Source organism: Vidua macroura, chromosome Z (assembly GCF_024509145.1).
Source record: "Vidua macroura isolate BioBank_ID:100142 chromosome Z, ASM2450914v1, whole genome shotgun sequence".
Classification (NCBI taxonomy): Eukaryota; Metazoa; Chordata; class Aves; order Passeriformes; family Viduidae; genus Vidua; species Vidua macroura.
In genome coordinates, this window is record NC_071611.1 from 45,939,180 (window position 1) to 46,011,268 (window position 72,089).

The following is a 72,089-nucleotide window of genomic DNA, read 5'->3' on the forward strand; positions in this document are numbered from 1 at the left end:
TCTCTTGGTCCAGCTCTTCAGACAGATATTTACCCACCCAATAGTGCACCAATCCAAGCCATCAACATCCAGTTTCTCCAGGAGAATGCTGTGGGAAATGGTGTCAAAGGCTTTGCCAAAGTTCACAGAGACAACATCCACAGCCTTTCTCTCACCCACTAAGTGGGTCATCATGTTATAGAAGGAGATCAGGTTGGTCAAGCAGCACCTGCTTTCCCTAAACCTTTGCTGGCTGAGCCTGATTCCCCTGGTTGTCCTGTGTGGGCTGCATAATTGCACTCAACATGATCTGCTCCATTTCCTCCCCTGACACCACTGTCAGAGTGACAGGACTGTCGCTCCCTGGGTTGTGTCTTCAGCCGTTCTTGTAGATGGGTGTCACACTAACTAACTTCCAGTCACCTGGGACCTCCCTCTTTAGTCACATCTGCTGGTAAATGATTGAAAATTATGTGACTCCACCAGCTCCTTCAGTACCCTTGGGTTGGTCCCATCTGGTCCCATGGACTTGTGTGTGTCTAAGTGGTAAATCAGAAAATGATGGATAGTCAAGAAGCAATTATTTTTATCGCTTTTTCTAAATGTTCCTTTCTCCTGTAGCCTGCTCCTCTTTACAGACTTTACTTCTAGTTTACCACCTCTGTTTCTAATTTTGTACAGGTTGCGTGAAAGTGTATCTGAAAATGAATTGCTGGAATTTAAGTATTGATGTTTGTGGTTTGTACTTGTGTAGTCTATCAAAAGACTGGCCAGTGTTCTTCTCAGTGTTCAGTCTGGCATACTAGAACCTGTTGTAGATGTCGGAACCAAATTAAAATTGATGATCATAAAGAAATCAGGAAGAGAACTTCCTCCTCAGTATCAATGCAGTATCTATAGATGACAGTCACAGGGACAACACATTGCCTTACGCAATGCAGTAGACTGCTGATAATTTTCCTCTTACTGGAGCAAGCTCCAGGTTCTGAGAACAGAATATCCAAGATGCAGAACTCCTGGGAACTGAGCAATAGTTTCTGTTTTGCTTCTCCCTGCTGCCCCCTGCCCTCAGTACAAATTTCATAATTTAGAAGTAAGTATATTGCTAAAGCTTTTGTGTTTAAAGCCCAGATCGTTGAAGGGATCTAAGCTGTATTTATATAAGTAATTAGTGGCAAAAGATTCTTATTTTTTGAGTCACTAAATCCCTCACTATTTCCAGTTTTCTATCTAATGCTCATCTTTGAAACATTAAGAGGTTTTCTCGTGAGGAAGACTCCATAACCAGAAGTTTCTAATTGCTAGCTAACACGTTTTGGCAAGAGCATTAATCTTTCACTTACCAGTGGAAATATTTGTAAGACTAGAGATACTTAAACAACTGGTATTTGCTTTTTCCTCTTTTACAAATGATTGCTGAATCAGTTTGTCTTGTACAGTTCAGTGGATTTGGCTAGGGAATGAACTTGATTTATTTGACATTGAGACCAGAGAGAAAATCAAGAATTTTTTTTTCCATAGGAAATGGAGGACCTTGAAAGCCAAATAACAATGACAATTGAACAGCTCAAGTGGGCTGGAATGCCTGAGGGTATAGTTAAATATTTATCACCTGGGTTTAAACCTCTCTGAATTTTATAGTGTCCTTAAATCATAAAAAAAAAATAAAAATATGTAGATCAGTTTAGGAATAAAACTGTTTAGCTAGAGCAAGAGAATGCTTTATCAATTCTTTAGCAAGGACAACAGGGAGAAAGATATCAACTCACCAAAGCCAAAATATTAAAGGTTATTGAAAGAAACAGGAATTTCCTACTATTATATAGATGCAGGATGTTGCATAATAGTTATGGCGTTAAAAACTTATGGTTACTATGCTTATGCTCAGGTAACATCTATAACAAAATGCTGGACCATATTTCATAATGTCAGAATTTGGGGAGCAGTGAACATCCAAATAGTCTCTTGTCAAGAAGTTTGCTGGTTGATTGGTCTGACCCCTATGCAGCTGTGTCCGTAGGGGGTGGTAGCTCATAGCTCCTCCTGTAAAGGATCTCTCGGTCTTTATTTTCAGATCAGAGTATTAATAGACCTCATCTCTGAAGCCAGAATGTAACTGTGGTGAAATTGACATTCAAAAGACTGTTGAATGGGCAAGAGTGAAGTTATCATTCTGGGACAAGAGTGAAGTTATCATTCAATCCTTAGGATGACCATGCAGAATCTATAATGTAATGGCAGTGCTTGGTCTGGTGATAACTAAAGCGACACTGCTGCTCTACCTTATCCTCCTTTGTGCATGGAGACTCTCCTGAGTGATCTCCAAACACTCCTTCCAACTTCACACATTGTCTGTGTGTATGTTCTGATAATGCCCATATCTTATAGACTGACCCATTAGAATATGGTGCTTAAATAATTTGTGCCTGGTACATCTGTGTATAAGAAATAAGCTGGTCAATGCTTGAGGTCTTTGGTTTTAGGCTGCAAGATGTTTGAGCCTAGCTCTGAGATTTTTGATTTCTCCATGATTCTCAGGAACCAGAGGGAAGCTGTAGTTCTCTAAATTATCTTTCTTACTGTTTTCAAAGACAGGTGAAATATTTACTATTCTCCAGTACTGAGGGACTTGCCTGGTCACCATGATATCAAAAAGGTAATAGTTGGGGAGTAACCTTGCAATGCCATCAAACAGCCAAGCCAGGCTCTCTCAGCACTCGCAAATAGTCTTATTCACAGATCTACAGAATCAATGTAGCTCTTGTGCTCCAAGAAACTACTGGAAATGTTAGTTCTCAATGTTTCTGTTTCTAACCACTTTATCATGGTAAGTCTTAAATTACAGTAATTTTGTCCTTTATTTTCCTGCTTTGTGCTTTATTAATTTTATTTGCTACTTTTCTGCTTTGTTTATGAAAATGTGTTGCTTTGTTTGGTTTCTAGTAATTTCTTTGTTTATACCATTACTATTAACGTGCTCATGCTGACCAGTTCCCTTTCACTCTAAGAAGACCTAAAGAAGATAAATCTGAGATGTTTGGGGTTTTTTTCTGTCAAGAAGTTCTCAGATTCTGTTCCATGAATTGTTTTAGCAAGGAAATACATGTTTCTGGAAGATAGAGATTCAATTTACTCATGTTCACATCATGCTCTTATTTGGGTGAAAATTGTGAAGACTAATGCTTGTAAAGCTAACTTCAAGCCTCCTTTAAATGCAGTTTCTAGTTCTCCTCAAGTCACTCTCTGAAATTCTGTAGTTTGACCACGGCTCACTGACTGCAATGAATGCAAACAAAAAGTTTCACTTCTCTTCCAATATCCAGTGTTGTAGTTCAGAAAAGGCACTCTAATTGTGATATTAGATACTGTAGTCAATGAAAAGGCTTATATTTCAAAAACATCACTTATGGCTAACACACACTTTAATAGTATTGCCGAAGGCATTAGAACTGATGTTAGGTGATGAGATTGAGAAGAGAGCAAACCACTGTGCTCTGAGGGTCTTGTCATCTTGTCATTCTGGGTATATTACAGTAGATTGTTGTAGTAGGCATGGCTGTATCATCTTGCTTAGGGTGTCATCTTCTAAAAAAATTCTATAGTAAGAGAAAGTCAACAGCTATACACCATGGCCTTAATGGGTTTCCCAATTTGTAGTGTTTGGTCTGGAAACACTAGGAAAAATAAGCCAACCAAACAAAAAAAGCAGGCATGCAGTTTATAATTTCATGCACATTCTTATAGTTTGTTGCTTTTGCTTCTGGCTACCTAAACCCCAGTTCCAGGGGTCGGATAGGAAGCCCCATTACTTTCTACAACACACAACAAAGGCCCATACAAAGTAATTTGTGGTTAAACTGGAAAGAGAATTTATATTTCAGATAGACAAGATGCACTCATGTAACTACATAACCCTTGAACTGAAACAAAGGAAATCTAAAATGATGACATATTTTCCATTAACTCAGGCTTAGCATCTGGAAAACATAGCTCCCAGAGCCAAGTACAACCCCTGTCTTGGCACGCAATAAAAGCTCAGTAGTTTGTAGAACATGGAGGGCTTGTGCCATATCAGATAGCCCATTTCCAATGGCATTTTTAGACAAGGTGGAAGATTGTGTCATGGCTCATTCTTTGTTGGAAAAGAAGAAAGAAAAGAGGGAAATATGCAGGTATTTTAAAGGATTACATTCAAAATATATGCATATTTGGGAAGATCGGTTTGGTGTCTTTAGTCTTTGGACAGGTGAATTTTTAAGTACTTGTCTTTGCAAGTTAAAAATTCAGCTGTTTGGTGCAAACTTGAACTTGGCATGGGCTTCCCAAGCTTTATGCATGCTCTTTGACCTGTGACTTCACACCTTCAGGAAGACAGGATCTTTTTTAATTTCAGCAGTCAGGAGTGTTTTGAGCCACCTACTGTTTGAAACAGTGCGACCAGCACTCTTATTAAAGTTTCTCCTTCCACCCAGCTCCTACTCAAGTTTCCACTCTCATCAATTGGAAAGACACCTGTGTGCTTTTGAGGAAAACCTTTCAGGGAGAAGAGGTGGCTTGGAGCCATGCATAGGCACATCCTGCCTAAAAGCCAACCACCTCTGCTGATATGACCTTCCCACTCACAAGTTGCATGCATTTTTCAAGGTAGGGCACCCAGCCTCTGCTCCTACCTCTACTCTGTGCTGGTGTGGCCTCACTTTGAGTGTTATGTACAGTTCTAGGCACCTCAATGTAAGAAAGGTATTAAGCCATTAATGTCCAAAGGAGGGCACTGAAGACAGTGGAGAGCTTTGAGGGGAAGCCATTCAAGCAGTGGCTGAGGTCAGTTGGTCTGTTCAGTCTGGAGGAGACTTGAGGGGGGATTGGGGTTTCCAACATCCTCATCAGGGGAGATGGACTGGCAAGTGCTGATCTCTTCTCTGTGGTGACCAGTGACAGGACCTGAGGGAATGGCCTGAAGATGTGTCAGAGGTGCTTTAGGTTAGGTATTAGGAAAAGGTTCTTCACCCAGAGGGTGGATGGGCACTGGAACAGGTCCCCCAAGGAAGTCGTCACAGCACCAAGCCTATCAGAGCTCAAGAAGCGCTTGGACAATGCTCTTAGGCACACAGTATGATTCTTAAGGGTGTCCTGTGTAAGGAAGGATAAGAGTCGGACTCGATGACCCTGATGGCTCCCTTCCAACTCAGCGTACTCTGCGGTTCTGTGACCGGAACATGGCTTGGGCCCAGGCCTGTCGGGGGCTCCGGACCCCCCTTCGCCGGCCCCGCGGCCCGGGGGAGGGAAGGAGGGGGCGGCCGGCACCGTGCCCGGGTGAGCATCCCGCACGCATGCGCTAAGAGCGCGGCGCCCCCGCTCGGCTCCGCTCGGGCTGCACTCGGCTATTTCCGCCTCTTTGTTTTAAACTCCGGGCCGAGCCCTTTAAATCCCCCTTTTTTCTTTTTAAAATTTTCTTGGGAAAGGAAAGAGGGGCCGGTGTTTCCCTCCGCCTCGCGCTTCCGGCTCCTCTGCTCTCTGCCCTGCGGTGGCGCTCGGAGAAGGACAGGCCGGGAAGCGGAGGGCCGGCGGCGGCGGGGGCAGCTCCCGCTGTAGCCCCGAGCGGCGGCCGCGCCCCCCCTCGTCAGGTCAGTGCGGAGCCGGGGGGCCGTGGGGGTCCTGGCCTTTCCCCGCCGAGGGGCTGGAGGGCACCCGAGGGGCTCGGGGGCGGGGCGGGCCGGGCCCGCCGCCCCCCCGCCCACCTGCGGAGTATTTGCGGTGTGGGCTGCGGAGTGACAGGAGGGGGTGCGGGCCGGGTGTCTTCTCCGCCCCGACGGCGTGGGGAGCTGCGGAGGAGCGGGCTGGGGCTGCGGGGGCCGCGCTAGAACTTTCGGGGCGGGCGTGGTGGGGGGGGGGGTCACAGGCGGGGTGGGGGTTTTGAGGGTTCCTCTCCCGAAACTGTCAGGGAGTCTTCGTGGGCCGGGGGAGCGTCTGTCCCTGTCCTGCCTTGTGTGCCCATCGCGGGGGAAGGTGGCTCTCGGCTGCTAGGGGAAAGGAAACCCTCACACCCCCCGCCCCACCCGTTCCTACCCTCGGGAGGAGTTGCCGGTTCTGTGGAGGGTCCTGGGCAGGCGATAGAATCCCACGGCTTGAGGAGAAAGGGTCTCTTTGAGTGGAGGGGTGAAGATGGCGTTTCCAGTAAGGCGGAGATAGAGGGAACATGTCCCTTGGGTGTGCGACTTCAGCCTTGCAGGTATGTGGCTCCAGTGCTGTGGATCTGTGATATGAAGTTGTGAGAAATGGGAAATTAATTGATACTCTCAGGGGCTGGAACCGTTTTACAGTTTAAAGTCTGTAGTCTGTTTTATAGTCTGGAGACAAATATATATGCACAAGCACACACACACACGTATATACACGTATATGTATTCAGTATTAAGAAATTTGGAAACTTTTCTAAACCATTGAGTTCTAGTAACTTGTGGTGTCACATTTGGACTTTTAAGTTGGTCACTTCTAGCCTGAAAGTGTTGGGTGTTACTTCAGTGTCCTGCGTGGAAAGTTTTGCGTGTCCCAAAGTTAATAAGTTTCAAAGAAGGTTTGATTATTGAGGGTTATCCAGCACTTGGACGTTCTTTTGCTACTTCACATATTTGCAATTATTAATATATAAATATTAAAATATTTACCTTTTTAATTTTTTTTTATTTTTATGGTTACTAAACTGTGCAGGCTTTCTGTCAGATCAGTTTAGGCTCTTCCTGCTTTCTGTATGAAATGCATGCCTCTGAGAAATGAGTTCAAGAAATTCTGGTTTATTACCCCTACATCCTCTGGAATGTTCTGAAATTTTTTTTTTTTGGTGTTTTTCAAAATAATACTGTGTATTTTCTTCCAGAGTATCACAGAAGATTGAAGTCTCTGGATGAAAAGCTTTCAATTTTAAAAAAAAAAAAAAGTTGAGATAAGCCTTCATGTTTAAGGAGCATCCCATGTGTGTGTCTTCCATTATAGATTGGTTTTGTTTATACAGAATGAACATATAAGCATATTGGAGCTATACTGTTAAGAGTTGTTTTAGTACTAGGTAGTTATTTTAGTACTAGTAGTAATTATTATTAGTTTTTTTGAGGTAGGATACTAGTAAAGTTTTGTGTTCATTCTTTTAGTGGCGGATCAGATTAGATCAACTGTGTATCAGCTGTTATACTCATCATGTGTCTCATAAAGGTGCTCTGAAATTCTTGAAAGTCTTTGGTAACAGGGGGAATAGAAACCCAAACTTTGTACCCTTTCAGAAGCATTACTATTTCTTTTGAAGCTATACTTATAGACAGTTTATAATATGTTTAAGGGAATACAGAAGCTGTGCAGAACCCAAGATACTCAGTGGAAACACATAGGATGCATTAGAAGACGGTCTGGCGACTTTCTAGAGATGCATAGGTGCACACTGACAGAAAGCTTGGAAATAAAACATTTCCTAAACCAGTTTTTGAGGAAAATCTATTGGATTTCTTTCTGTGGCTGATCTGGCTGCTTCGGTCTTGTTACTCTGCTGTCACCGTAGAAAGTCAAGACTAAGCACTTGTAAATGTTGTAATAAAGTCAACTTAGAGTTTGTAATTATCCTAGCCTAATAGTAATGCCAAGAATGGCAGAAATTAATTGCTATGGTATGAAAGATTTCTGCTACTAAGAGAATGTAAAGTACAGCATTTAGTCACTGCAGCTGTCCTGCTCTTACATCTCCTGTCTACTTACATGATTTAGAGGAGATCATCTCAAAGCTTTATATTTGAGTTACAGGTAAGTTTTCTCATCAAGAACCATTCTACACTTACTTTAATAGCTTTCATTTCTCTTTTCCCATATGGCCATTTAATCTAGGTAGCTTGGCCTTTTTAGCTTTTATCATGTAATGAACTCCCAGGACTGAAATAATTCTGGATTAAATTCCTGAACTCCTTGGGTAATACTGTGAGAAGAAGTTGAGGCATTTCCATTAAATTTTTTTAAGTGGAGCTTCTAAGCTCTAAGCTATGAAGTGGATGTGGACATGATGTTTTGAAAAGCATGCATGTTGATAGCCTTTCACTCTACAACTACTGTTTTAAATTACAATACTGGATTACAAGAAAGTGTAATGACGTCTTGTATTTTATAAAAGAAATACTTTCTCTACTTCTTGCTTTGGAAATATTGTCATTTGATATATGTATGTAGTAAGTCAGTAGTTACTAAGTGGAAGTTTATTTTGATAGTAGCATTTGGAGATGCAGTTGATTTAAGACTGTCAGCATTCCTGAAAGTTTATTAATCTAAACTCTGGTCTCTTTTTGTCAGTGCCACTAAAGATGTTTAGTGATGCTTAAACTTCAGTTAGGTTTGCTGTTATATTTAAGGGAAATGTGGAGGAACTCAGGGCAGTTTGACTGCAGTAGGTTAGAAGCCAGGCAGAAGGTGCCCATGTCTCCTAGCTTTCACAAAATTTACTTGGAAGCTCTGTCTTGAAGTAGTTTTGCATTACTTACACCACCCTTTTTAAAATACAAGCTTGCTGTATTAGAGTAATATTTCAAGTTTAGCTAGTATGTGAAAGTCTTACATGCAGTACAAGAGAAAAAAGAAGCAGGTTATTCTGTGTTAAAAGCAATCTTACCTATTGTGATATGTAACATATTTTCATTGCTAACTGAAGAAACACTATAAATAGTGGTTTGTTCTATACAAACGACTTTGTCTGAAGAGCCTAGACAAAACTCGCTGCTTTTATTGAAATTCATAGAATCATAGGATGTTTGGCTTCGAAAGACCTTAAACATCATTTTGTTCCAACTTCCCTACTGTGGAGAGGGACACCTCCCACTACTTCTCCCAGTTCTCAGGGCAGCATCCAAATTGGCCTTGAACACCTCTAGGGATGGAGCATCCACAGCTTCTCTGGGCAACCTGTTTCAGTGCCTCACCACCCTTACAGCAAAGAATTTCCTTGCAGTATCTAATGTAACCCTCCCGTCTTTCACTTTGAAGCCATTCCACATTGTCCTGTCCAAGAGTACGTGCTCTTGTAAAAAATCCTTCTCTTGTAGGCTCCCTTCAATTCCTGAAGGCTGCTGTTAGGTCACACTAAAGCTTTCTCTTTTCAGGTTGAACAACCTTGAAGGTTTGCTCAGCCTTTCCTTGTAGGAGCTGCTCTAGCCCTCTGATCATCTTGATGGCTCCTCTGGACTTGCTCCAATTGGTCCATGTCCTTCCTGTGCCGGGACCCCAGAGCTGGATGCAGGGTTAGGGTTAGACCCATGTGGGATCTCACCAAAGCAAAGCAGAGGGGCAGAATCCCCTCCCTTGCCCTGCTGGCCACCACCAGCACCCCCAAGTCCTCCTCCCCAGGGCTGCTCTCCATCTACCAGCTTGTTTGGCTCTCCAAGGCTTCCAGGTTTGGATGCAGCTCTGAGCTCTTGCTCAGGAGTCCCTGAGCTTGGGAACCTCCCTGTACAGCCTGATCTAGTGCTCATCCCCATACTTACCTCAGTCACTGCAGGTGATGCTGCCTCATTGTCTGACTGAAAATTAGCTTTTCTCAAGTTATTTTACTGAATAAGTGTGTCTATACTTAAATCAACAGAATACGGAATTGAAATACTCAGTGTGGCGGGAACTAACTGGACTGAAATCCTTACGTACTACTGAAAGTTTGATTGAAGTTCGTAGAGACCTGAAGTTTTGCAATCATACCGAAGAGTCAGCATTGTAGGAACAAATAAACCAGCAGTGAGTTCTTCAATGTCATTATTTTCTTTCCCTCCCCGCCTTGTCTTTTTTCTCTTTAATCAGAAACAATACTTTAGACTTGGAACTTCAAACTGTATGTAGGAACTTAAGGGTCTCTTTATTCTTTGACAAACACAACACATACTTTTCAAAAGTAGGGGGTGGTACAGATCATTAAAGGTAGGGGGAATGACGAACTCTGGTGAGCTCAAGTTACTTGTTCTTTGTGCCAGAAAATTACTGTTCTCACAGTTATGACTGCCTCTTTCAAATCACAATTATAAGTTGATGGTGCCAGTGGGGGAAATTGTTGAGGGGGTGGGTGTGAGAACTGAAGTAAATCAAGGTATATGTGTAGCATTATGATAGTGCAGGGGTTGTAAGGAAGAAATATGCAAGAGTGATAATCAGTCTTTTTTGTAGTTTTGTTGCCAGTAGAAAAACTTACTTGAACTGGCTCTGACACTATTTTTCATCTCTGCAAAGTGACATGGAGAAGACTTGCTCTCCCTGCAGACATTTCTGATCTTAAGAGATAACTATTTTGTATTCTGAATTTTTAACTGACAGTAACTTAGAACTTTGTCTACATTAAAAAGATCTGTATTCTGGCAGCTGTAAGGATCTTTCTTGTTTGGTACTGAGACTGTCCTTATTGCTGGAAACTGTTGCTTTATGAATAGCATTATGTTCATTTTGACAGAAAGAAGTCTGTGTATATTTGGTGTCAATGAGAAAATGCTGTGCAGTACCTGTGTAATTAGGAGAGGAAAAGTTAATTTTTTAGGTTAATGGAATGAGTTTGATGTTACTTGCTAACTTGCAACTGGCTGCTTTGTCAAGATTTTCACTTAAGAACTTTTTTTTTCTCTGCATAACCAGACTTCATACAATACCTTCTCTAGTTGATTATTATCAACACCAAGGCTGGTGATGTTACTGGATAATAATCATAATAATAATCAATTTGCACTTGGTACAAATTATGGTATTATACCAGTACAGGTCGTCTTTGTTATTCTTTTACAATATGCATGCAAACAATACAGTTTTTGTAATCATGAATGTCATTTTTCATGCGGATGTGTCAATGCAGTGTTTGATGAATTTTCGGGTAATGTGTTGTGCTGTACAGTTTTTCTGGTTTCACCTGAAAGAAGAAGATGAAAGATACAGTACAGCTGGCTAAATTATAAATTCTTTATTTATGAATAATTGTGACACTTATTGTTGTATTTGAACTATTGAGTACACAGATTGGCATAATAAAAGCCAATTTTTACTTAAAGGACATTGCCAAATTTATTTTAACTTACTAGACAAAATGTTTTTACAATAAAAAATGATTTGTTGTACTAAGCACTGGCAATCAGTAAAACAGAATTGAGGAACAGGAATTTTTTGATTTTTTTTTTTTCCCCCCCCAACATAGTGCCGTCTTTTGTTCCTTCAGAGTGGCTTTTCCCCAGAATTGTTGGAACATGGAGACATCATGTTCTAGAAGCTTGAGCTCTGCCTTGGCACTAACATCAAGATGGTCTGCGATCCTAACTCCTACATTTCACATTATTGTATTTCATAATTTTTTGTTGTGATAATAACTGGATTTTCTTTCATTTACCTTTTTTTCCCCTTATATATAAATTATGTTCTGGACACAAGGACTCAGATATTGATTTCAGGATTCAAAATAGAAGAGGTAAGGGAATTTTTATATGCTGTGTAAGTACCAAATCATGCATGCTGCTAAAAGTATATATGCCCCTGTTCCTACATCCAAGTATTTACATTTTAGAACATTACTTCTGTTAAATCTGTATCTGTTAAAGATACTTCTAATAGTATTTCATCACTTTAAGAAAGTGCTAACACTGTATTCAAACCTGTCTGCTTAATGCTTGAAATGGTTTTCTTTCCATCTTTGAGTTATTCCCTTCCTCTGAGATCTGGACCCCACACCAGTGTACAGTGTTTGCCTGATTGCTTCTCTCTGTACTTAGGAAAGGCCCCAGCTGCAGTGCTGCAGCAAATGATTAATCTTTCTTGCTTTAACATTGTACTAGCTGCTTGTTTACTGTCTGTTTTTTAAGCTTTACTGGACCTTTTTTAGGAAAAAGCAAACATAACTTGTTAAATGCTCACTTAAAATTTCTTGTCCACATGTGCAAGTTGTTCTTACTGTGTGCAAAAGACTACACTTGTGGAAAAGTTCTGTGGTGTGGTAAGTGTAGTAAAAAATTACACTTTTGTGTGAAATCTGTGGTCTTAGAGAAAAACATCTACCTTTTTTAGTAACATTTGCATGGATTTATTTAATTTGTTGAGTGAAATAAGTAATTAAACTATCTTTTCCTGTAGCACTTGCCTTAAACTAATTGCAAAGCAGACTTCCATCTTAAATCAATTTGTTTTTTAAGATCATATGTTTTTTATTGGGTTGCCATCAGATGATGATTACTTCACAGATACTTAGTTTGAATATTGGTAAAATAAAGTTCTCTGATTTATGCTTGTTCTCAGACAAATTGCAGATGGCCAGTATTTTTCTGTTTTCCATTGAAAAAGCCACATAGACCTTTTCTGTGACTGAAATTACTGTAGTAATAACATATTTTACCAAAAGTTTCAATCTAACTATTGTTGAGTAGGAGGAGTTTAATTGAAATGCTTTTTAATAACATGTATTCTTGTTAATAGTACTCTTAGACTTGGTAGCACCAGAGTAAGTAATTTATTTGCATATTAGTTTATTAATTTTCTGTTTCCAGTCTTGTACTTTTCTTTCTTGATTGACTAGAATGAGGTAGAAATCCCTCCCAAGATCAGGTTATTCTGCAACAATTTCAGAAAACTTGTGTTTATATTGGGAAAATATTTCATTTGTCATTCTTTGGCCATTTTTCACAGGAAAAGCAGCCTAGACTTGTATCAGATGTATTGTAAATGGCACCACAGCAGGTAGAGAGGACTCCAGGTGAAGCAGTTTTCTTCTCTTCACTTTCTTGCTTGTGAGGTTCTTTCAAGTTTTGATAAAAGTCACCAGAAGCAGTCTCTACACTAATCTACGTGGTATTACTGTCTTAGAAATACATAGGTGTAAAAAGTACTGTACTAGTTGCAGTCATTTTTAATGTAACATTTTAAGGATAATCTTAGATACTGCCACTGGAAATTGTTTATCTAAATCTGTTTAATCTGTAGCAGTTACTCAAATTATCTAAGGTTATTTTGTCCAGACAATAATAGCTCTTGGCTTGTGTGATTATGATTTTATGACTAAAAGTGGCTTGAGTTTGGACAAAGTTTTGCAGATACAGGGAGGATAATACTTTGTTTTGTTTCCCATTGGTTTTGGTGGTTTTGGTTTTTCTTCTTTTTTTGGACAAAGATATATTTTACCCTGGCCTTTTTTCTAATTTACTGAATTTATCAATGCTATGGATTGAAAATAATTGTAGGACTAATTATTTATATAAGCTCTTCTTGATCAAATATGTAAATTGATTGTGGTCTTCTTTTGCTGCTTCCCTTAGGGAAGAGAAAGTACATCCTGTCCCCATTCTTCAGTTCCTCTCTCCATCACTCCGCTAAATGGGTCAAATTACTTTCATAGTGGAACTTGATGTACAATTCCAAAGCCAGTGGTCTCTCAGAGCATTTGTTCTCCAGTCACAAGCATTAGTTGCCAATGATTTGAATTTCTGGAAGAGTTTGGAAAGTGTCATAGATTTTTTTTTTTTAATCTTTAGTATGGGAAATCTAGGGTGTAAGTACATGAGAAAAGTTTCTGGAGTCCTCTTCTGTATTTTCCATTATTACGCCTGATGTTACCATAAGATATGTTTACTGTAAGAGCGAAGACAAGGGAAAATGACCTGCTTTTGCTTCTCCCCCAGATTCCTTAGCCATTTATGGCTTCCCATAAGTAACCTTTTCTATTTACTCATCCATTATCACCATCTGCAGAGTTTGACAATTTTAGCATTCAAATGGAAAAAAAACCCAAATTGAGCTCTCTTCTCCCAACTTTAATCCAAAACCAAGGGAATGAATTTTTTTTCTTTTTCCTCTGAAATTATTTATTTCTAGTATGAAGAGACCTATACATGGTAAATCCTGAGAACAGAAAGTCTTTCAGATGCCCAGGATTTGCTTTGTGGAAATCGCTGGGAGGCATGGTCCTTTCTGACCTTGTCAGCCAAACTCTTACTGGTACATGTTTGCTGTGATGAATGTTGTGTTCTGAAGAATGAAAGGAAGCAAGTGTCAGTGTGTGTGTCATCTATTAAAAACTATTCCATTTTTAATAAAGTTGGTAAGTTATTTTGGTTGTCTCTTATGGCATAGTTCAGTCACCAAAAGCAGGTCTTCATGAATTGCAGAGAAGGACTAAATTCAAGCCTACAGATACTACTAACAGACTGCAGTAGTTAATAACTTGCAGTGAAAGATTTTAATTTATTTTTACTGCAAGTCATACATCCATCCATTTGAAATTTGTTTAGGAAGCAATAGGAGTGTATGAAAGTGATTTGGCTTTAAAAAATTCCTGAGCGTAGTTTAAAAGTGTATCTGGAATACAATTATTAAGATAAGTAGCATAGATAGCGTTTATTTATTTACTTATTCCTTGCATGGATTATCAGGCTCTGTTTAAGCTGAGTCTTTTCAGAGAATAGTTTATTTCTACAGTTTTCGAACAGTTTGTATCAATGTGCAGCTGAACAGTTTTGGGTGGTAATGGCTATCTATTTGAATGTTAATTATCAATTCTCTAAGTTCAGTGATGTTTCTAATGATGAATACCTTTTTATACAGACTGAGCAAAAGATGATTATAAAAAGCTGTACCTCATCAATGACTTGCCAGTGCTTTCTTTGTATTTTGCCGCTTTCTTATCTTAAACTGTGGATTAGAAAAGTTTATCAGTACATCAGAAAATCATTATGTCCATCTGAAATGCTGTCATGACTCCTCACAACATAAAAGCCATTTTAGTCATATTTTAGTAATTTATGTGCTTTCATACTAGTTCTCCACATAGGTGTTTTTACTTCATTTTACCTGTCTGTTAACGCTGTCTTTTTTTACTTGAAATTGGCAAGAGGTAGCTGGTTATTCGGTTTCTGTACCAGCTTCTTTATTTTCACTAACAATTTCCCATTACCTATAAAAGACATTGACATCAATGTCTTGTTTTAAGGGATTCTCAGGAGTTTTGTGCAAAGATGCACAACGTGCAGAACATGTCTTCAACTATTTTTTGGACTAAAACTAAAACTGTAGAGTACCATTACCAGGACTGGATAAGGAAGAGCAACTTAACTTTTGCACTGCTCAATTATGTGTTTTCTATATTTCTGACTCCAGAGAGACAGGCTTCTGTTTGGCAAAATGGCTATAGGCAGGACTGGAAAGGGAAACTTCTACTAGCTGCATTATCTGAATCTTCTGTTAATGTTGCAGCAGGCGCTGAGGTGCTTGTAAGAGAAACTGGTAACCGCTTACTTTCTCTGGGATTCAGTTAAGCAGCTGGTATTTGGCAATTGAGCAAGTGTTTCCTTGGCTACTCCTTCCTGATTAAACTATGACTCGTAATTAAATAGGGGAAGGAAATACAGACTATCATTTTGGCAGATCTTAATAATATTTGCTGTTAGAACAGCACTTGAGAATTCTGTCTGTCAGGCAGGTTGGTGGAGGTACCTCTTCTTACACCTGCCTTTTTTTCCTGAAGCTTCTCCTTCCTCTTCTGCTATATGAAGCCTATATTGCCATAAAGTTGCCTTCATAATTAATTTGTGGCAGTATCTGTTAAAATAAGCATCTGACCTGTAAGAAGGTTTTGCTTCCAGGTGGTCATCTCCAGCAAGGGGAATGGACAGTTCCAATCAGTAGTTTCTAAAACTGAAGAAGTGAGTTTGTCTAGGTTCTTGCACAAGTGAAACTAGCCTCTGGTGAGATTTTATTGCCTTAGTAATTTAGACCTTTCAGCTCTTGTATACTGCCAAGCAAATTTTCTTCATTTTAAGCCAGCAAATGTCACATCATGGCAGTGATTAGATCACAGCAAAGAATTCAGATGTAAGGGCTGAAGCATCTCATGCTGTTGTTGTCCACTGTGGGCAATGTTCGTCATTGACACTGACAGACAAAGTAGTGGTGGTGTAATGGTGTCACTCTGCTTTTTGGTCAGAGTTTAAGGAGCTATCTGTTAATAATGACTTTGATGCAATGTTTGGAATGATTGATATTCTCTATTTAGTATCAGGTTTTCTTGAACTGTGACGCATTATTAGATTATGCAATGAAAAAAAATCGTAACAGTAAAACTTTGGAAATCTTTTCTTTCTGCAACATTTACAGTGAAATATAAAAACAAACCCAAAACCCACAAACTAGCCAACAGCCTGAAACAAAACAATCAAAAAACGTCAAACCAATACCCATCAAAACAGAAAAAGTTTTGGTAACTACAGATATTTTTTCTGTGAAGTATCATTTCATTATGGAATATAATGCATGTTTTCGTATTGCTAGACATTTTAACTTCTTCCTTTCGTTCCTACGTGCATGCAAAACACCAGATCTAATGATGACAAAGAAATGAAAATAAATAGACTGTGAGTGCTTTAAAGGTATCATTCTTTCTACAAGTGTAAGTTTTCAAATGCTGTTATCCTGCTGAGAATATTTTGAACTGGGAAGTGGAGTAATGCTCATTGCTGAAATCATGCATACTTGGAAGTGTAGTAGTTGTTTTACATGAGCACACATAGCAATGTAAAGAAATTTCAGAGATGCCAGGCTCATGTCTTCGTAATTATTTCATTAAGTCTGCCACAAGCATGAGTGGAATCTTTCCTTCACATAATGGGACCAATCCTAAATACAAACATAGTAAGAAAAATTCAGAATACATGAAGTTTGAGAGACATGGCTGATGAAATCTAGCTATGAATGTCTTCTGTGTTTTGGTAGAAGATCCTTTGAAATCTCTGTGCTGTCTGCTGGTTCTAATGGATACAGCACCTAATTGCTAAAAAAATGTGAAGGTTAAAAAACTCTCTTAGGACAACTGTGTTAGTAGTTTAGGGCTGCTCTTTATGTTCCTATTTTGATTTAATATGGTAAAAGTGGTATATTCATCGTGTCAAAATAAGCTCAGATCTTAAAGGTAGAGTTTTACTGTATTGGAAGGATGTGGTTTCGTGCTTTTTGGATGAGTCTAGGGTTTTTTATGCCCTGTCTTATAGTCCTCCTTTGTTCAAACTGCTGTTTTTCACTTTCCTTTTTATTACCTGTTAATGTGTCCATTTCTTACCAAATTCCTCTCAGCTATTCCTTCTTCTGCTACAAGCGTACATGTTTTTGTCACTCTGTTGGCAGCCTTCCTTTTAGGCTGTTTATATTGAAGTCTGTTATTTGAGTGCAGTTTGCATTGGTACAAAGGAAGAAAAGGAGAGTTCTGCTAAGTTTGATTTGTCCAGGTTGCTGTATTTTCCCTGCCTTTGTAGGGCTGACAAGTGCTTATTCGTTGCCCTTGATTCTGCATAGGACAGATGGGCCTAAGGGATTTTTGTGCAGCTGAGGAATAGTTTCTTACATTTTTCAGACAGTTCTGCTGCTCAGTTGCAGGCTGATGGAATGGCTTTGGGATCTTCACTGCTGCCTATCTGCTGTCTTTCAAGGGAAGTTCATCACATGTCATGAGTGGTATCTGAATGAAAAAGACTTAACCATGAGAAACATATGTGCAGTACAAGGCCTGTGGGGTTGACACTGAAAAGGGGTCTGCTGGAATAGGAGTGGATGCTGCTTTGTGACACATGCACTCTCACTAATAAGTGATGATGTTTTCCTGGTATATTATTTTGCTTGCAGTGACTGACAAGTGTGGCTTTATCCCAACTGTTAATGAATTAATATATTACTGAAATTATTTGTAGGTCTCCTTGTTAAAAAAAGGGAAGCTTTTAATAGTGTATCCTGGCATATATTTAACAAGGAGAAATCTTCCAGTCTTTGTAAATAACACATAAAAGCCTCTTGTGGTTTAACTCCAGCCAGCAGCCAAGTAGATCCCTGTGTTAACAACACTGTTCAGCAGTATCCCTGTATTATCAACAGTGTTCATCACACATCCAAGACATGGCCCCATACTAGCCACTCTGAAGAGAATTAGCTGTGCCCTATTCAAAACCAGCAGATTCCACCCCTTATTCCATACCATTTACATCATGCTCAGGTCCCACACTATTCCATCCAAGCTCATTAACCCCTCTCTCTCTGTGATAAAATACCCAGATGTCATTCCTGTAGTGTGTGGACCACCCCTGCAAAATGTCCATAATATATCCTTTGATTTCATTGAGTCCATGACTTTGGTATCTATCTCTTATGGTAGCCACTCAGGACGGGAGAGGAGATGTGTTGCATGCAATTAATTTAGTCCAATTACTGGGCACCAAAGCCAGCTCAGATTGTGTCATTGCTGCTTGGATTTCTTGGAAGGTTTCTCCTCCTGTAGTTTGAGTAGTTCCTGTTATATTTATTCCTGCAACATACAACGCAGATAATGGATTGCAACAATTTAATGATATATCCATTATAATCTTCACACCTGATCCTTTTGGGTTTATAGGGTGTAATATTGAGTGAAATCCTCTTCTTGTCCCCAGCCTGGCTGCAAGGGGGTTCCTGGTAGAGTCTACTGTTAGTGGAGTCCACATTGTAGTCCTCCCAGGGCTGCAGGGACACAGCCTACTTCACCATGGTCTTCAGCACAGGCTGCAGGGGACTCTCTGCTTCCCCTACTCCAGTGTGGGGCCCCACTAATGGGAAACAGTTGTTCTTGAACTTGTCCAACATGGGTCCTTGCCATGGGCTGCAGTTGTTCATAAACTGATCCAATGAAAGTCCCTTGTGGAGACACAGGTCCTGCCAGCAAACCTGCTCCACCATGGGCTTCTTACAAGGTCACAGACTTGTTAAGTCATTTTAACAAGCCTGCTCTAGCAGGGGATTCTACATGGGCTGCAGGTGGATCACTCCTCCACCATGGAGGAACACATCACAGTCTCTTCAACTCATCTTTGGACCAAAGTTCAACCTGTAAGCACAGCAGCACTACCCTGGCCATCTGCCAGCCCAGACACATCTATGTGGTGTTAACCAAAGTGTTCTCAGGCATAATTCAGGAAGGTGAGAAGCAACACAGCAGTACAGAAAGCAGTGAAAGCAAAAATCAAGCACTAGCAAGCACTAGGTTCTTAATACATGTCAGCAAAGCAAGCCCCAATGCAAGCACAGGAGGCTGCTGTTTACCAGCTGAACAGTACTAACAGCTATATATTCAGTCTAATATGTCCCAATGGAATCTATCATTATCTTGAACCCTTTGTGCCTCATATCTGGTGCAAAAAAGGACTGTCACAGTTTAACCAAGCCCCACGCAGCTGCTCACCCACTCCCCTGGAGCAGGAGGGGGAAGAGAATCGGAAGGGTGTACTGTAAAAAAACTCATAGGTTTAGATAATGACAGTTTAAGAGGGAAAGCTGTGTGCAGAAGCAGAGGAAACAAGAAAACAAATTCACTGCTACCCATGGGCAGTTGTTCAGCCATCTCCAGGAACAGGGCCCCATCACTTTTAACTGTCACTTGGGAAGACAAATGCCATCAAGCCAAATGTTTCTTTTGTTCCTCTTTCTTCCCCCCACTTAATATACCAAGCATGGTGTCACTTTAACAATACATTTGTTTTGACAGAGAAAAAAAGATAGAAAATGTTGTCAAAACCAAAGTTTTAAGATTTCAAGTTAAGAATTAAGGGAATTAAATGCTGAAAGAAATGGAGGACTGAACAGCTATAGGTGGAAAGAAAAATAGCTTTTGTGCTCTACTGGTTAAAGTCCCGCTATAGTATTCAATATGAAATAAATAATGTAAACTATTTGTTTGTTTCTTATTGCCAGACATGAGGATTGTGTCTGGGGGTAGGAAAGCTGCTGCAGCAGGAGTTCAAAGGAGACTGAGTTTGTTGTATCATTGCTGCAATTTATATCTGAAAGAGCTGATTGTCAGCATAATGGGAGAATCGTATGAACAGAGTGCATCTTAGAGTCCTCCCAGGCTTTCAGGAACAAAAGAATAATTTTGCAAGGCTCCTTTATAATTTGAACTATATGTAGATAGATGATTTTATGTAATTTACTGTCTGTACATTTGAATCCAGAAAGACTCCAGAATACCTGCAAACCACTTGCAGGTTATGGAGCAATTCTAGCAACATTTTTTTGTCATCTGTTGCATCAGCACAGAGGCAATTATTGGACAGATCAGTGAAGTTGAAAGCTTTAGTCACTTAATTTTTTTTAACCAAAGGATATGTAGTTTCTCAGGCCATTTCAAATCTTTGGATTAATTAACCATCAAGTGCTGCTATCTGGGCTTAATCTACATGGGAATGTGAAAAAGTGATTGTTGGTAAAATGTGTCTTCAGCTGAATTGTAGTACCCTCCTGCTTCTTACCAGCTGGTAGCTTCTGGCCTGTCACTACAGATTTCCATTTTAACAGCTACTCTTTTACTGGTCTGCCAGTGTACCTGGACCAAAAAGTGGAGTTAAGTGACTGAAAGCTTGAATTTTTTATGGGGCTTTTAATAGATAACAAGAGAAATTGTCTTACTACAAATATTTGAAGATTCTTCCTCTCTATTTCAGAAACTAATTGATAGAAAAAATTGGTGTTTCTGATACAGATCTGTGATGAAAGATATAAAAGTCCTAGTACTCAGGTTATCATACAGTTACTTGCTAGGGATACACATTTTTCCTGCTTTTGTTAAAAGTGGTTGATTTCTGGGGTTATAGAATGGCATTTAATTTCTTACATAACTAGATATTTTTATTGTATGATTAGGATTTTTCAACAACTTCAGTTAAAACATACATGTGTAAGTGGAATGAGGAAGGCAAAGATCACCAAAGATTAAAGATTTTGGGGAGTTGATGGCACAGATTCATAAGGCTTCTTGCTTCTTCATGGTAAGCCTTTCAAGCCCTGGTTGTCTTGTCTGGATGGAGTCAGAGCAATCAGTTCAAACATACACCATTAGATTCAAATGACAACTGAAAGTCATTTGTTATTTTCAGTTGTCCATCTGTTCTGCAGAGGTCTTCATAATGAACGTTACAGTCTGTTTCAACTGTGGTTAAGACCTTACATTACTTCTCTGAAGTGCATGGATATTAACCATTCAAAAGGCGATGTGAAATCAGGTAGTAAAATCTCACTGAAGGTTTTTTTTTCTACAGGAGATTCAGGGCTAGTTTTGATCTCAGTTTTAATTACTGGAAGTTAAGGATCTCTTGGTCTGTGTGAAACAAAGTGATTTTTTAATGACTTGTAGTTTACATCTCTAAATTCTCAAAATGTAGTATGCTGGAATATATTCTTCCAGTGTATGACAAATGTCTCCATAACATCTTGTCAAGACTTGATCTGGGATCAAGAGTAGTCTTTTCTTCAAAAACCTTCTGCCTCTAGCAGTGATTTTGATTTCTGATAATGAGCCATATGTTATTTAGAGAAGGTCATAGTGGTGTTCATTACAGAAAATAAGTTCACTTCTGCAATAATGCTTTGCTTTTACAATATTTTAAGACTTTGGGAACCTTGGCACTCTTAAGACTGCTTTCCAGTTTTATCCATGCTTGTAAATGGATGTTGATTGGAAATGACCTCAGCACTAAAAAAGAAAATAGCAGAATGTAAAGAGTAATTTGAATGTAATTAAATCACTGTTTCTTTGTCAGAAGGTGGAAAATGTTTAATATGATAAAATCTTGCCAGACAGATGTTTTTATTCAAGCTATCTTGCAGAGAATTTTATCTGTTGTTGCACAAATATTTTTCTGAGTCCTTATATTTGTTACTTTGTTCTTAGGACTGTGTCAAGACCTTGTCATGAGCATCTCATGGTATGAACAAGTAAGCATGTTTTAATTGGAAGAAGGGTCTGGACAGCACTTAAATTAAGAGTTTTGAAGGAAATGGTTTCACAGACTGAGGAGCTAAGCTAGTGGTGTTTTGCTGCCAAACAAATTTCTGTTTTCACCATGCAGTGCATCCTCTTTGCTTGAGCATTCTCAAGTTCTCCATTAACCTTCCTGTGAATAGGTGAATTTAGCAGTCCTGCAGAAGACCATCTGCAGATTTGAGTCATTCCCAAAGCATCTCTAAGCTTTGAAACAGCATCACCTGTCTGGAAGATACTGTTTTAATGTGACTCTATTAGGAGATGCTTTGAACAGTACAGTGGTGAAATTCTAAAGTTCTGCTAATCAAGACAAGCTAGATGTCAGTTAAGAAAACATGTTTTCTAATGTAAAGTACAACAAAATATTTTTCTTGCAAAGAATTTTACTGACAGTGTAATTTATAAAAGCCTTTCTAAGTAAAGATTTCATTAATGAAAATTTATTTTAAATGTATACCTTACTAGTCTATACAAGACTTTGTGTACTCAATTGTACAATAGAGGTATTGTGCAATAAATCACAAATATAGTGGTAAGTCCATCTGATTCTAAAAAAAATCCACCAAATAACAACAAAGAATAACTGTAATATTTTAGAACTTTGAGACCATTAAATCACTATTTCTATTTGGATTATATTACAAATGCTTGAGATTCTCTTAGGTTTTCTATTACCAAATGAAACATTTGCTTTGAGGCAGTGTTTTCTCTGTTTATGCTGCAGCTGCCAAAATCTTACCCAGAATGAAATGAAAATGGCTTACATTACCATAACATGATTTCACATAGATACATTAAATACATTACTTGCATTAGACACATTACTTGCTATTAGTGAAAGCAACTGTGTCAAAATGGTTTCTGTGGAGGGCAAGGTATTGGCTGGGCTGAAATACAAACTGTAGGTGTTTGTGTGTGGCAGTCAAGTGAGTTTTAAAAACCATGCCCTCCCTATTAACACATGAGTGCAGAAGTTGCGAAGAATAATTCTTTGCCCTATGACTCTTTATATTTAATACCTTTTTTTCCCTGGAGATGATACTCAGTCTACTGGGGTGTGTAAAAGAAGGGCATAAAATGCTTGGTAATAAATTTCATCCTCTTTCTAAGTGGGCTTAATAGTGTAATAACTGATACTATATTTAAGTATACATCCCTAATTTCTGTGATACTGAGTACAAGCACAGCCAAAACAAGCACAAGACACCAAGTTTTAAAGGTGTTTTGTTGTTTTCAAAATGTTTTTGTCTTGCCCTTTCTTTCCCTCTGATTTTGTGCTGCTGACTCCTGCTCTGCCCACTGCATTACTTGTCTCAGGTTAAAAGGGGCGAATGATTCGGAAGGCTGGAGCTGAAAATGAAAAAAATCACATTTCCCTTAGCAGCTGGCACTGCAGGTACAACAAAACTTAGAAATTTTTGTGCTGTTGCAGTAGGGCCACCTCATATGCCTTCAGTTTGAGTCTCCAGATACACTATTGCTCATTGCAGATCTTTTGCCATACACTTTTCCTCCCAAGATACAGAAATTCAGTACTAGGTCAAAAGCTTGTAAATCTGATCCCACTAATTAGGGTCTCATACTAATTCAGTTCAATATCTTGCATCTGAAATTTGGCTTGATTGCCAGTTGCCTTCATCCTGCCTGATGAAGGAAATGTTGATGTGGAAAAAGCAGGTTTAAATTATAGGAATTTACAATACTAAATATCCCTGTATTTTTCTGGTAGTATGCTTACTACCATTTTAAATGTCATCCAAGAAACCTTGAAGAGCATAATCACCTTTTTATCCCCTTTATTGAGGTTTACAGTCTAGCTTTATGATATTAATATGTAAGACCAGTACAATTTAGGAATAGTGACTGTAGCATGCTGCTTTTGAGATGACTACTTGGAGACAAAATAGTGAACCACTGTATAAACAATACTCCAAACCCTAGTATCCTAATACACTTCAGTAAAATAATAGGAAAAAAATATTAGCCAATCTGAAAGTACTTCGAGAATTGGATTTATCTTGTGTTTTGTACATTTTTGGCTAGCTACAGGAATACATAGTCTTTATAATGAATGTTTCTTTCTCTAGGATGAATGTTTCTTTCAGTAACCAACCCCCACTTTTTTTTAATCCTTCTTCTTTTGTAACAGCAGCAGTCTTTGGATTAGTTTCAATAAATTTTGAATATAGATTTTAAGATAAGATACCGTTTTACAGTGAAATTTGTATTGTAACTTTCAAGCTCAAATAAAAGCACTGCAACTGCACTTACTGTAACTTTTTAAGTTAATACACTTATTGAAAGAAAACTGAAAGTACCTATAAAAATTCTCATATAATGTATTACTTTATGTTCATTATCATGTTTTATTTCTCATAAGAAATGCCTGCTATCTGTTGCCACTTGAAAAGCTTCTTATTGATGAACTATGGGAATGTGATCTCTTCCATAATAACACTTCCAGTGTGTCTTGGGTGGATGTAATACATATTTATCCCTTGTCTGACTCTAAGAAATGTTGAGGCAGTGGAAAAAGTGGAGGAGGAAGGATATGGGGAATAAGGCACTGGAGCTGACAGTTGTGATGGTAGGTGGGAAGCAATCAAGTAAGTAGTTCAGGATGTTGCATTTAGTGTGTATGTATGTACATGTTCCTTACTTAAAAATCTGCCATTCTTTTATTTTTCACTCTCATTGCTTTTCTTCCTAAACAGAACCTTTTAAAATGCCAATTCTGTTTTAGTATTGGTGCTTTATGCATATTAATATAAGACAATTTTTAATCATCATTGCTTGACATCAGGAAAACCTTAATCTTTAATTGCTTTGCGCTGTGTTTGCTTTTGCCTTCAGAACTGAAGGTAGCTAATGGCAAAATCTGTCTCCAGTTTCCTATAGAGAGGCAGGGTGCTTATTTATCTGCTCTGTTGAATTCCCATTTGTACATTTTAAATGCAGTTTGATTTTCTTTCCTCGTGATGTAGTCCCGCAGCAAAACTCCATAGTGGGCTTCTATAATAGAGATTTGGAGAAGTTACAGGTGGTCCTTATGGGAGGGGTTAAATAATGGTTGTGCTGCAAGTCAGAGTTGAGAGTATGACATTGTTTGCATTTGGTTTTCTGCAGCTGGTATGCTGGCAAGAAAAAAACACATATATTGTCATTTTCTTGCGTTTGCTGTGACCTTGCTGTATCAAAGGCACCATCATAGAGAAGCTGTAAAGCCTGAAACACTGGGTCATTTAGCTAACTTCACTCTCCCCCTGTCTTTAAGTTAACAAACAAGGTGCCTTATTACATTTCTACATTATGTGAAGTATAAGAGTATTACAGATATTTGGGAACATTTTTCTAAAGCCCACCTAAATATAGCTCTTAGTTTGCGCACGTGGTTTCTTTCCAGTGTATATTTAATTTAAATAACTCTCTCTGTTTTCTCCTCATCTTGTAAGTAACAGTCATATTATTTATTGAAAATGAAATATGAGTCTCAGTGCAAGGATTATGTCTTTCTTCTTTGAAGTCGTATGTTATTGGTAGGTGAAGATGTAGATATGTTTTTAAAGTAAACGTTGTGTATAATAATGCTCTAGTGTTGCCATTTTTCTGACAAATAGGTATTTATTGTCTTTAATTGATTTTACTGGAGGAATAATGGTTACTTGATTTTCAACATATCTTCCTTAATTTAGTGCTTTATAAGCATCTGTTGTCAGTTGAAAATTCAAAGATCTCTTACTTTGATGATTTTGGTATTTGTTTATCTCTGGCTGCAAACACATTGATAGATAAGTTTTGTAACCATTTTTTAGCTAAATTTAACAGGTTCCTTCATGATTCAGGATTCTAATGCAGTCAATTAATTTTAATAAAGACTCCAAATCTAAGCAATGTATAAGAGAAAATACTGAAATAAAACCTTATATTAAAATGTCATTGTATTCAACCCTAGTATTAAACAAATGTCTAGTTAATTAAATTTTTGAGATATTTGGCAAACAGATTGAATGGCTCTTCTTGTTGTTTGTGGTGATCGCTTTGTGAGTGGGGAATGAAGTTGATTTTTACTATGTTTAACATTTTAATAGTATTTATGTCTTACGAATTTTCTAAGGAAGTTAATTCCTATGACAGCTGGGAGGGGGTGGTATTTTATGTTTATCATTTCATTCTTCAGATTGAAAAGACAGAAGATGTTACCAAAATTTGTGTGAAAGGGTGTGGGACCCAGTTTTGAGTCACTCAGTCACTTAGACTTCAACTTCATTGCTATTTCTCCTGTCTTAAATGAAATCCTTCTTTTCTTTATTATGCCTTTCACTAATGACATGTAAGACAGAAATTTTTAACATCTTTGCTATTTTGACAATTTACTGCAAGGCCTGTTTCATTTTCTCTGGACACGTGTTTGATGGATCAACCATAAAAGAAAATATGTGATGTGAATAAAGAGTAGATGGGTAGATTTAATGCTTCTATGTCCTGATTGTTGCATCTGCTTTATCTCAAACATTGTGTCAGTTTTTACATGTCATTTATTATCAGTGCTGTCTTTTATTTTACATTGAAACGAATGAGCTGTGTTTAAAAGTGAGTGTGTTTTGCTTTGGGGTGAACTTTTCTTAATCCACCTTAATGAAACTATTAGTAATTTGAATATATCTTGAGTAGTTCGTCTTTAACAAGTTAGTCAGGTCTTCTCAAAAAAAGAGCCAGGCTCTCTTGAGTGTAATAGATCAAAGAAATAAATACTACATGGTCATTTTCAAGGATGTTTTCATGAAAGTGGTATGATATCGAAGACTTCTTTGTTTTGTATTACCTGATAGCTGACGTTACCATTAATCATGACCCAAGTTCTCTGAAATAACATAGCAAACTTAATTACAAATAAGTTGGCTAAAGATCCCATTATTTGTGCTTTAGTTGACTTGTCAGCTCTTTGTCTTTTGATCATGAATGTGAAATGGGAATTGTCTAGTGAATAGTAAGAACTTGTAGAATAAAAATCTGACTAGCATAAAGCTCATCACTGAATCAGCCTCTTGGGTAGCAATATTGAAGATCAAGTTATACTTCCTATGTATAGGAAATTTTACCACAGAGGTGTTCAGCTAGAGCTTTTTTGAGTTGCCAGCTGGTTGCAGGGAGGGAGAAAAAAATATTTCACTCATTTGTGTAGTTCCAGAACCAAGACTAGAGATGAAAAACAAAAACAAATAACAAAATCTAAATAGCCTTTTCAGTTACCAACTCACACAGTCACTTTAAAACTAGGATCATAAGCTTTGGTTTTTAAAAAATTTTCTCCAGTATACTTGTGGCAGTAGTAATGCTCTTGTATAAGTTAGAAATTTTAATATGTCTGTATCAAGGATGCTTTTACTTGCTGTGTGCAAAATAAGGTGGGGTTTTGTCCTTGGTTGGTTTTCTGGGTTTTTCCCCCTTTTTTGATTTCCTCTAAACTGGACTTGAAATAAATAAACTTAGACTTGGGGAGTATTTCAGGGAGAAAAATATGATAGTCTAGAGCTTTAAGTACTGCTCCAGTATTTCTTCTCCTATCACCTTCCCTTTTGCTTATTTGTGTTCTCAGGGTTTGTGAATGTGTTCTTGGAATCAGTACCTCTGAAACAAGCATGCAGTAATATGCGTTACTGGGAAGAAAGCCATAATTTTTCTGCATCTTATATAGTTATCCCTGCTAAAGAAAGTTCCTTGTTTATTAAGGAACAGTGAAATGTCCCAGCATCCCCATCCACCTTGTCCTTCCAAGTATCGGGATACGTAAAAACAAAAATAGATATGGATGGTAGCTGGAGTCAGAAGGCATGGTGATTTTCTTCCTAATCACTTCATGAAATGTAAAGGCATTCTGATAATTTTTATATAGGCCCTGTATTTACCTAGTTTTTAATCTTGATTGACTGACCTGATCTCCTTCAGTGACAAGGTGACCCGCTTAGTCAATGAGGGAAGGGTTTATCTTGTTAATATGAACTTTAGTAGAGCCTTTGGCACCAATTCCTACAGTATTCTATAGAAACTGGCTGCTTAGGGCTTGGCAAGTGCACTCTTTGCTGGGTAAAAAGCTCTCTGGATGGCCAAGACTAGAGACTGGTGGGAAATGGAACTAAATCCAGCTGGCTGTTGGTCACAGGTAGTGTTCCCAAGGGCTTAGTATTTGGGCCAGTTCTATTTAATGTTTTTATCAACAACCTGTATCAGGGGATCAAGTGCTGCTTCAGTCAGCCTGCAGATGACACCAAATTGGGTGGGAGTGCTGATATGGAGGGCAGGAAGGCTCTACAGGGTTGTCTGGACAGGATGGATTGGTAGGCTGAGGCCAGTGATATGAGACTGAACAAGGTGCAGTGCCATGTCCTGCCCTTGGATCAAAACAACACCATGCATGCTATAGGTTGGGGGCAAAGTGGTTGGAAAACTCTCCAGCAGAAAAGGACCTGGGGGTGCTGGTCGACAGCAACTGAACATGAGCCAAGGGTGTTCCCAGATGGCCAAGAAGGCCAATGGCATCCTGGCCTGTATCAGGAATAGTGTGGTCAGCAGGACCAGAGCGGTGATTGTCCCCCTATACTCGTCACTAGTGAGGCCACACCTCGAGTTATGTGTTCAGTTCTGGGCCTCTCATGATGGGAAGGATGTTGAGGTGCTGGAGCAAGTCCAGAGAAGGGAAAAGGAGGTGGTGAAAGAGTCTAGAGCACAAGTCCTGTGAAGAGCAGCTGAGGTGATTTAGTCTGGAGAAAAGGAGGGTCAGGAAGACCTTCTCACTCTCCACTGAAAGGAGGCTGACCCCAGTTGGGGGCCAAGTCTCTTCTCCCAGGAAGCAAGTGGTATAAGAAGAGGAAATGGCCTCAAACTATACCAGGTGAGGGTTAGACTGGATATTTGGAAATATTCCTGTACTGAAATAGTGGTCAGGCATCAAACCAGGCTGTCTAGGGCAGTGTTGGAACTCTGAAGGTGTTTAAAAGATGTGTAGATGTGGCATTAAGGGACATGATTTAGTGATGTGCTTGGCTGAATCCATAGTTTATAGTGTCAGCAATTATAGTAAAGTGAGTGAGTGCTACTGACAAACTAGCCAAGCTCACCAGCATGGACAGGCATGTGTGTCTGTTAAGGGGAAGATGGGCGGAACTGACTGTTAGGGTGACCAAGTGAGTCTGGATGGCTGCCAGGGACACAGCAGGATCTGGAAGTCTCCATTGTGAAAATGATGGTGAATGTGTTGTTTTAATTCATTTTTTTTTCTGTTTCAGAGCAGTCCTGTTTTTTTTCTGTGCTCAGTTACTAAGATACAGCTACCTGCTTTACTGAAGGTAGAGTACTGGTGCCGTCTGGTGGTGACACATTCTCAGGAATGAGAAAAATCACTTGTGAGGAATTCCACTGAGATGTGAAAAATTGCTGGCATGATACTAAAAAAAAATACCTGGATATATTTTATGCCTAGCATGTAATTCTTCTCTTGAATTAAGTCATAAAAATCTGCACGTGTACTCATAACTAAGCTTCCTACAGCAACTTTAAATCTTTAAATTTCTTTCTGCTCAACAAAAGGTTTGTTTCTATTAGTTTATTTTATGAAACAGTGCTTTGCAAACACAACATAAAAGAGTTTTATTGGAGCCTACAATATTTTAAAACTCATTTTAAAAGACAACATATTTTATGTTAAGCCATTTTGCTAAAGCCAGCACAAACTTCTCACTGCTAATGTTTGAAGTCACTGTGCTCTTTTATAAGTTGCTTATATTTTGTTTCAAAGTAAAGGTTCAACAACATACATCTAACAACAGTTGAAATAAAAAACTTTGGTATCTGAAGCAAAAGCAACCATAGTACTGTTTTCTTTGTCCATCCATCTGTTGAAATCATATCCTGCATCCTAAGTTGCTTACCTGAGGTAATACCTGAGGTAATATCCTCATCCTTCTTCAGAATACCATACAGGCTGTATTGACATTTCTAGCAGTCGAAGTAGGACTATGACTGCTTCTCCACTTCTCTTGAAGTAAATGTCTGACTGGTAAATATCTTGCTCTACAATGGAAAAACTTGTACAAGAGAAAGGTACTTTATTTTAAGCTGGTGAGGCTTTTTAATTAATTTCATTTAGCTGTTACTCTTCATCTGTTGCAGGTCACCATATTATTTGAATAAGTTACTTTTAAATAAATTTCCTTATGGAATAGAGGTCTGTTTGTTCAGTAATGAATAACTTCTATCTTTCTATTGCAACTGATTAGAATAACAGACTATTTTTGTTCTAATCCAGGTAATTGAAAAAGATAAATTCTGTGCTTGTATCTCTTCATAATCTCTGACCTCATGACCATACAACACTTTACTTGCATTGTGATGGAAGTGTGAATTAGACTTAGTTCTAATAACTAATTGCATTAGTTCTCTCATTACATGGTTGTGCTCATAATATCAGGAGCCATTTTTTAATTCTGTCTTTATGGAATAAGGTGTTTCCAGGCCTGTTCAGCTAGTTTGTGAATTCAGTTTGTGAATTAGATAGAAACAGCAATCAAAATTGAACATATGTAATAGTACTTAAGAAATTAATGTTAATATATAAATTAATAGTTAAAATGTTAATTTATCAATATTTTTGTCATCTTTGAGAATAATGAAACTGATTGCCATAGTAAGGGCTATATTCTTTTTCTGCACTTTAATTCAGCTCATTGAAAATCTAGATTTACGTACTGAGTGAGATGCATGACTTTCGTGATCTCACAAAAGTGAGAAGCTTATGCCCGATGTAAGCCACACAATCATAAGCATCAAATTTGAAATTTTTCTTTTCCACACTTAGTTTTGAACCTGAACAAAATTCTGTTGTTGTAATGTTTTGTTCTTAGAGCTGTGACTTTCACGTTAAATACACGTCCTTGTGAATTGAGGTACACCTGTTGCTTCCAGTACAGTTGTCATTCAGATTCCGGTGCTGTATGACTTCAGTACCTTTCAGCAAGATTATTCAGCTAAATTGTTATTATTTGCTTCATTTAGCTGGTTTTCTCAGGGTTTCCCCACTGTGAGCATTATCCTTCTGTTTTTGATGAATTAACAGTATTGTGCTATGTTTCAGCGAAAGAAAAATATGTATGCCTATTCTGTTAAAACAGAACAAAGTTGTAATGGTTTGTAAATCTGCCATTCTCTTCAGTTCTGAGTTTGTACCTGGTAAGAGTAACTTTATCTTGTTGTACCACAAAGCTAGGTGGTACAAACAACAGTTACAGTTCAAGAATCTGACAAGTTATTAATAGCAATCACAGCACTTAACAAATCCTTTAAAGGAAATAATAGTACTCAGTTCTAACTTACTACAAGATGAGTACAATGATCCACTTTCCCAGTCTCCAGCAATCATCTAGATCTAAAAAGAAACTGAATTTCCCTGTTGATAGCTTTCATAGTGCGTCACTCTCACCCTGTAACTAGAACTGGAAGAATATGGTGGTGATTTAGGCCGATTTGGTTGTTGACACTCAGAAATTGAGTGTCACTTCCTTTTTCCATGAACCAAAGCGTAACCTTGTCCTCTTCCAGCAGCAGTGAGGGAAGATGCGTGACAAGGCCTTTTGGAAGACTTGTTACTTCAGTTCATGTTGTGATGTGCTTTTAAAGTTGTGATAAGCCTCTGAACTGGTTTCTTTAGAAACAGAGTAACTGCTCTGTTCTCCACATTTTGCTGGAAAAATAGATCATTTAAATAAAAATGTCTTAAGGAGTTTATTCTACTCTATGAGAGGCTTCATGTCCTCAATGGGGATCTTTTTTGTGGATTCCAACAAGAGAGCATCTCCTGCAACTCTGCATTGCTTTCAGTTAATAATATTTTTTTTATTTTGAATCCAGTTAAAGAAGTTCACAGTGGAACTGCAAAGAGATTTTTATTAGCATTATTCTGAACATCAAGTGCTATCATTAACAGCTTGTTTTGTCATTGTTTTCATTAATTCCCTTAGCAATATAACAGCAACATCAGTAACTACTATGCCTTTGATTTTTTGGAGCAGGAAGACAGAACTAGTGGTAGTCTTTACCTGTCACTGTAACAGCTGAATCTTCCCTGTGTGAATCAATAAGAAAAATTGCTTCTGTCAAACTTACCTATTCATGTGAGATTGTATCACCTTTAGCCAAAGAATAAAGATCTTATTTTTTTATTATTTTTAAAAATATACTTTTATTCTGGCAAATACCAAGAGGTTCTGGAAATACTAGTTATTTCTTTGAAAGGATTTTGGAAGATTAAGATACAAAGAGCAGATTACTTGAAAACATAGCTTGAAAACTGAGAATGCTGCTTGTCTAAATGTGCATCTTCAATTCAAAATGTTTTCTTTTCTTAGAGATTTTCTAGTCCATAGGTTGTTGGTAAAGAAATCTGCTTATTTATTTTGTTATTTTCCCTGTCATTTTATATATATATAATGGATTTCTTTTTATTTTTCCATCACATAGTAACAGGACTTCTTAGGATTTCTTTTTTGAGCAATTTTCCTTGTCTAGTAGGGGACTGTTAAATCTTAGTTTTCTTTCTTTTTCCTGAGGATCAAAAATTTCCCCCTTTTCTTGCTTACAAGTGCTTCTGCCCCACTGTTCTCTTAAATTAATAGAGATACCTAATTACTTAGGTGAATTTAGTGAGGTGAATATTTCTTAGTGGCAGCTGTATTTTGAGGAATTTTGGATGTTAACTTTCAGACTATTTTTCTGTCTTTTCAGGTCTCTGGATGGCAGACTCTGAAAAGAAATGCTGTTTTAAGAGGTATGCCTCATGTAGGCCAAAGTATTCTGGACTTGTTTTTGTATAAATGATAAGTCTGTACTACTGAGGAGTCCCTCAGCTGATCCTCACTGTAATCTTGCATGACTAATAGTTTCAGTGCTGACATCCCTCTGAAACATGAAAGCTTGTGCTGAGATAAGCAGGTTTATCTTACCAATTTTAGTGTAGAGGCCTGTGATAGGTTGGTTAACTTTTTGCTTGATCATCTTAAGAGAACACTGCCTTAGTGGACAAAAGGGATGAAGCACAAACAAAACAAGTTGACTTTCTGAAATGTGCATGTCCCCTTTCAGCCTCTCATGACTTTGTGTGTGTGTGTGTTTGTTTGTTTGCTTGTTTTTTAATTGGGAATATAGTCCAGATTTTGTAAATACCCTCACTCCTTTTTTGGTGTTTTGTAAGACATCCAGACAGTGAGAGGCTGACACCATGTCAGCAGTGTGGTCTAAAATAGTGTCAGTTGGAACCAAGATGAAGAAAATACTAATCTTTTTTGCAAATGATCTTTTTTTCATGTTAGCTGAATGTTAGGAACATTTTCTGTGTTTCTTTGGAGTTTCATGTTCCAGCAGTGAAAGAAAGTGTCTCTGATCTCTCCGTTGTTGGTATGTTGTTTTTGAATAATTTGTGGCTTGGCAGCTGTTAAGAAAACCATCTCTTCAAAATGGAGTTCTTCTACCAGGTCTTCCATCCATTTCAAGCACATGTGGTGGCATATGTTAGAAAAGTAGGCTTTGTCTTTGTAAGAGAAAGATTGGTGTGAATATCTTCTTTTTTTAACTTTTTTAAACAGGATCTTTCAATTATTTTTAAGCACTTCAGAGGGCTTCCTATTTCTCTAAAGCAGTGCAGTGCTGATTTGTTCTGCCTCCAAAATAATAACCAGGATGAAGTATTAACAACTGGGTTAAGAGTGGCTCTTCAGCTATTGAGTAAGATTTTGGTGTTGCTCTTTTTTATGCAGTGTTAACAAAACTCCTAAAGAAGGTGATGCTAAGAATTAGGGAAGATGTTACTGCTATTTTCTACATGACCTGTGGACAGAGATCAAGACGATGCTACTGCACTACTCTTGAAGGTGCATGCTTGTAGGAAGAGAGACATTGTACCCAAGTTGCAATGCAGAAGATTCCTATGAGACAGTAGGAGCATTTTTTGCCAGTGAGGGTGGTCAGGCACTGGAAAAGGTTGCCCAAAGAGGCTGTGGAATCTTAATTGTTGAACATTTTCTGAGTGAAGCAGGAAAAGCCCACTATAACTTTATTTAAGTGGGCCTGCTTTGAGTGCAAGGTTGGATTAGAGAAGCTTGGAGAGGTTACTTCATTATATCCATAATATTATCCTATGAATCTATATAACATGTTGAAGGGAAACTTTTTATGAATTTTACATTTCCTGTAAAAACAGTTAAGACTCAGGTTGCTGTGTTGTATGTCTTTTTAGATGGATTTGGCTTTTTGTTTTGTGGTTTTTTTCGGGGTTTTTTTTTTTTTTTTCTTTTTTTTGGGTTTTTGTTTGTTTGTTTTGTTTTTGTGTTTTTTTTTTTCTTTTTTTGTGTTTTTTGGTTTTTTTGGTTTTTTTTTGCCCTTTTTTTTTTTTTTTGTTGTTGTTTTGTTTTGTTTTTGTTTTGTTTTGTTTCCTTTTTGGTTAATTGGTTGGTGCTTTGAGTAGAGTTTTGTGATTATAGAGCTGTGGAGTGACTTCTTACTATTCCGGCAACATGGTTTTGAGGGAGGAGAACTGTGTTTTGGCCCCAGTGTTCATTTGTTGACTAAGTACAAAACTTTAAATTTTTTTAATCAAGTGTCACAGTTCAGTCAGTGGATTGAAAGTTTCAAGATTATCTACAGTTCTTAAAGTTTGAGATTGCTTGCTGTCATAGGTTACTATTTGAGCAGGTAAATCTCAGAAGAACTAACAGTTTAATTTAGAAGAGCTAAAGAATTTCTGTTTTACAGAGATTTGCCTTTCTTGGCTTTGGCTTTCTAAAAACTAAATTAAGGTATGGTATTTTCTCTTGTCTGCTAACTGCTATGGGAGTTGACTGGGAGCCTGAGGTTCACAGTGTTCAAATGAGCTGTTAGGTTTGGAAAATGATACTGTAAATGTTCAGAATTTGGTCTGTCCTTTGAATTTACCTGTTTTTATATAGGATGGTAGCTTTCTGTGAAACTTTTACTTCTGAACTTGACTGTAATCCTGTGAAAGATTCAGAAGCTTTTGAGCATACGTCTTCTACAATGCATGGTGGTTCACATTACGAAATAAGGCAAATGTAAATGGTCTCTTTTAGAGAGAGACCATTGCTCTTGCTACTCCTACTAAATCCTGCACAGGCTAGTGAGTCTCTGTAAAAAAAAAAAATAGTAGTGATAGTAGTGTCAATTAGGAGATATTTTTTGGTCTGATTTTTTTAGTATATATATATATATATATATATATATATATATATTTGGGTAAGAAGATATCAGCCTAGGTTGTGCTTTGGAAAAGTAAACTTATCTCCTATTATTGGTTCAAGCTGGTGTGCATGACTTCAATGTCAACCTGATTCTGTGTGTTTTCTTTTTACAGCAGCCAGTTTTAGTTGTTGAGCTCATGCAAACTTCATTGAGTTGGTGTCTCTATGATTGTCTAACAGTTATCAGCAGCTTGAGATCAGTCAATATAGTAAGAAGTTCTGCTTGTTTATTACTTGGATAGGCAGAGGTAGTAAATTCATAGGATCATATGATGATTCAGATTAGAAAAAGATCATGTCCTTCATGTGAGGTGGTTACCTGTAGTAGGACCTGAGGGAATGGCATGACCTGTGTCAGGGAAGATTTAGGTTAGGTATTGGGTGAAAGGTTCTTTCCTCAGAGGGTGGTGGGGCATTGGAACATGCTCCCCAGGGAAGTGGTCACAGCACCAAGCCCGAGAGAGTTCAAGAAGTATTCAGACAATACTCTCGGGCACATGAAAGACGTTAGGGATGTCCTGTGCAGGGCAGGATTTGGACTTGACGACTCCATGGGTCTCTTCCAATATAGATATTCTGTATAATCCGGCTGTTCAAAGCAGAGTCAACTGAGGTCATACCAAGCGGCTAGTGTGTTATCCAGATATCTGTCTGTGCTTTTAAGATTCTCGATTTCTTGGGAATATGTATTTAGACTTGTGTAGTTTTTGTTTTTAAGGTTAGATTCCTTGTTTTGGAGGTATGTGATTTCATTTTTAGCTTTCTTTTCAGCATATAACTGTTTGAGAGATGGGAAGATGAGTTCCGTGAAAGAGGTCATCTTGAATTCAGATTTGAAAAAATATCCCTTTTTCAAAGGGAAGTTGTTTAAGGGAGACCTGGATTTGTTTGGAAAACAGAACAATAGCTTGTGTGATTCTTAGTCAAACTTATGTTTAGGATGTTGTGTAGTCTTGTTGTTTAGTTCCAGTTTGTATGAGATTACTGGCATGGATTTTGGTGGGGTGACCACAACTTGGCTGTCTTACATGATAAAAGGCGTGCTTAACTTTTGTTTGTCACTAGGCTGTAGAAACATGGGCATCTTGGGATGCCTCCCCAAGAGCAGATGCGTGGTTTAAGTAGTGCTATTACCCCTTCTGAGCCGATAGTGTATTCTAGATAGGAACATGAAAGACATCCTGTATTAGCCACCTATCCACATGGAGTGTTTCTTCAGCATTGTGAGTAGTAGCTTAGCTTTCTAGTAGCTAGTATTTCCTAGTATGACTGCATATCATCTTCAAATGCAGTAAAAATAAGAGAAAAAAATAGTTGATGGTGAAATCTGCAGTTATGTTATTTACTTCTCTCTGAAGTGATACAGAACAGGCAGGGGATAAATGTGGAATTACTTTACATTATATGGAATTACTTTGTTTTTCATTAGTTGCTATGATTAGTGAATTTAATTTCTTATATGAGGTTGTTACAGTAGTGTCTCTATTTTTTCTTCATATGTGTCATTAGTTCTGCTAAATTTTTTTTTCTATTTCCCTCTAGGAAGCAATTCAAGTTTTCTGCAAAGTCTGAGCATTTATGTTATCTGACTGAACTGACATCTTGGTAATATGCCATTTTTTGTGAGCTTCTCTCTACCTTTCTAAATAGATATGAAGTGGTCTGCCCTTTTAAAAATTTTATTCTTATTAATTTTTAAATTCTTAGTAAGTCCTCTTGTAACAGGTTAACTGTTTTGAAAAGCAAGAGAGGCATTCTGAGTTCTTTTTATTTCCCAAGACTAGAGGATGTGGGTCACAGTTGTAGAAAATACAGGCTTAAATAAAGTCTGACACTGCGAGCTTGCTTATAGACCTTAAAAGTTGCATTGTTTATTGGAGATTCAACGTGTGCTGAAGCAACCATGTTTGGATCTCTGCACAAGAGAGAAGAGATCCTTCTCATATTTTAGTAGCTGCAAGAAAGCAGCATGGGACAGGCCTTCTGGAGAAATCTCCTCCTGTAGGTTTTATCAGTTTTTGAGGTGTCTACTGCCCTGGAAAGACCTGTTACCTTTCTGTTGCTTCTTCCAGTAGATCTTATTTTCAATCCTTTAAACATCTAATGAGAGCAACTTTCTGTCCTCCTTCAAAGGTGTATGAAATTTTAATAAGGTTGATTTGATAGGCTTGCTCTTGATAGTCTAGAAGATACTCATTTTCCAGTGCCAAAATGTGTATGATTTTTTTTCTTCTTAAGTTGGAAAAGTGTGTATTATTCTTGATATCCTGTTTTGTTTCCCCTGGCACAATGGGCTTTATTGCTATTTTGTATTATTTTTGCCTTTGTTGTATGGTTCAGTCACTGTTCTCATAATATTATACCCCATTTGAATTTTTTTTTTCTTTGTTGATGGCTCTTCTAGTGGCAGCATTTATCTCTACTGTAAGGGGGAAAAATTGTAATTTTTTTCCTAGAAAATAAACAAATTATTTGGTTCAGATTTCACTATTAAGTCTTTGGCTCTTCTGCCTTAAAAGTGCTTGGATTTCTGCCTGTGGTTTTCTGGAACACTTTCTTCTGAATTCCTGCCTAGACAAGCAACTAGTTATATTGATACTGCCTTTTTCAGGACCTGTTTAGGCTAATTTCTCCTTTGTCTGTCATGAATTGTGTTTTTTAGTGTGCCCACTTTCAAATTAACTGGTGGCTTGATGCCATCCCTTGATCTCTTCTTGAAGAGTGACATTGAATAACTCTTCCTCAGCACCACAGAAACATACATACCTCATGTAGTAGCCTTTAACTGATGACCTTATGCACTAACTTGCAAGGATTTAATGTGTATCTGGTTTTCAGAGGGTTAAAAATAATTCTGCAATTAGGAAAGTAATTCAGGTTCTGAGTATATGTTTCTCACCTATTTTGTCTGCTGCAAAACCAATCTGCTTTTTTATTCTTTAATGGGAGGTTACTAGATTTGTAACTAATTCTCAAATACTATAAAATAATACTGATTTTTTTTCTCCCATTGTTTACTTCTTAACCATGAAAACTGGAAGTCTTTCTAGTCTTTTTTGTGTAGGACAATGTAGATTTAAATGGATGGGTGTTGGATACGTTTCTCTACAGTTTACAGTGGAACATATGGTACCTCTCTGCACTGGAGTAGTTCAGATTGGTGTGGAAGTTTGCTGTTTGATAGTTCTTTTTTCTTAGTATCACTTCAATGAACATAGGGAAAAAAAAGATAACAAAATTAAAGATCAGACAACCTTGTTGCAATATTTCAGTGTGAAAATTGCGGAACACGTGTCACCATTCAAATTCTGAAATGTTTTCCAGACTGAGCTAGATGAAAACTAGTATTTGTGAGCCAGGGACAGTAAAATCACTTTAAAGGAAAACAGTGTAATTTGGTGACTTCTGCAGGGCAAGAACTAAATATAGTAGGTTGTAAGCAAGTATAGCCTGCTCTGTTAATTAACTAGAATGCTGGTCAAGTTCTTGTAACAGTACAATTTTCAAACTATTTTGAAAAAAATAATAACAGCTGTGTTTAAAATGTAGCAGTTTATTTGTTAAGGCATGGGGTTTGTGTGGTGTTTTCTCTCTAAGCAATTGGTGTTACTGCTAAAAAAAGAGCTTTTTCATTTTTGATTTCTAAATTTTTTTTTCCTTTTAAAGATGCTTATGCCATCCCAAGCTTAAAAGAAAGGAAAAATGTCTAGTTCAAGTTTTAGCACAACCAACTGCTCCTCTGCCAAAGAAATTATTTTAATCTGTAATGTAGTCTTCAATTAACGTGTGTTTAAATAGAAGCGATTTCAGAAGGTTTACTTTCCGGCCCCATTATTGAGAGACAGATTCAAAATTATGCTTTAACATAGTGCCACAAGGCAAACACTTAAAAGTGTGGTTAAACTGAACAGTTGCTTTGACTTTTCAATTGTCAAAACACTTTTGAATCTGAAATTACTTAGAAGATTTTCTTTCTCCACATTTTGTGAGTTGTCCGTCATTAGTAGACTGAATATGATGACTCATGTTACCAGGATTATAGGGTTTCAACTTAAATCTGAGTCTGTTTGTTGGTAAAGGAACTTACTAGTAGAATACTGGAAAGGCAATTTTCTATGCTCTTGCAGCACTGGCTTGCAAAATAGTGTGGGGTTTACATTGTTTAGTTTGTGTGAAGTGACATAAAAGTTAGTGCCACCACTGTGCCCTCACATCTGTGTACATTGTACAAAAGTCTGAAGCTGGTTTAGCACAAGTTAATCATTTATTCCAAAATGGCTACAGCTATGTTACTTTGTGATACATCTCTTCCACAGACACCAAAGATGCTAACAAGGAAGATTAAGCTTTGGGACATTAATGCCCATATAACTTGTCGTCTGTGCAATGGGTACCTGATTGATGCTACTACTGTAACAGAATGCTTGCATACTTGTAAGTAGAAATATAATTAAGTTAAAGTTGCTGACTTGGTTTCTGTTTGTTTTTTTTTTTTTTTTTAAACTTGATATGCAACATGTTGTAATGGTTTTCAGTTGAAATTTAAAATAGCTATTGTGCATCAGCCAAAAAGAATGTACTTTACTAGACGGCTTTTCTTTAACAGATGATTTGCTTTTTTAACAAAGCAAATGGAGGGAACATTAAAGCTGTGCTGCATAAACTTGAAGTCAAATACAATTAGTGGTAATGTAAATATTCAAGAATTCAGTCTGTCTTCATGCTAAAGGAATGTGGAATACCTAGTTCTGTCTTCTGTGACAGTAGCATATGTTCTCCACCTGGAGCCTTTCAGATGTTTCTTTCTCTCCCATTCCTCTGCAGAAAACAGAGTAGTTTATCAATAACGAATAAGTATGTTGTATTGTATCCTAGAAATAAGCTTGTATTCCAAAACACTGTGATAAAGTAGTTGTTCGTTGATAAGTTACTCCGTGAATTTCTATTTTCATGTAAGCAAAGTATGACTTAAAACCTTGCAATCCATCCCATGTTTTAAAATTGTTCTGCCACAATATTTATGTTTATTCTGATAAAGCTAGTAGGTTGTTTAATTAGCTTAATGACTTAGTCCTAAATTTTCTTGACAGCAATAATTTGGTGACTGTGTCTTTATCATAAAACAAAAAGCGTTAGCACCTTTTATATCTGACAAAGGGAAAGGGCAATGCTCATGATTTGTCAGTGATTATGGTTTTTATTATATTCCATTTAGAAGCTCTGATTATCAGCCTTGATAAATTTGTTGCACTTGTCATACTTCATGTCATTCTAAATATCCTCATAGAATCTAGGATAGTAGAAGGGTTTGTTCCATGATTCCAAGAATCACAGAATGGTCCTAGAATCTATGTTCAATCCCCTGGCCGTGGGCAGGGTCAGCATCTACTGGATCGTGTTGCTCTAAGTCCCATATAGCCCGGCCTTGAATGCTTCCAGTGATCACAGCTTCTTTGCCAGTTACCCTCACAGTAAATAATTTCTTTCTAATATCTAATTTGAACCTATCTTCCTTCAGTTTGAAGCCATTCCCCCCCTTTTCCTGTCAGTACATGGCCCTGTACAAAATTCATCTCCATCTGTGTTGTCGTACCCTTCAACTTTTGGAAGACTGCTTTAAGGTCTTTCCAGAGCCTTCTTGCTTCCTGTCTCAGTTTCTGTAGTATTGTTTTCAGAGCTAGACTTAGTTTTGCCCAAATTTCTTTACTGCTGCTAGTTAGAAGAGCGTATCCAAAATGAGTATCATAAAAAGTTAACATAGCTGACAGAGAACTAGAGAGAGGTCATTTTTTATTGTTCTTTAAAGATAAAACAAAACCTCACAAATACCCCTCAGCCGATATCATCCGCACCATCTCTTATATTTGCTTGTGGAGGGGAATACGTAGATCCACAGCTCTACAGCACTTGCTGCAAGTCAGGAAATGCACCTTACTACCTTTTCCTGCTGCTTTTTCTGGGGTTTTCTTTGGCTTTTTTCTCCCTTATTTTGACAGTTTATATTTTATGTAGTTTATATTTTATTTTGACAGTTTATATTTTTATCTGTGCCCTGTAGAATTAGTTTTGTGAGAAGAGGCACAGAGTCCTGTCTTTTTAACAAAACTTCATACATGTTGGCATTGTTTGTATTGTGTAAGATAATGCTAATAATGTACGTTCCTGGAAAAACATCCTAGCAAAATCCATCATGGAATTACTCTGTCTGTTGAGATAGTGAATTCTCTTCTAAATTATACCACCTTGAAATTTTCATTCTCTTCTACTCAGACTGTCTGTTCGATTTTTCTCTAATTTACTGATCTTCAGCCATTCAAAGACTCTTCAGTATTAGATGAAGTTCTTGAATCCTTTAGTGAAAGTAATTTGGAGGACCAAGGCCCGTCCTCTGGAGGAACAGGGCAAATTTTTGTAAAACTGTATTTAGGAGAAAGCAAAGTGTTTTCGCTTTCTTTCCTACTTATTTCTCTGCTGTGGTTTTAGTTTGCTGGTAACAGGTAGGCCAGTAAGTCATTTGCTAAAAACTTCACTAGTAGTAACTAAAAAAAAAAGCCTTAAGTCTTATTTTAGTTTGTATCTGTTCCTTGATTAAACTTCCAGGCTAGATGATATATGCAGGTCTTGTTAAACTTTGTGTTTATAATGTCAGTTTCGTTAGTGTTTACATGTGAAAGCTGTCCTTTTGTGTTATGAAAGGGAAAACCTCACATGAAACATATCATCTTCTGAATACATCAGGATGATAAACGGGCGACTTGAACTAGACACAGAAATAAAAAAAGTCAAGAGAAGTGAAACTGTTAAAATAAAAAAGTGAGCATTAGCCTTGCCTGTTCCTGTTGTGATTAAACCTTTCTGATGTGTTTAAGAGATCTGAAAATGTACAGCTCAGTTCATGTCCACAATCAATGCCTGTATATCTGGATAAACAGAGATCAAAAACCTGGAAAACCAAAGTAATGGAAAATTCTAGAAATAATATTGTTTCAGACCATAGAATGATTTCAGTGTTGCCTGTCCATTACTCAAAAGACTTCTAGTTTTAGGAGAGTTTATAATCCCAACCTGACCCCAGAAAAAAGAACCTAGATGGCTGCAGCACAATTCATAAGGCATCTAGTGGCATTTATTTGGATGCTGTGCTCAGACTGAAACCTGCCAGAACATTAGCTAACTTGTGATCAGTTCATTTTAGGAGGGGTTAGTGGTTACCTAGTCCAAGCTGGAAGATGTGCTAATATGGGATGATGTTTTAGATATCACAGTATGCTTTGGGTTGGAAGGGACCTATAAAAGTTACCTAATGCATCACCACTGCAATGGGCATCAAGTTGCTCAGAGTCCTTGGTGAAGCTGTGCTGGCTGTCTGGAGTCACCTCCCTGTCCTCCACATGCCTTAGCAGAGCTTCTAGGAAGATCTACTCCATGATCTTCCCAGGCACAGAGTTAAGGCAGACAGGTTGGTGATTTCCAGGTCTCTCCCTTTATACCACTTCCTAAAAGTGGAAGCAATGTTTCCCTTTTTCTAGTCACCAGGGATTTCACCTGACTGTCAGGACTATCTCTGTTATTCTTTTTGTGTGTTGCCATCACACACACTTGTTCTGTATGTGGCCGTGGTCAAAGCAAATACGTTTTGTTTAGTATCTTAATGGCAAATAGTTCCTGTAATGTCATCCATGCAAACTGAATGTTGACCCGCTAGAAATTGTTCTAGTAAATTTTGAAGTGATATTTTGTTTTGGATACTGTGTTTTGATAGGTGTGGATGCTTTAATTCTAGTGCATCCTTTTCCTGTATCAGGAAAATTTATGAAAGGTACTGGAAACTGTATTCTGCAAGATTAGACATCATGCACATATGATATAGAAAAATGAACTTCATGTGAATGTCAGTAATGTGCATTCTGTGACTGTATAAAACCAGACTTCTCTTATGCTACTTTTATTTCTTTTTAATTGTGAATGTCTTTTTTACTAGTCTGTAGAAGCTGCCTAGTGAAATATTTGGAGGAAAATAACACCTGTCCAACCTGTAGGATTGTTATACATCAGAGCCACCCATTACAGTATATTGGGTAAGTATAAAAGCAGAAATGCAAGTAAAGTAGCTTCACTCTAGACTGGTTCATCCCTTTTGATACAGTACAGCTTCTCTCAAAATTTTCATTCTTGCTTATTATTAACATGCTGATGCATGTTAAACATTGAAAAAGAAGTATGAAGGAGATTGAGCAGGAGATACAGGATGAAACTTCAGCTATGAGTTTGCATGGCCTTAGAATGGCAGCTTGTCCCAGACCTACAAAAAAGTGAACTGTATACTCAAATGTTTAATTTCTGTGTGATTTTTAATGGGATATAGTCATTCTTCATTTTGTATGCTTGGGTTGTAAAAATTATATATATGAAACATTTGTAGGAATTACAGTTTTACAAAATTATCAAAAATCAGTCTCAGTTGAACAGTGCTTTTCAGTGTCTGACAGTAATAAGAGAAATAATTTTCAGCTTTATTGTTCAGTTAATCTTTCAAAGGTCTACTTAGGTTGTAGGAGCAGATAAAATGTCATAGAATCATCATAAAATGGTTTGGGTTGGAAGGGACCTTTGAGATCATCTAGTTCCAAAAACACTGCTGTGGGCAGGGACACCTTTTACCTAGACCAGGTTTCTCGGAAGTTCCATGAAGCCTGGACTGAACCTCATCCCCCCTCCCCTTTCTGGGTGTGGGGTATGCACAACTTCTCTGGGCAACCTCTTCCAGCCTTGCCACTCTCACTGAAGAATTTCAACCTATTATCTAACCTATATCTGTCATCTTTTAGTTTAAAACCATTCCCCCTTATCCTATGACTACATGCCTGTGTAAAAAGTCTATTTCCAGCCTTCTTTTGGTTTCCCTGCATCTACTGGAAGGCTGCTCTGAGGGTTCCCTGCAATCTTCCTTCTCCAAGCTCTACAGCTCCAACTCTATCAGCTTGTCTTCACAGATGAGGAGGTCCATCCCTCTCATCAATTCCTCTGGACTCAGTCCAACAGGTCCACGTCCTTCTTATTTGAGGGCCCCAGAGCTGAAAGCAGTGGTCTAGATGGGGGCTTCTGCAGGCAGAGTAGAAGGATAGAATCACCTGCTTCCATCTGCTGCTGAGTTTCTTTTGATGCAGCCCAGGTTGCAGTTGGCTTTCTGGACTACAAGTGCACATTGCCAGGTCATGTTGATTTTTCCATTTGCTAATACCCCCAAGTCCTTCCCCTCAGAGCTGCTCTCAATCACTTCTCTGCCCAGCCTATATTTGTGCTTGGGATTACCCCAATCCAGGTGCAGGACCTTGTGGAACTTTGAGCTTCACATGGACCCACCTCCTCAGCATTCCTTCCTTCCAGCATGTCCACTGCCCCACACAGCTTGGTGTCACTGGCAAATTTGCTGAGGGTGCCCTCAATCCCACTGTCGCTGACAAAGATGTTAAACAGTGTTGGTCCCAGTACTGGCCCCGAGAGACAGCACTTGTGACTAATCTCCTCTTGGACATTGAACTGTTGATCACAACTCTTGAGTGCAGCCATCCAGCCCATTCCTTCTCCAACAAGCACTGCATTAGTCAAATCCATGTCTCCAGTTAGGGACAAAGCTGTTGTGCAGGACAGCATCAAATGCTTTGCACAAGTCCAGGTAGATGCCATGACTCACCCTGTCCTCATCCACTGTCTCTGTAACCTCATCATAGAAGACCACCAAATTTGTCAGACACGGTTTCCTCATAGTGAAAGCCATGCTGGCTGTTGCCAGTCACCTCCTTATTTTCCATCTGCATTTGCATAGTCAAATTGCATGTTCACTAAGTATTTTTTTGGGTTTTTTTCCCCCTTTTCTTGTCAGAAAATGCATTCTCTTTCTTTTTATTTGAATGCTTTCTTTCCATTTTACTCCTGCTGATGAAAATACATGGTAATGGTGTGCCTGCATTAGCTGTTGCCTATCAAGTAGTGTTTTGTCTTCCATTATAAAGAACTTTTGTTTGTTCATAGCATTTTTCAATGTGCCTTTCTCACTTCCATAACAATATCTGAAACAATGGTTTTATCAAATGAGTCTGATTGCTGTTCTACAGAAAACTGTCAATGTTCTATACACACTTATATTGCTCAAGCTCATCCTTATTCAGGAGCCTGAAACTAAGTATGCTGTATCCACATTTATATAATACACTCATACTCCTGTAATTAAAGGGACAGGTACATGCAAATAGGCAAGAATGAATAAATGACATGTAAGACAATATGTTTGCCCTGGTTCAAAAACCTGTTTTTTGTGCAAAAAGGGGCCAGGAAACAACATGATATTGACAACAGCTAGAAGGCAATTTGTTATTTGTTTTTTATTGTTGAATACACTTTAGCTTAAGTAAGCTGCTTAACCTAGTTGTAAAATATTGCCCCACTGAAACTGAAACAGTCTTTGTCCAGCCTACTTTTGGATATATTTATTTATCTTTTTTAAAAAATAATTGACAGTCTGGAGTTTCACAAGGTGTTTGAAAATGGAAATTTAAACTCCTATTCATCTCTGTTCAAAAAATAGGTAAACCAAATGTGTCTCCTTGTTTACATTTCTAAATACTGTTAAATAGCATCATAGAATCTTAAATTCTTTGGGACCTTAAAGATCATCACCCCCAAATTGTCACGTCTCATTTAATGGTGATGTCTTACTTACATATTTTTGTTCAAATAATTTTGGCAATGTGTATGCAGTCCATATGTGACACTTCATAATCCCAGCCAGTACAAATGGGATTGCTACTGGTGAAAATGACATTAATTTAGGATAAGTGATATTCTTAATCTTGTTGTAGTGCTACTTAGAATATTGTAATTACTCTTTGTAAATGTCTTGATTTGTCACCATTTCTGTACTTGGTTACTGATCTCCACTGCTGTGAAGTGCTCATGTCAGGTGATGAGAAGCCTGAGACTAGTCTTGTAAGCCTTTTCTGTTCAAGTCCGAATCAGGACTTGATACTGCAGACACTTTGGAGGTAATGACATTGCAGCAGCCAAGGCAGACACTTGAAGTGCTTTTTATACTATTTCTTAATTGTAATTTAATGTAATATTTAATTTTTTTGAGATCATAACTTATTTTAGACTAGAACAGAATTTTTCTAGGTGAGCTGGGGATTAAAGTTTAGAATCTTAACTGGCCCTACAGTTCTACTTGCAGTGGGATTATTACCTTTTTTTCATTTGAGCCACACTACCTCTACAGACTACTTAGCTATGTTTCTCACAGTTACTTTGTCCTTTTTTTAAAAAAAAGTAAAATTTAGTTGTTGTGGTCTTCTTCAGTGAACTGGTCTCATGGATTTTAGAAGAATCCTAGTAACGATAACTAATGTAGAAATGTGAGAAATTAGTCTATAGGGGTGAGAAACAAGCTATTATTGATTCTTTTGTAATAAAAATTAGTTTATCTCTAAGTGAAAAAAGAATTTTAGATTATTGCTGACATACTTGTCTTGGTGCAGAAGGACATACTCAGTGGGGTGAATTCTTCTACAGCCTAGTCTTTCTCAAACTTCCATTTGTTTTCTGTCTTAGCTTGTACTTTTTCATAATTTCTTTGTGTTGGTGTTCTTTCTGGTTTGATAGAAATACTGATTGAGAAGTAAAATTCTTCTTAGGTGAATTTAGAGATTTTTGCATATGGTTAGTACTGGAACTTTTTGAAGAGAAATGTTTTCAATCAAGATCGTGAACTTAAGCTTTTGATTTTGTTTTTGGTTTTTTGTTGTTTTTTTCCTTGCTAGTCATGACAGAACAATGCAAGATATTGTTTACAAACTTGTGCCAGGCCTCCAAGAAGGTAAGTTGTGGTGTGACCTTTTTAAAGGTCAGTTTGCACACACTTCTTTGATACTAAAAATAAAGAAAGTTTCAAGTGATGAAAAAAGGGGCGGGGGGGCAACTGAGAAAAAATATAGTGGAAAATCAGACTCTTTCACTTGTGTAATTTTTAGCAATTAATTTAATTTCATACCTGTACTAGCAGCAACTCAGTGTGGGGGTGGTGGGAGGCAATATGGGATGTTTCTTCCAAAAGCAGAATTACGTAAAGCAGAACAGTCATTCAGCTTTTGAATGTTGCCATATCATAACTCTAATTTGTTTTTGTTAAACTGTATACCTGTTGTGCAAGCTTTCTAGAATTCTCAGAGGTAAAATGCAATTTTAAAATGCTTTTGGTTTCTGCTATTTTGAGAGTTCTTTCTTATTAGAGAACTTTCAATTACTGTTTTCATAATCCTCTTTGACACTAGATCTGTTAAACTAAAGAAATACTTTGTAAATATTGCTCAGTGCTTTTTGTCTCAATGTATGTTAAAGCTTTCATTTAAATGGAGTATTTTAATCTATTGAAGCTGCTTTTTAACCAGAGCATTTTCAAATATCAGTGTGATTAAACAGGTACTTAAAAATTATTTTTGGGATATTGAAAATCAGAACCATGAATAAAAATTCAAAAGCAGTGTTTTGACTGAAATACGGTCATATTCAAAATGGGGAATATTCAAAATTAGCTGCTAATTTAAAATTAGTATTTTAAATTCCATCTCATTCTAGCAGTAATAATATAGTAGTAACTATACAGATAACTTTATGCTTTTGTAATTCTGAAAAATAAGACCTGGATGTCTGAGAATCTGCTGTGGGAAACCTGGTGTTGAGCTGGTAAGGAATCCTAGTCTGAATGTGAGTGTGAGGGGTGTAGCTGTGAAGGGGCTTCAGTCTCAGCTTAGGTGGTGTGAATGTGACTGCCAGAGTGGCTCCTGGATGGTCAGACAGGTTTCCTTAACAGCACTCTTACTACCTTATTACATATAGTAATAATAATATAGTAGTAATTATACAGATAACTTTATGCTTTTGTAATTCTGAAAAATAAGATTAGACATAACTTGATGCGATAGGAGGGATAGAAGACAGTAAATAATGACACCACCACCACTTGTTGGCAATCCTTAAGTGGGAAGGGATTTGGAATAACTTCATAAATATTGCATTAGAACTTTATTATAGGGATTAATATTTGCAATTTTAAACAGCGGAAATGAAAAAGCAAAGGGAGTTTTATCACAAACTGGGCATGGAAGTTCCAGGGGACATCAAAGGGGAGACATGTTCTACAAAACAGCATCTAGATTCTCATCGAAATGGTAAATAGTCCTTTATTTATTCTGTCTTTGGTGGGTGACATAGAGTAAACTGATAAACAGATCTGTTGTGAGTATGTGCCCAGTGGGTATATTACAGTCATAATTGTTTCCTAACAGTGAGGAATAGAGTCAGCATAGGATTGTTGCCTTGTCCGTTATTTGTGCACAGAATTTTTGGTTTTAGCTGTTAATAGCATGTTGCTTGTGGCAAAAGTTGGTCTCCATAGTAGTGCCCACATGGGAACTGTGAAATGACCCAGCCTTTGGGCTGCTAGCAGCTGAACTCCATAGGTGTTCTCTTTCATGTCATGGGCTGTTGCCTCCAAGTGTTGCTTGAGCCGATAAGCACAATTTGGGAATAGCAAAGCTTTTTCTATACTGCGGTCCTGAAATGTGCTGTTTTAATTGTATTAGCACTGTAAGCTGCTGCTGAGTATATCTGGGGTTTATATATGAAAATAATATATATGTATCCCATATATCTGGGCTTTTTTATCTAAGGTGAAACTAAAGCAGATGAAAATATAAATAAAGAAACTTCAGAAGAAAAACAGGAAGAAGATAATGACTACCATCGAAGTGATGAACAGGTGGGCTCATAGGGCATGCTCTAGTTTTATCTTGTGTTTTAGCTGTTGTGTTTTGGAAAGGTAACTTTGATAATCTAAAAGAGAAGAAAATAAGCTTCTTTCAAGCTACTTTTTCTGTTCTCTGATACAAACATGTTGCAGTTTGGGCAATGCTTTTTTGTAAGCATGAGGTTTTACCTTTGGCTTTTGGCAGGAATAGAGAATATGTTCAAATTTTTATGCAAATGTCTTTATAGTTCTGACTGTTTATGAGTCTTCAAAGTTTGCTGTCAAACAAATTCATGTAATCTTCCACCTTCTACAGGAGTGTACCCCAGTGTTACCATGATACGTTAATGTATTGATAATTAGGAAATACACTGAATGTGTATTGATAATTAGGAATTAAACCTCTGGCACTGTTAACACATTCAGTGCAGTTAGCTCAGGATGCAGTTGCAGTGAGAGCTGCAGGCTGAGCTCTGGATGAGAGCCAGAGGCAAGAGGCCATGAACTACCGACCCTTGGCACAAGAAAGGGCACAGGGACCTGTGGCACCAGCCTGGGGACTGGACACTGAGACACAGCAGGAGCTGAGACCCCCAGACTTTGGTGCTGTGAGGGTACGAAAGCCCAGGGGTTCCTTTGTTCAGGGCCCCTTCTCAGGGGCACCAGCCTGAGCTGTTGTTATTTATTTACTGCACCATGATTAGCTATTTGAAGGACCTGGATGTCTGAGAATCTGCTGTGGGAAACCTGGGGTTGAGCTGGTAAGGAATCCTAGTCTGAATGTGAGTGTGAGGGGTGTAGCTGTGAAGGGGCTTCAGTCTCAGCTTAGGTGGTGTGAATGTGACTGCCAGAGTGGCTCCTGGATGGTCAGACAGGTTTCCTTAACAGCACTCTTACTAACTTACTATATATTTTGTTTTCAGCCTTTAATACTAAGTCAGTATTAGCTCCTGTATCATAAAAATATCATAAAAGCAGGGAAGCCCACTGTTAAGTTCTAAACACAAAGCTTGTTTGAAGGTGAAAACTCCTTTGGTATAAACAAGCCATACCTTTTATGTTTTCTGATTATGTGTGTCCAGAGTAACTTTAGCTTGGGTTAATTTTCCTCTCAGTTGTCATGTAAGAGAATTTTCAAAGGGATTGTACTTGTACAAGCATACCATCACAAAGGGTTTAGACAGTAATGAATAGCTGGATGGGAAAAGAAGTGAGAATTGGAAATACTTGTCATATCACTTGTATTCGTTCTTTTTAAACATACTAAAATTAAACTAGATTAGCAGTTGCATTAACTGTAAGAAATTAAGTTAGAAGCAATCATTAAGAATTGACAATGGTTTTCTTACTGTTTTCTTGCTCTAACTTTTAACATATGGTCCTCTTAAGCTATTGACAACCTATGAATTTGGACTGAAGCAGCCTTGTTCCAACATCAAAAATTACTACTTGAACATTTTTGTCTTATTACTTACCCCTCAGCTTATGAAATCTTAGAAAATGTGATTTTCTTAATAGGCGTTTCAGTTTAAAGAACACTAGTACTGTAGTTCACTATATTGGATTAATAAAAACTACATGTGGAGTACATAAGGGGGACTGCAGAAAATTATTGCAGCCAACTCTTGATTTTTTGCCTGTTCCTGAAGGTAAGCATCTGCTTGGAGTGCAATAGCAGCAAACTGCGTGGATTGAAACGAAAATGGATTCGTTGCTCTGCACAAGCAACAGTCTTGCATCTAAAGAAGTTTATTGCCAAAAAACTCAACCTTTCTTCCTTTAATGAGGTAATATTTTAATTTTAAAAAATAAGCTTACAGATATGAGAACTTGAAAGGGGTGAGTTTGTTCCTTTGCAAAAGGATGTCTTTTATTCTGATTTTATTTTCAGAAAACAGAAGTATACACTGCTTCTTGAATTATATGTTATATACTGATTTTCTTGTCCTTTCTTGGGTCTGTACAGGACTTTCCACTTAGTTTGCAGTGCATCTTTTCATGTGCATTTATAGATAGTTGAGCAAAAAGGCTTGGTTGTGTGCTTCCACATGTGTTGAAATGGACTCTGGCAAGATGATTTGTTTGGTAGATTGTAGTTGAGTTTATCCCCAGCGTTTGCACTCTACAGGGGCCAGACAGAAACCAACACTTCAACACTGAAGCCTAGTTGAAGAGAAAGCAGCACAAATACATTGTTCTTTTCTGTGCTCTTAGTGAAACTCAATCTGAAGTTGCTGCCTACCACAACCAGTCTTTGCAGGGTATCATGGGAATAATTTAAGTTGAAAGGTACAGAAGGAAAGGCAATATTTTGAACTTCTCCTAGACCAGATTCAAAAATTAAAAGTGGCAAACTTTGAATATAGCCCCTGTTTATCACTTGGCTGGATCTTGGTAACAGTTTCTGGACATCTCAGTTGACTCTCGGTGTGACATCTCTCAATTCCATATTATGACACCCATTCACTGAATTTTATTAAGACATTTCATCCAAATCAGATCATCTGCTTTCTAGACCAGTGTGTCAACACCTTGCTGCTCGAACTTGTCAACAGCCAATTTGCATCTCTGTCACTTTTCCTTCATAGCTTCTGTACACTTCAAACTAACACTCTCTTTATCTTATGGTTCAAGTATATCCCCAAACTCTGCCAGTCTTCTTGAAACAAAACCATGTATCCCGTCTTGTCCTCAGCTAGCTCAGAGGTGGTTGATTCCTGGCTTTAGCCCAGCAGCCACATAGCTACAAGGATTGTTCAAAAGGTTTTTTTTTAAATATATTCTTTTGGTAATATATTTTAATATATTCTTTGGTATATGTAAGCCCTCCAATGCAGTGTGCCAAGATGTGACTTAAAAATCTACTTCTTTCTACTGAACTTTCCTGGAGTACTGTTTATTTCTTTGTTACCCCTTTCTGCCTTCTTAAAAAGTACATAAATGGTTGTGTAATTGTTGTACCAGTACCAAGTAACATAGAAGGAAAATTTGAGCTTGTAATTACTTGGTTGCTTGATACAGACTATTCCAGGTTTGAGTTACTGCCATGTAAGTAGACTGCATGCACATTCAGACCTTTCTGGGCTATGGAGTAAAGCATTGTAACATAAGCCACCTTGGTGGAACTTGCTGTTTTCATACATATTCCCTGTTTTTAGTTCAAGTTCAGATATTGTAGTTCAGCTGATTAGTAGTCATATGATCCTCCTGCTTTTATGTTGAGATCTTCCCTGTTTCTAATATCAAGATTTTTAAAGCAGAGATAGAAAACAAAAAATACTTGTTGAGTATCTGTAAAACCCTGTAAATATAGCATATAAGTATATGGCAGACAGTGTTTTTTAATAAAAGTCTGTCCTTGTAACAATGCTACCTGACTGGTGTTAGCTAAAAAAAAAATCATAGTATGCTAAATAACAGCTCTCTTTGATATTTTTGTCCCCTTGTTCATGTATTCAACCTTTTTAAAGGCATGTAAAGCTTTCAGGAAAGGACCTTAGTACTGCTTGGAAGATAAACATTAAATCAATATCATACTATATTTCTTAGGCAGGCATTGACATGGTCTTTCAGTTCTTTATGTTGAGAACAAATGTTATCTTTTCTTTCCTGGTATGATTTTTGTCTGCAGGGCAACTTCAGGATTACCAGCTCCAGTATCTTAAGAGAAGAAAGTCTTGTCATATGTGTAGTATTATGTGAAATATGTTTGGTGCACTGGGTCCCAATGAATTAACTGTCACCTTTATTTTGTCAGCTGGACATATTATGCAATGAAGAGATTCTTGGCAAGGACCATACGCTCAAGTTTGTAGTTGTTACTAGATGGAGATTTAAGGTATGACACAGTGATTCAATGTAAATCATGAGGTGGCCAAATAAAATTCTTATAAAATAGTGATAATTTGGAACTATACTGCGGTATACCTTTATAGAGGGTATTTTTATGAATATTTACTATAGTATTCTTAGATACCAAGTATTTATTTATTTGTTTCCAGTAAATGAAGGAAAGGAGAATTAAGTATTCATTGCAAGAGAAAAGAGAACACTGCATTAGCTGTCAAATTGTTATCAAGTCTGTCAGAGGAAGTAGAAGCTACAAAAAGTATTATTTTTAACCCCTTCAGGCAGTAAGAATGAATAACAAAACTGAACACTTAGGAGGGAAGTCAACACCGAAAAGAGTCAGTATATGTGTACATGGAATTACTGGAACTAGAAGTTTGTATTTGTAATGCAACAGCAACACATTCTGAGCATACAGTGTACACTGAGGAGAAATCACTCAGTGGCTTTGGATGCATATCTAGAAGAGGAGTAAAGAAGCATTTTTCTATCTTGGAATTGCAAAATAATTGACATGTGTAAGAGTCACAGGATAAAGTCAATGTGTGTTAAAAATACAGAAATGTCACATGTGGAATCTTGCTGGAATCTGTTTCATAGGGTGTTTCTGAATGACCTGGAAATGGATTTGAGTAGTTCATTACCAGTGCAGTGACATCATTGTCATTAATTTGGTTAGTGACAGATTGATGATAAAGTATTGGATGAAGTCTTTACAGTTCTGAGTGACAGACACCTGAAGTTGAATGTAGGTATAGATAAAAGGATATAATGCAAACGTTAGGGTTTTGTGGTGTAGCAAAGAGAACCAGACATGAGCATCAAACTGAATGTGCATCTGTACATTTTGCTCTTCACCTGTGAGAGATCTGTGTAATTGTGAGTCATGTGGAAAGCAGAACTGTAAACTGCCTCCCCAAGTGAAAGAAGTGGTGGATGTAAGATGGAACTGAGACATAGAAGGTCCAGAACAAACAAGCTGAAGTAGTTGTTTTTATGAGACACAAAGTCCATGGTGCAGGATGTTGTGGTTGTTAGAAGTTTGCCTATTCGTAAAAAAATCAACATATGCTTTCACAGAAGAGGAATCAAGTGAGAGCTGTTAAACGTGAGGTACCACATACTCTAATGCTGCTTTCTAGACATCTCTTACTTCAAGGAGTTTTCAAAGATAAACAGATCTGCTCCTGAGATAAAGGGGAAAGGGTTCTTTATCACTTGTTTGAGTCCCACAGATGACTTCTTTGTCTTGGTGAATTTTTGACAGATCAGATAGTGTTCTTGTCTTTAATTGAAGCTTTAGTTTATGACACAGAAGTTTTCCCTACTGAACAGATTAGTTCCAGATTTGTTTCTTAACTTACTGGTATTTCTGTCTTGCAGAAAGCACCTCTACTGCTACATTATAGACCCAAAATGGACTTGCTGTAAGGGAACTTTATTGTCCTTCTGGACAGAGCTTTTTGCAGAGACTATCATCTGGCACCTTCTTAGTGCATCACTAATCACATGACACAAACCAGCTGAATAATTTTGGAAGACTGGAGGGCTTTCATAGTGGGCTGTCCTGAATATTTCTTCTAGCGATGTGTCACCTAGACTTCTGGGCAGACAATATTTATACTTTTTTTGTATGGAAGAAAGAAGTTTCAACTCAGCATGACACTACCAGCATTAAGTTTACAGATACTGAAAACACTTCACAGTTCCATGTAGCTCCGCCTGATTTGTCTCTTACAGTTACACACAGAAAAAAGTTTGAGTGTTGTGGGGTGATATAAATATGTTGCTTTTGACACCAAGTTGCATTTAGTTACTTCTCGCATTCTAAATCTTTAAAAACTATATTTTTGCAAAGTGTTATTGTCTTATATAGTGTGCCTGATTGCATTGGCTTTATTCAAATTATTCTGTAGAGCATTGAACATACCTGATAATACAGCGACTGGTGATAATTTATTATGCTGCATTGAAAACTTAAGAAAATCTGGCAAACCAGTAAATTTGTCATTTTTGCCCAGTTATTGCTCTCCTCACCTTGTGTTTTAATAAAGTTTTGATACTTCTGTATACGTGCTAATTTGGTAAGACTAATAGAAATAGTTTCAGTTGATTTTAATGTGCTGTGATATATATTTTGGTATGGTATAATTTGCACCACGTAATGACAAATACTCACAAGTGCTAGATTTGTGAATTTCTTAAAAAATAAATAATTCTTTTGTATTTGTGGCTTGCAGAAATCAGTTTTTAATTTAGAGAAAATTTGCTATCACTAGCTATTGAAAAAGTGGCGCTTGGACAACTTTGAGAGTATTGCAGATTTTTCATTTCACTGATTAAAACTTACAGGCAGCTTTAAATTTCTTTAGCTGTTTTCTTATGAAACCATAGCGCTCTTAATGCAATTCCTAACTTACATAAGGTGGGGAGGAAGGGGAGTCAAGACAAGATTATTTTAGCACCTTTTGGCCTTAACTAGTAATTTTGCTTGCATCAGCCCTAATGGATGCTAGGTAATACACATTAATACATGTTTGGGTACATACATTTATATACACATGTAACTATGTATGTTATAGAAAGCACCCTCAATGGCACTTAGCAGGGCTCACTGCACTTTTTTTGTAAGGCTTTTGGAAAGAATTGACTTTTAAAAAACTGTAGTTGAAAGTGATTTCTGCAAGCTATATCTGCCATATATCATCCACAGTACAATTGTAAGAACATTTGTCTGGTGCAGGTGTGAAGTCACTGAAAACACTGTATTACTGCCAGCTGGAAATAGTTAACCTAATTTTTGGGAGAGTTTTCTTGTCAGCTGAAAATGCTAGTTGCTATTCCTATTATTAAACCCTGTTATTTTTTGATAAATTGTCTTAGGATAAGAAGCCCTGCTTCCTCTTGCTGTGCTCCTTTGCTTCTTCTGCTAGGAAGTGTTACTTGGTAACCGGAAGGTGATTCTATAAGAGATTTATCTAAGCATTTAAAGTATTCTTCCTCTTGATTTTTCAAAGCGTACCTTCCTCAGCACATTTCCCTTAATTTCCTCTCTGGAGTCTTCAGTTCTTCTTTCCCAGCTCTGCTGCTGCTTGTGCTTACCTTTGACAACAGGGCTCCTTTTTGATTACAGTCACAGATGTGAGTAGGAAGGAAATGAAAAAAAAAAAAAACAAAACTATGTGAGCAGAGAATGAAAGGGAGCCTCCTGAGTTGTGGAGTTGGAAAGGAGAGCCACACAAAGGCCACACATGCTGCTGGCCTTGCGGGTGAAAGTCTAAGATAACTGCATTTGAATGTTTAGGTTACACAGAACTCCACATCTGGTTCTTGTGTGGTGTTCGTGTGCATGTCTGTGATTCATGGAATCAAATTTGGCTCTGATTTTTGTCTTGCTGTTTCTGTATTTTCAGCTTTTTTTCTGTCTTTAGCATTACTTGATCTGGCAGAAAAGAACAAACAAGTTCATCTGTCTACCATTTTTAAAACTTTTCATGAAAGCAGTCTATGCAGGTGGTATGGATGTGTACACAAGCTGATATACTGGGCCTCTCTGGAGCTGTTTCTTACGTGATTGTTACTGTTCTAGTGTAAGTAAGAGTCTGGCTTTGCCACTGAGGTCCTGAGAATGTGGACAGGACTGTAAGGGTCCCAGCTCTGTGCACCCAGAGTATACACGCAGTGGCTGCACCTGATGTAGACATTAAACTAAAGCTGCCAGACAGCATTCTGATTAACCACCTTAATCAGAATATATATATATATATATATATACACACACACAAACAAAATTATATATACATATACACATATAAATGAGATCTGTCTACCTCAAGTGTGTGTACTGCAGAAAACTTTTGTATGACTAGATATTGATGCAGTGCTGTTAAAGTACTTTGGGATTTCATTTCTTTCTTGTGTACTTGAGCAACTGAGAAATTAATTACGAACACACAAATTCAGAAGCCTTTCAAATCTATCTCTTGCTGTAACAACTTACAATACAAAACGTATAAGTTTATAACCATATTTAGAATCACTTGAATTTGTTATGGTGCTATCAGTATATAGAAAACTCTGTTTATATGGATACATAAATTCAAGCCAATATTAATACCTATAGCTGGGGTTTTTGCTTGTAATTGTGTGTAACTGCTTTTGCAATGTGTTTAATCTGATAAAAACACACCAGTAAAAAAAAAAAAAAAAACAGGAAAAAACCCAGAAAAACAAAACAAAAAAAAAACCAAAAAAAGACCAAAAAAAAAAAAAAAAAAAAAAAAGAAAACCAAACAAAAAAACCCCCAAACCAACAAAAAACCCCAGAGTTACTTAGTTGTTTTTCTAAATCACATGTGATAACATCTTCACTACAAAAATTGCCCTCAGGAATGGTGTGACTGTATCTGTACCATACATTAGTCTCACTAAAAGACTACAGTGTAGAGCGAGGTCTTCTTTGGGTCAGAGCCTTGTTTAATTTCTGTGACACTTAAGAGACAATTTATATCAAGATTATATTGGGTAAAGTAACCCTGATACTATTGAAAATTGAACTGAAATTTGGACTTGGCCATAGATATTTCTTAGTCCTGATGAGGTCATGGTAGTTGATTTTGGGTTTTGTGAAGATGCCATTACTGTGAAGTAGTTTTTACAATTTCTTATGCTGGTAAAGAGTTGCAGTAAGGAAGTATCTTGTTGCATTATCCTCAGCAGCAGTGAGACTGATGAATCACCTGGGCTTAGAGTCTCATTAAGTATACTTTCATTAAAAATAAAGAATTCAGATAGAATATATAATATTGAATTTAAATAAGATTTGGGGGTTTAAATTTTAACTTTATAAAATTATTTATTCTATTTTAAGCCTTCTGTCTTATTTTACCATCCAAGTATCTTTGGTTTTAGTGGTCCAGCTTTATTTACATATAAATGGAAATTGTAAGATGTTTTTACAAGCTTCTTCCTTTTACATTGAGTTTGGCTAGCTTTCATTTGTATGTTTTTGTTTTGTATGGATAAAGAGCATTACTTATGCTTTTGTGCAATAGGTTTGAAACATGCATTTATTAGGCTTATGTTTAAATTGTATGTTTAAATGTAGCATCTATTTACCATTACATTTAAAAGGAATGTAGATGGCTTTTCTCACTTGTTCAAATGGAGTTTTATTTGGGGCTGTTATTTGGGGGTGGGCGTGTGTGTTTTATGCTTTGTTCCATTTTTTATTCCAAGAGTGAAATGGGGGATTTAAAATTTCTGTAAGTACAAGAACTATCTGTCAGCAATATTTTAAAATAAACGATCTTGCAAGAAACCTTAATGTGAATTGTAGAAGCAATCAACAAGACTTGCAGCCTATCTGAAAATGTTTTGTGCCATTGTTAGGTCTGGTATATTTGTGTACTGTCACACCTGGGAATATTTTTTTCTACTGGTTGTGCAATAGTATACACAACACTGTCACTCAGGAGATATGGGACCGTAAAAAACATCAGACTACAGCTATGATGGTGCTATTTTTTCCAATAGGCTATGAGCCTTTGAAAGCTTATCTGGCTCTTACTGTCTTTATAACAACACAGTCCTAGGGGATTTACAGGTTTTACAGATTTTTTTTTTCTACTAGATGATAAATATAACTTGCTATTTTACAGCATTCTGCATATTACATTGAGATAAATATAATAGGAAAAAGCCAACCAGTCTGTACATCAGTGAGATGAATCTTAGATACACATTTTGTACAGAAGGCTTTACTGAACAGAAAAATCAAGTTTCTACTTTTCCTCAGGTAATCACTTCAGTTTGGATGTTTCACTGAAACCATGAATGCAATTTTAGTTAGTCTGCCTAAAGTTGGTAACAGAACTTGTTTCACACACAAGTCTCCCTACATAAGATATAATTAGTTGTTACTTGGATCTTGAGATCCGTTTTTGAACAAAAAGCTGCAGAGAACAACACTAAAGAACATGGAACAATGCTTCAATCTCTGCGCTCATCAAAACTTGCAATCAGGACAAAAATTACTTAGGAACTTGACTCTTGTGGCAAGTCAACAGGTAATGTTTTACCTGTTTATTTGTATACAAATTAAAGGTATGACTCTACCATTTGTTCCATATTTTATCCTACTCAGAGTGTTTTGGAAATCTTTTGAAGCCACAATGACCTGTCCATGTCCTGGAGGTAGGGTAGGAACTAAATGTCCAATTCTATGAACATTTACATTGGTAACTTTACTAATAACCCGGATGGTTCCACAGAAACCAATGGGATCATTCATTCAAACAGAGGTATGGCTGAAGGAAGAACTCCTGAGTTTTGAGTACTGATATTCAACTATTTTTGTTATTTCTGTTTGAAACAGAAAGTATTGGTTTGATGGAATCTTTAATTCAAGTGACTTATGTGAACAAAAGGAAAGTTTATTCTTTCCTTCTGCAAACAGGATCATTTTGCAGTTAAGGGACAATTAGCCAGTACAGCCACTAAGCCTTTTATCCTCATATATGGCATAATAAAGATTCTGTAACCGTCAGAGTGTAAAACCATATTTTTGGCTTAGCTTCATTTAAAAGTTTACAATTTTTTATGCTTTGTGTTGCTGTGTAATTTCTGTACTACTGGTGGCTAGTTTTGTCTGAATAAGCCTTTTGGGGATTAATGCTTAATGTTTTGATTTTATGATAGTGAAGCTTGTATCCAGTGTTTTGCCAATGAATATTATATGCTTGTTAATAAAAGCAGAGAAACTAACTGAAATGCTGTGAGGCTGAAAGTTTTTGTCCCATTCTCTCCTGGAAACATAAGGAGCTAACAGTCATTGTATCACTGAATAAATGCAGTGTGACTGAAGCAGAGGTGGTGTCGCATTGCACTGTCATAAAATCTGCCTTTTACTCAAAACAGAAGGATGGCTTAAAGTATTACTCCACTGTAATGTCTGTGGTAAGTGTGTGTCAAGTAACTGCCAGATAGGAAATAAAGTGGCTTCAGTCACCAAGAGGGAAAGCAGCATTATCCTGGTGTCTTTATGTACTTGGATAAAAAGGTACTTTCCTGACTTGTATGTGTTCCTTTCAACCTTAACCTTACCCTGGTTGAGACATTAACAATGCAAAACAGATGCTACAGTAGTTGAATTTCTTGCAGCATCTGCATTACATGCAGCATCTGCATTACAGTAATGCAGATGTTTAGCTTGTGAACTGCTCTACATGCTGAGAGGACAGTATCTTTACTTATGCTCTTGGCTTGTTAGGAACTGCCAGCAACTCGGGGCTGCTTTGAAGTCAGTTTTATTCATACACACATTTCTTATTTGCATTGGTATTACCCATGCATAATTGTCCTTTTTTTGTGTGGAAATTGTGAGGAAATTAGGCATTTACCACTTACTAGCTTCATTTAAATATCAGTATGAGAGACTAACTGCAGAAAAGTCCCTTTGCCTGTGTATAGTCACTTAAAATTGAATGAAAATTAGCACTAATTCAGCAAGTGTTACATTTTGGAAGTCCTCCATGCCTTTATTATAAGTGCATTTAATACTTACCTGAACTTTGTACTACTGGTTGCTTCCATCTATATGTGAAGTAACCAGTGCTGGGCTTGGCTCCCTCCCTTTCCTGAACATAGGGTTAGTCTAATGAATAAATAAATAAATAAAGAGTAAAAACTTCTCCTATTTGACTGAAATTCCCAAGCATCACAAAAAGAAATTGTGCTAACAGTTGTGTTTGCTAGCCCTGAAAGCATAAACCTGCCCTGCAGGCAGTGGGAGCTAACTACATTTTTTTCCCCAGAGGAAATACAATATGAAAAAGTTTTTACTGGTATTTCTTATTTTGTATGTAACTGATATTTTCTTGTTTTGCTGATTGACTATTCTGCCATAAAAAAATCATTACTTTGAGTGTACTACCTCTTTTTGTGCAATAACTTCTTTGGGATTAGAGCAGTCAGAGAAGAAATCCATATCAATTGAATATGTGCGTTTTAAGATAGATAAATTCAGCTGTTTAAACCCAGATGTAGACATAGTCACTCAGGATTCAATTGGTCACAACTCAAGTTAGGCTTAATCCAGTGCCGCATATGAATAGAGGTATACTGCAGTGCAAATCCCTGTGTACCTCCATAACAAGTCCCTGCGCATCTTTAATTTCCAGCATCATCCTCGTTTTAGCTTTTTATATTCTCGATTTTTTAGGCTTCCTTTTGATTCATTTTCCTTTGAGAAAGTCAAGCTATGATCTGGCATTAGTGGAACAAAAGGTTTACAAGCATAGTCTGAGAGATTTGGCTGCTGAAAGGAAGATGCGGTCCATGTCTGTATAAATATGTCTGGTCTTTCACATGGTAATACGCTTGCACTTGTCACTATGTAGAGGTGTTTTACTGAAGGGCTTGAATTGGACATATCTGTCCAACTTTGTGTGTTTTGTCTAATGATTGCATGTTGTTGTGTCCATGGAAATAAGAACAGAACAACAATGAAAGCCACTGGCTTCAGTCTGAAGACTGATGGGGTGATTTCTGTGAGATGTTGCTGTTAAAGCCTTGTTGGTTGTTTCCTGCCCCTGTTTGTAATTTGCAATTGTTTACACACCTGAAGAAAGTGAAACTTCGATCTCATTAAATTCTTTAAGGCTATTTGTTTGTTTTCTTCTTTGATGCAAAGTTCACTGTCCCTTGCCTGAATCCTTCTTCCAAGAGAACACAATGGCTGTGATTCTGGGTGGTCCAAGGCTGCACCATATGACAGTTTCCATTTGTCGTAGTTTGACATAGAAGTAAATTTTTTCCAAGAAGTTGGGTCAAACCAATCAGTAGTCAGGTTTAGATACTGGCACCTGGAGTGACCACTGAAAGTATGGACACGCCTCTGAGAACACAGAGAGTTAAAAGCAAGAACTCCCAAGAGAACTCTCTCTTTTTGTTCCAGTCGTCAGAGAGTGCAGGCTCTCCCCTGCCCAGCCTTAGGCTGGGTGGGGGAGGGGAAGCCACGTGGCCTTGTCCAGGTAGGCCGAAGGGCTGAGGGTCTGGAAACCAGCCAGCTCCTGTAGACAGAAGGGTGGAGAGAAGCGGAGATGCCTTTGCCCCCCCCCCCCCCCCCATCCCCCCCCCCCCAAGAGAGAAAGAGACAGAGAGCCTGGCGGCACCTAAAAATCTGCCGGCAGAGCAGAAAGAGAAGGGGGGGGGGATGGTGCCCAGCGTGCGAAGCGGAACGCTAAACCGAGATATCAACCGTCCAAAGAGTCTGAACTTTTAACCCTTTCCAGAGAACGAGGGCTTTTTAAAAGTATTACTCCTCCTTGATTTGTAGTAGAAAAGAGATAGTCCGAGACTTGAGATGTTAAAAGAAGAAATATTTAAGTGAGAAGAGATGATGAAGTAGCTTTTAACTAGACTTTTCTTGTTAACCATAGACTGAACCAAAATCTCCTACAATAGAGACTGCATTTTAGGGAGATGCAGTAGTGACCCAGGGAGACCTGTTTCAGCTTCAAACAACACAAGAATGGCGAGAAACGAAGAGAACTGAAGAGAGAATGGTAATACCCTCTGTCTTCGAGAAGAAAATGAGTCCTGTTTTTAGACCCCTCAGCCCCAGGGGAAAATGGGGGGGACTCTAGTCCCAAGATGAGAAACTAAACTGTTATATCTTTAAGTCCGTAGCAAAGCATCCTTAAAGGAGCCCTATGAGCAGTCTGTCCATGCACGGTGGTGAGAGCACTGTGACATAGAAAAGAGAATGTCACACTGGCAGATTTTTTTCTTCCGGGTAGTTGCCATGTGTGACAGGGAAACACAGAAAGGCAGCTGTGTTTCCTGGGGGGTCTGTAGCGCAAGAGAGACTTCTCTCTCCCTTAATAGTTTAAGCATAGATTACCTAAAAAGTAGTAATTTAATCAAGAATCCCAGGTAATGTTTCATAGCTAAGTGTTTCTAGAATTAAGAAGAAAGGTAGTTTAAAAAGTCTTCATCCTAGATTTAGTTTATGTGTTTTCTGTATTAGTAGTAGTTTAATAAAGTTTTTTTTTTTCCCTTTGTTATTAAGCTTAAGCCTGCTCTACTCTGTTCCTGATAACATCTCACAGCATTTATTTAAAGAAAGTGCATTTTCATAGAGACGCTGGCATTGCGCCAGTGTCCAACCATAACACCATTGCTGTTGGGAACAGTACTGACTGCTGATGCAGTAAATAATGTCTCTACTTATGGTCTTTTCTACTGGTTCTCAGCGGGGTGCAGAGCAGAAGTTCTGCTTTGGTGTATTTTGTAATACAACGTATTGTCCAAATGCTTCTGTTTTCCCATTTGAGCAATGCCTTTGTAACTAGCTGCAGTGGATTGTATTAGCATTACTTGGATTATTGTTTAAATGCATTTTGCACAGAAGTGCCTGGAAATAGACTAGTACAAGAGTGAATATTGATATCAGGTAGAATGTATCCCTTGGGCTGCTCTCACACCTCTGGAAAAGATTCCTTTCTCTGCTTCGTGTCAGTGTGGCAGACTGCAACTGCAACATCTGAAACTTGATGATTTCAGCTGAAATGCTCAGCTTTGAGCATCTCTCTAGATTTTATTGCAGCTATTGCAGTGGGCATTGCTTAAAAATGGTCAGTGCTGATTTGAAACGCAGACGATGAGTTGCTTCTGGATCCTCTGCCACTGGCACCTCAACAGATCCTCTGTGATGTGACTCAAGAGAAAACAGGCTTCTCATTCTGATGACTGTCTCCTCTTTCCCTAGAAAACAAGCAGTCCCAAGTCTGTGAATTCTGATATGAAGGGACTGCTTCACCTTTTCTCTCTTCAAGAGCTTTTTGAGATTAGAATATCCTTTACAGACAAGGTTTGAAGCGATACGCGGAATAAATAAATAGACTCCACAACCTGGGGTAGTTATGAAGTGGTTATGTATTGTCGGTGCCTGGCACAAGTGAGATAGCTCTCCAAAAACTTGTGCACCGAGCCTCAGTCTGACCCACACCTTTATTCTCAAAGGTGTTCCATATACAATACATTACACAATTTTTCTATGCATATTCAACCCCTGGCCCTGCCTGTCCTCACCTCTCATGCTAAATAGGTCCACACCCTTCTAGGCATGCGTGGTTTGCCGTGATGGTCTGGCAGGGGTCTCTGGTGGTCTCTTGAGGCTGAAGATTGTGGTCTTCTTCTTGGATGAACTTTTGAACTTTCCTCCTTTGTTCATGCGCTTTTGGTGCTTTGGTGCTTATCTGAGTATGTCTGTCAGTCTCGGTAGGCATGGGAACACAGGAGCCTCTTTATCTGGGTTCTTTGCATCTTCGGTCCTTTTGGTATTGTTCTTTATGCAAGAAGCTTCAGAAATTTGCATTTTCTTATGCCCTTTGTACCATGGCAGAGGTTTCTTAATTAAAAGGTTAAAATTTAGCACATAAATCTACAAGCTAGAATATAAATGCTTAATTCATTTTGTTAACTTAAGTGAACTCCAAAAATCTCTGTTTCAGGTTGTCTATTCAGGCTCACAAGGCCTCACAAGTAATTTTGCTGGTTTTAATCAGAATGGCTGGAGGCTAAGCAGGTGCCACGAGTTGCTCATAGGGCTGTGATGGGCGCCTGGGGAACCTCACATTGCCTTCAAGAAAGTTCTCAGATCTGAAATAGTAGATGGGTCCCACCTTCGGCATTTTTCATAGCTGATTGGTACTGTTTGTCTGATCTCTGAGGGTCCTTCTTAAGAAAGTATGCTTTCAACTTGCCTTGGGCCTCATCCTCTTGCTTCACTGGCCTTGGTGGGTTGACTGCCTTTGTTGCTGCAGTGTGGGAGCTGTTCCTGCTGGATATGACAAGGCCTCATTTCTCCATCTTTCCCTGTTCAGTTACTCTGATCTGTGCCCCATTTGATGTTGCACATCATGTTGTAAGTGATGCAGGTGACAGTTCAGCTTCCTGCTTCACACTAGGAGCAGGAGCCAGTTCTGTTGGTGCTATTACAATCCGCCCCTGTCATGGAGGAGCAAAGAAAACTCAGTGAATAAAGCAGGATGAACTCAAAGGTTCAGTTATTCCCAGAAACAAGAATAAAACGAAAATGAGGTTAGACACTGACACCAAAAAAATTTGATATATTTTATTTAACAGTAAAGAGGCGAAGAGAAAGAAAAGTTAGAAAAAGCTAAGGTTACTTTAAAAAGCATAGTATAGCTCACCACCACACTGTTGCTACCTTTTTTTGCCACTGATACCAGATTGGGATGAAGCAGTTTGTGCCTTTTTTTTTTCCTTATTTTCTGCCATTTGGAGTGTCTTATTTGCCGTCTCCAATCTCAAGAGCAGCTTAGCTGGAAAGCAGCCACCCTTCCTCCAAAATGCAGGCACGGTGCCTGATCCCCATAGTCAAGCCTTGGTCCACTCACAGTGCTCTCACCACAAAAGGCAGGAGCAGGGAGATGGGGGGTTTCCACAACTCGCTTGTGACTTGGATCCAAGGAAGAAGGATCAGAGGGTTCTACTCAAGCTGGCAGCATCGGCTCCTGGAGGCCTCGAGGTGTCTCGCAACAGTCGATGGTGGGTGAGGGAAGGCAAAGGTCAGAGATTCTGCCCTTCTCTTTCTTCTCCACACTTTTGCACAGGTTTTGCCTTCCTTTTTATGGATATCAAGCTGGGCTGCTTGCAATCCATCCTGCACATAGTTTTCAGGTGTTCAGAAGAGCTTTTGATAAGCAGACTTAATAATGAAGCACTTTTTGTAGTCTTTTTCTTAATATCAGGTTCTACAGACACAGGTACTCATGATGTTAAAAATTGTCTACTGTTTTCTGGATTTTGTGCTGGAATTGGAGAGGAGGCTGATTTTATTACTAATCAATCATTATCCATGGAAGAGGTAAGAACTGTGTGTAGACTAACACACTAAATGCCTGCAGCATACAAAATGTAATTATTGTGGCTGTGGATCTGAAAGGACAGCCATTGTTACATAATTGATGATAGGCTTAATTTAAAGTCAAAGAAAATAATGGAATTCTGCAGGAGATTCTGAAGGTCATCCAGAAGGGTAAGCTGACTGTGAAACAGTGAAGTTTGTGCTTAGATAACAGAAAAAATACGGGCTTTGCAGGGGTTACTTGGGATGTCTGAGAAGTCTATACACTTCTGGGTGCAAAGTACTTGGAAAAAGACACAAAGGAAAAGAGAGATGATTGGGAAATGCCTGTTTCAGTACATGAGGTTGCTTTGGATTCTGTGTCGCGTACCACTTAATGTCTTGTTGCATGTTGGAGGTGCTGGGCCGGTGTCCCTGCACAATTCCTGGTGACCTAGCAGCCCCAGTGCAGAAGCTGTGCAAGAAGGCCCTTACTGAGTCCTGTGGCTGTGAGGGAATCAGGTCCTTGTTTAGAAAGGAGGCTCCAAGGTGGCCAGTCACAGCTAGGGGAGAAGAAATTGTGCCCTGGGGTATTCCAGGGTCGTTGGATCACTTCTGAGGTGGTCAAACAGCCGGTGGGAGGGGTAAGCCCTGGAAGTAGCAAGAGGGGCAGCCAAAGACAAGCATATAGCTTTATGGACAGCTACCAGCCAGACAGCCTCAGGCAAAAGAAGGCATATTTTTGAGCAAATGGGTATGCCCACCATCAAAGTGACCGCTAGGGTGCAGTCATTAACTGAGAAGTTAATGGTCCATCTATCATCCATCTGCCCTCTCAGATCAGTTTTATCAGAGATGCATGCAACTATTTGCATGCAACTATTTTAAACTTAGTTCTGATCCAGAGCCAGTGTCAGCTAGATCCCACCCATCTGCTGGTAGGTACTCACAGGAGCTTTAGGAGCACATGTCTGCAAGATTTCAACATGAAACTTGGCATTCTAAGACCTCAAAATTTTATACTTACATGTTCAAGCTCTTTGCTCATTCCACTTGTGTTAGTCTTCTTGGTCTTGGAGTCCAGAAATGGCTCTGATTATTTTACAACTGGATTTTCCTGATTTAGCTGCAGTTTTTCTTTCTTTATCAAATAACTCCTTAGTTGGTTTTCCCTTACTTCTTTTGTTTCACTTTAGGGCATTTTGTATCACACTATGGCAGCTCCTTTCCAAGTGCTTTTTTTGGTCTGGTTCATTTCAGTGATTATTAATGGTAGCAGAGCAGTGTTGGATTGCTCAGCTGACCACCCTCAAAGCAAACAATTGGGCCAAGGCAATGGTGGATCCATTCTCTGAACTGCAGCATAGAAGCAGTTAGAGATTCCCTTATAACTACAAGGTCTAGAGATCTACAGATCTCAGAGGAGTGGATGGGGTAGATGATGGCTGCAGATAATGTGATGCACTAGGGACAGCTGACTTTGTCACTGTACACTGGGCTGTATGCTAACACATCTCTTTTACCACTAGAATTATAATTCAGGAAGCCTCTTCTGAAGCCTCTTTATTCTCCACTGTTTATAGACCCAACTTCTTGACAGACATGAAAGCTGAGTTTCATGGGCTTTCCTTGACACTCATGCATGTGTTTTTTGTCTTACTGTGCAATGGGTCTATTTGAAAACTGTTCCTTGCTAGCCATTTGCAGCTTGTTTCAGAGCATAATGTGTAGCAAAAAATTATGTCATGCATAATGTGTAGCAAAAAATCAAATGCTGAACAGCACACTACTCGCAGAAGTGCATTTGTTAAGGAAGAGCAGAGTTTTGAGAAAAACAGGCACTTTTTTCTAAAAACCAAAGACAAAACAAAAGCTCGGAATTGGCACCAGTAGCAGAACATGTAGCTGTGTGTGCTTGTGTGTGCTGGGGCCTCTGAGCTTCAGCTGTAGTCATTCAGGGAAAGCATTTACTCAGTACAAGGTGGACTGGACTCAGTCCCCTGCCTGTCCAATAGCTGGACACCAAATCCCAGTCTCCCCAGTTGCTGTTGCTTGGGCATACATGTCTTGGAGACCACAGCTCCATTCCAGCTCCTGGTACCGAGCAGCACATACACATCACTCACCATCCCCCAGACACCTGCACACATAGCTGAGTGCCCCTATGCAGGAAGGGAGTGGAAAGGAGTTCACTGTGAAAGATGAGACAGATGCACACCAGGTACATGGCACAGTAAGGCATAGGTACTGACGAGCTGACTATTTACACAAACCTGGTCCTTTTAAATCCTTTTACAGCCCTGTTTTCTTATGGTTTTTTTTCATGCCTCCAATCACCTAAGCCTCTCCCTTTTCCTGCCTTTGTTTCCTCCCCTAAACATCCCATAATAAGTCATGTACCATCCAGAACTGCTTTTCCCCTGCACTTCATAAAACATCTCAAAGCCCTAGGCAGCAAACCCCCTCAGACACCTGATCTGGAGAGCTGCTGCTGAATGACTCATGAGGGTGGGTATGACACCTGAACATTGGGCTGATGTTTCTCCTGGGACAGCCCTCAGAGGGGTTGGACAAGGCTCCTCAATAGTCATTAATTTTCCTGCCACTGTGTCCCTGTGTCAGAATTAAATAAAGCCTAAAAATAAATCATTCTGGTGCAAAAGTGATTCAGTTTTGCTGCTGTGAATGTGCAGTGTAGAGGAGGAGTAGTAGACAAGAGCTGGTTGCAGATCTTTCTTGCTTCTCTTTTTGGAGAGACTGGATGGGATGACCACTGCTGCAAGCTATCCTTAAAGGACAATGAGGCGCATCTCAGCTCAGCTGCAGTCAGACTTTGTGCATTTATGAATTTTCCAAGGCATTTTGAATAAACTCTCTTTAAAGCCCACCACTAATTTGTAGAAGAGGACTATTACTTTTACCACTATCAAGCATGCCTATGTTAAATACTTCCCATCTCTTGCAGTGGGGTGGCAGTGCTCACCTTGGCAGGAAAATCAATTCTTCCTGGAAAGCCTTTTTAGGTGATCATCATGAGGTTTGTTAAGTGCTTTGCACAGATTCCTCTCCTCATCTGTTCAGCTTTGCTGGGGATGGAATATATTTCTTCAGGGCAAGAATGGGCCGAGCTGCCCATAGGCTTTGAGTGCAATAACAGCAGTGTGGCATCTATATGATGTCTTTTCAAAGCAACAGGCTTTCTAGACAGACTGGAAATGGGGTCACAGTCAGGGGTGGACTGTTGTGAAATGTTGCATGAAGGAGGACTGACATTTAGAGAGCACTTAAAGTAATGGCTTTTTTTATGCTATGCCTCCTTCTGGCTTACATTTTGGGGGTATGTCCATGCTTGTGCTTTCAAAAGTCAATTTTCTTGAACTAATTGCGGGTTCTGCAGAGCATATCCTAGTCCAGGGAGTGCAAAAAAAGCTGAGTTTAGTTTATGTGCTCTTTGATATCTTTTCTTCATCCTGGTCAGCCTTGCATTTCTCTAACCATTTTGTAAAACTTCCCTCATCCAACCATGCTTTTTATGTGCAATCTGTGGGCATGAAGGTAATTCAATAGATTTGGCTCACTGATGGAAGTATTGGATTATTGGACAAAATGAAGGGGCCTGGGGACAGGACAAGCAGAGCTCTCATGGTGAGTTTGGCAGTAAGTTCGGAAGTACTTTGGTAAAGCAGACCTTTTCCAGATTTTCAATAGAAACAGATTGTAAGTCTAAGTCAGGTTAGTCATGGAGGTCTGGATCATTTTGGAGGTCCTTCCAGGCTTTCATCAGCTTTCTGGAACATAACCTAATGCTCTTATTTGCAGGACAATTCTTTCAACTGCTTTACACTAGAGGGAACCAGCAGTGTATGCAGAATGTTATATGCTGACATAATGAAATATTTCAAGGGCACCTCAGATGGCTGGGCTGGTTATAAATAGTACTGGAGGAAAGCTGCATGAGAGTCACATCAACCATTCCTAAAAATCTCTGCAGGGAGGTATTTTTAAAACCCACCCACTGCAGTTTCATTAGCACCACCTGTCTTACATTTGGAGAAAGACAGAGATGATGTTCTCCAAATATACTTAAAACCAATGTATGCAAGTGATTAAATATTCATAGTGTGCCTTCATATTCAAATGTTTCTTTTTTAAGCCTGCAGCTGACCATTGCCTGCCTTAGAGAGACACTTGAGGACTGCAGGATTCTGTGAGATTTTATAGCTAATATCTGAAGCAAATTAACTGTCGGCCCTCAGAAACTTTCATTTGAGATGTTTGCAATAAACTCAGCTATGAGAAACCAGCAGAAATTCTTGCATATTTTATAGTTGCAAATTTTATTTAATTTTCCAAAGGAATATTTGAAATGATGATAATATAGTAGGAATACATAAAATTCAGGGGGCTAATCGAGTAATACATTAGCTTTTTAAGAGTAGAAAATCTCCCATTTGTTCCAGGGAGTTAGCAGGGGACATTTGAAGCATACTGTAGCTTGGTGGCTGGTCTGCAGATTTAGTTAGGATGAGTAAATGGAAGATTTGAGACCAGTCTAACTGATCCCAAAACAGTTACTGAAATTTTGCTCAATATACAAACAAACTTTATCAGACTTCCTCCTGCTTCAGATGTCAATCTCCTACAGTAATGTAAGGTAATTTCTGGAGTCCATGTCTAGTCCACATTCCAGCTTTTCTTATAAGTGAAGAACTGCACTGGTTCAGTTCAACCAGGAAGTGGCAGTGTTTGAAAGGAATGAGAAGTCAAGCCTGCTCTGCAGCTCCCATAAAGGCAAATTCCAAAGGAGATAGATAATCAGATGGGACAGTGGGATGGAGTGTCTGACCCAACCACCAAGGCTGTGAGTAACCTTTTTGCATCACTACTTCAACTCTGAACCCTCTGCGGGGTCACCTCTATTCAAGATTTAGCAAAAACATGCAATGGCAGAACTAAATCACTGGTTGCTTTGCTTCTTGCCCTTCAGACCCTCTACCAGAACACAGATAATTTGGCAGGTTCCTTCTTGCAGTGCCTATGTCTTTTAGTGTTTCAGAAGGTACAACACAGAGAAGATAAGACATTCAAGCCCAGGTTGTTCTCTTAAGGCATCACATCTCTTCTGGAAAGCCTTTTCTTCTTTGAAAAAAAAAATCAGAAATGCTACTGAGAGATTGACACCTGCAAAATTAAAGATGTCTCTCATGTTTTGCATGGTGATCTGGTGGTGCTGCTGTTCAGTACTATTACCTGTGAGACAAAAGAGAGAACTTGAAAATTTTCAAAGCATAAAACACTGATTTAACTCTTAGAAGTTGATTTAACTCTTAGAAGTGATTCCTTCTGAGAGAGAGAGAAAGAGTCTCTCTGCCCCAGGGAGCATTTATTTCACAGCTTCTCCTCTTGTGGACCACTGATGTAAGCCTTAGCATTTTCCAAAGTTATCAAATACCAAATAGTTATGTCCATAGTTGCCCCTGTGCACTGCCTGTTTGGTCTCTTCCTGTAGCTTGATGGCAAAGAACTGATACATGATCACTAGAAGGAAGACACCAGGCAGGTTGGCCATTGTGCAGCATTTGAACTTTGGAGTCACCAGATGTATTTCTCTGAGACTAAATTTTCAGCAGCAATTTTTGGAACTTATTGAAGTTCACTACATTGTAGAAAAAATGTCATTTTTCCTTTCCTCTCCTTAGCTTGTCTTTTGTACAAATATGCTCTATGTAATGACATGCTTTGATAAACTGACTGACTTAGGTTTTTGGAAGGAAACAGTTCCTTGATTTGAGTGTCTGTGCAGCTGCCCAGCAGCATAGTGCCATTGTATGCCAATGTCACCATGCAGAGCTCTGGGGCTTGGCTGGTGGGAACGTGCTGGTGAAAAACTGAGTAAAACTCCTTCTCTGCCATTGCAGAGATTTGCATCCTCATTCCATGCAGACTGTGTTTTTCACACTGTGGCTGCAAAGATTTAGGGGTGCATCAGTCAGAGCCTCTAACAGAAGTGACCTGGGAGAGGAGTATGTGCATGGACACTGCTGATGGATTTCTCCCATGACCCTGTCCATGCTGGTTAGCATTAGGTATGTAGAAGTAGAAAGGTAAAGCAGTCCTAAAGACTGAGGTATTGTCACAAACAGCTTTTTCTGGTCTTGGTGTCCAGGTAATTTCATTCATTCAAATCTGCTGTAGTATTGTTACGGTTATTTGACCAAAAGTTTGTGTTAGATTTCTTTTAGGGAGGCAGCTGAAACAGCTAGCTCACCACCCAAATATTTTCAGTGTTAATATTTCTTCTACATTTCCCGACCTGCCAATATAAACTGCTACTGAGGATCTCCTAGCAGAGCTGTAGTAGTAAACATATAATTCTTTTGGCAGTCTGTAGCTGCTTTATAAATTTAGACAAACTAAAATATATAAGCATTTCTGAGTAATATATTGAGGTTCCAAAAAAATGATCCATCCATTTGGGATAATTTTTTTGCTAAATAA

The 72,089-nt window shown here is 38.3% G+C and overlaps 1 protein-coding gene across 5 annotated transcripts; it reads left to right on the forward strand.

The window, feature by feature from the left end:
• The first annotated feature begins 3,782 nt into the window (after positions 1-3,782).
• PCGF3 (polycomb group ring finger 3) lies at positions 3,783-59,482 on the forward strand. Of its 5 annotated transcripts, XM_054003015.1 has the most exons (13): positions 3,783-5,603; positions 9,584-9,729; positions 11,392-11,428; positions 32,546-32,588; positions 36,613-36,675; positions 39,387-39,504; positions 43,052-43,148; positions 46,884-46,939; positions 48,180-48,290; positions 48,792-48,880; positions 50,518-50,655; positions 52,626-52,706; positions 54,101-59,482. In XM_054003015.1, the coding sequence occupies exons 6-13, from the start codon at positions 39,396-39,398 to the stop codon at positions 54,146-54,148; spliced, it is 729 nt and encodes a 242-aa protein (XP_053858990.1). In that variant the 5' UTR covers positions 3,783-5,603; positions 9,584-9,729; positions 11,392-11,428; positions 32,546-32,588; positions 36,613-36,675; positions 39,387-39,395; the 3' UTR covers positions 54,149-59,482. The 5 variants fall into 5 exon arrangements, with proteins under 5 accessions (XP_053858990.1, XP_053858994.1, XP_053858995.1 ...); XM_054003019.1 differs by lacking the exon at positions 36,613-36,675; XM_054003020.1 differs by lacking the exons at positions 9,584-9,729; positions 36,613-36,675.
• Positions 59,483-72,089: the final 12,607 nt, after the last annotated feature.

Bases quoted from the DNA above. Each gene is read 5' to 3' on its own strand.
- PCGF3 (XM_054003015.1), top strand. From the start codon at position 39,396: ATGCTAACAAGGAAGATTAAGCTTTGGGACATTAATGCCCATATAACT. The intron at 46,940-48,179 runs GTAAGTTGTGGT...AATTTTAAACAG, and splicing joins TGTGCCAGGCCTCCAAGAAG to CGGAAATGAAAAAGCAAAGG. The intron at 48,291-48,791 runs GTAAATAGTCCT...TTTTTATCTAAG, and splicing joins TCTAGATTCTCATCGAAATG to GTGAAACTAAAGCAGATGAA.